The 72,089-nt window shown below is 35.9% G+C and overlaps 2 protein-coding genes across 7 annotated transcripts in view; one reads left to right on the top strand and one right to left on the bottom strand.

Moving 5' to 3' along the window:
* The window catches only part of LOC128235975 (type-2 ice-structuring protein-like), an 8,862-nt gene extending 48 nt beyond the window's left edge, over positions 1-8,814 (top strand). The window contains exons 1-3 of the mRNA XM_052950762.1: positions 1-96; positions 6,728-6,876; positions 8,541-8,814. The exon at positions 1-96 is cut by the window's left edge and continues 48 nt beyond it. Coding sequence (XP_052806722.1) covers positions 1-96; positions 6,728-6,876; positions 8,541-8,814 — 519 coding nt within the window. The remainder of the gene's footprint in view (positions 97-6,727; positions 6,877-8,540) is intronic.
* Positions 8,815-13,852: 5,038 nt separating this feature from the next.
* Positions 13,853-68,909, bottom strand: LOC128215599 (uncharacterized). 6 transcript variants are annotated; one of them, XM_052922329.1, is made up of 22 exons: positions 68,752-68,909; positions 66,536-66,599; positions 57,397-57,537; positions 42,376-42,415; positions 40,802-41,043; positions 35,550-37,278; positions 34,436-34,579; positions 33,900-34,010; positions 33,339-33,465; positions 32,054-32,120; positions 30,053-30,160; positions 29,621-29,710; positions 28,341-28,388; positions 25,754-25,954; positions 24,370-24,565; positions 22,790-22,977; positions 21,989-22,114; positions 20,851-20,959; positions 20,260-20,423; positions 19,700-19,825; positions 18,972-19,086; positions 13,853-18,537 (listed from the first exon to the last, which is right to left on the bottom strand). In XM_052922329.1, exons 2-22 carry the CDS (start codon positions 66,545-66,547, stop codon positions 16,304-16,306), a joined length of 6,318 nt encoding a protein of 2,105 aa, XP_052778289.1. In that variant the 5' UTR covers positions 66,548-66,599; positions 68,752-68,909; the 3' UTR covers positions 13,853-16,303. The 6 variants fall into 6 exon arrangements, with proteins under 6 accessions (XP_052778289.1, XP_052778371.1, XP_052778565.1 ...); XM_052922411.1 differs by lacking the exon at positions 28,341-28,388; XM_052922605.1 differs by lacking the exon at positions 34,436-34,579.
* Positions 68,910-72,089: the final 3,180 nt, after the last annotated feature.

The following is a 72,089-nucleotide window of genomic DNA, read 5'->3' as shown; positions in this document are numbered from 1 at the left end:
TGCGCTGATGAATGCTCCAAGACGGCCGCGTGCACGAATTTCTCCGTGGAAACGAACGGAACATGCACGCATCACCGGTCAGCGTCTTTAGCTGTGGTAAGTGCTTTGATTTTTTGCAACGTCTGCCTTGCGATGAATACAAACTAGACGTAAGTTCGGTAATCGGCCAGTTTGCTCAACGTACCACACTTTTTACCGCCAACAATGTTACTACGCGGCACATAGAAGAGCGAATTATAAGTTTATTAGTTAAACGTAAATGGACGAGCTCTCGATAAACAGTCGTTTTAGTATTTTAACCTCAGGTGTTTTACCAACGCAACAATAATACCAATGCGGTACGTCACGTCGCTTTTTAATGAAATACAAGATTTCGCTCGCAATAACGTACGGTGTATTTCGTCTATAATGCATTGCACATCTTTTGTTAATTATTTTAGTAACGGTCCGAATGCCAAGCGGCTCGCAAATATATATAAAAAATGAATATTAGCAGATATTCCTTTTCCTTTGTCTAAAATCGAAATGCATGACAATATTGGTCGTTATTACTTGTGCACGCGCTCCGCGTCCGATGTCCGCATACGTAAAAGCAAGTATGTATTTTATCGTTTGATCTGTTATGTATCCGCTTCCGATTCGCATTCACGCGGAGTCACGCAGGTTTTTTTTCTACATGAAACATTATATTTAAGAAATATTTATATTGCGAATCAAACATTTAAAACTGAAATTATGGAAGCAATTGCGACTTTTGAAATAAAATTAGATATAGATACGATTTGCTCTATTTCTTATGCGGAAAGCGCCTTAAAACTGTTGATCATGGTAGACACAAATGGGGTCGTCGTCAGCGTCATCGACGTCTCGCCTTCGTTTGGTTTCCGATCAAAAAAAATGAAAGATTTGTTTTCAAACTCTCAGCCGCTATACCCTCTCGATCTGATACAATCATTCTTAACTTGGGTCACATATTTTACTCATCAACCAGACAGACTTTCTAATCAGTTTAGATGGCATTGGGCAGAAACAGTGTCCACTATCGTAAACCGGGTGGACAATCTGAAAAAAAAAATAGTGACCTACTTTTGGACGCAAATAAAGGGTTGAACAATAATTGATGAAGTGACTTGCAGGTGCATTTTGCTAGATATGACTCAGAATCAAACACACCAAACTTTCAGAAAGTCAAACATTTTACCAAGTTTCGTGAAGATTCGTGATTACAAAACGCGTTGCCAAATTATCATTTTTCCTTGTGAACTACATTTTGTCAAGAAATAAACGAATTGATTCCGATTCCGATGCAGTTGGAAGAATGTTTACCTGCTTCAATATGAACACGATTTTTTGAATATCTGAGGTGGTGGTCGCCCTTTAAATTAACATTACATTTAAATAAGCTGTGTGAAGTTAGCTAAACATACGACATTGGACATTGGACATTCAAGATCGAATGTTGTGCTGGCACGACATTAGACATTGGACATTCAAAATCGAATGTTGTGCTGGCACGACATTGGACATTGGACATTCAAAATCGAATGTTGTGCTGGCACGACATTGGACATTGGACATTCAAAATTGAAAGTCGTGCTGGCACGACATTGGACATTGGACATTCAAAAATGAATGCCAGCACAACATTCGATTTTGAATGTCCAATGTCCAATGTCGTGCCAGCACGACATTGGACATTGGACATTGGGATTTCAAAAATGAATGTCGTGCTGGCACGACATTGGACATTGGACATTCAAAATCGAATGTTGTGCTGGCACGACATTGGACATTCAAAATCGAATGTTGTGCTGGCACGACATTGGACATATTACATTCAAAAGTGAAAATCGTGCTAGCACGACATTGGACATTGGACATTCAAAAATGAATGTCGTGCCAGCACGACATTGGATATTGGACATTGGAATTTCAAAAATGAATGTCGTGCTAGCACGACATTGGACATTCAAAATCGAATGTTGTGCTGGAACGACATTGGACATTGGTATTTCAAAAATGAATGTCGTTCTAGCACGACATTGGACATTGGACATTCAACATCGAATGTTGTGCTGGCACGACGAAGGACATTTGACATTCAACATCGAATGTTGTGCTGGCACGACATTGGACATTCAAAATCGAATGTTGTGCTGGCACGACATTGGACATTGGACATTCAAAAGTGAAAGTCGTGCTAGCACGACATTGGACATTGGACATTCAAAAATGAATGTCGTGCCAGCACGACATTGGACATTGGAATTTCAAAAATGAATGTCGTGTTAGCACGACATTGGACATTCAAAATCGAATGTTGTGCTGGCACGACATTGGACATTGGACATTCAAAAGTGAAAGTCGTGCTAGCACGACATTGGACATTGGACATTCATAATAGAATGTTGTGCTGGCACGACATTGGACATTGGACATTCATAATAGAATGTTGTGCTGGCACGACATTGGACATTGGACATTCAAAAGTGAAAGTCATGCTAGCACGACATTGGACATTGGACATTCAAAAATGAATGTCGTGCCAATATGACATTGGACATTGGACATTGGAATTTCAAAAATGAATGTCGTGCTAGCACGACATTGGACATTCAAAATCGAATGTTGTGCTGGCAAGACATTGGACATTGGACATTCAAAAGTGAAAGTCGTGCTAGCACGACATTGGACATTAGACATTCAAAATCGAATGTTGTGCTGGCACGACATTGGACATTGGACATTCAAAAATGAATGTCGTGCCAGCACGACATTGGACATTGGAATTTCAAAAATGAATGTCGTGCTAGCACGACATTGGACATTCAAAATCGAATGTTGTGCTGGCACGACATTGGACATTGGACATTCAAAATTGAAAGTCGTGCTGGCACGGCATTGGACATTGAACATTCAAAATCGAATGTTGTGCTGGCACGACATTGGACATTCAAAATCGAATGTTGTGCTGGCACGACATTGGACATTGGACATTCAAAAGTGAAAGTCGTGCTAGCACGACATTGGACATTGGACATTCAAAAATGAATGTCGTGCCAGCACGACATTGGACATTGGACATTGGAATTTCAAAAATGAATGTCGTGCTAGCACGACATTGGACATTGGACATTCAAAATCGAATGTTGTGCTGGCACGACATTGGACATTCAAAAGTGAAAGTCGTGCTAGCACGACATTGGACATTCAAAATCGAATGTTGTGATGGCATGACATTGGACATTGGACATTCATAATATAATGTTGTGCTGGCACGACATTGGACATTGGACATTCAAAAGTGAAAGTCGTGCTAGCACGACATTGGACATTGGACATTCAAAAATGAATGTCGTGCCAGCATGACATTGGACATTGGAATTTCAAAAAGAAATGTCGTGCTGGCACGACATTGGACATTGGACATTCAAAATCGAATATTGTGCTGGCACGACATTGGACATTGGACATTCAAAAGTGAAAGTCGTGCTTGCACGACATTGGACATTGGACATTCAAAATCGAATGTTGTGCTGGCACGACATTGGACATTCAAAAATGAATGTCGTGCCAGCACGACATTGGATATTGGAATTTCAAAAATGAATGTCATGCTAGCACGACATTGGACATTCAAAATCGAATGTTGTGCTGGCACGACATTGGAGAATGGACATTCAAAATTGAAAGTCGTGCTGGCACGGCATTGGACATTGGACATTCAAAATCGAATGTTGTGCTGGCACGACATTGGACATTCAAAATCGAATGTTGTGCTGGCACGACATTGGACATTGGACATTCAAAAGTGAAAGTCGTGCTAGCACGACATTGGACATTGGACATTCAAAAATGAATGTCGTGCCAGCACGACATTGGACATTGGACATTGGACATTCAAAAATGAATGTCGTGCTAGCACGACATTGGACATTGGACATTCAAAATCGAATGTTGTGCTGGCACGACATTGGACATTGGACATTCAAAAGTGAAAGTCGTGCTAGCACGACATTGGACATTCAAAATCGAATGTTGTGATGGCATGACATTGGACATTGGACATTCATAATAGAATGTTGTGCTGGCACGACATTGGACATTGGACATTCAAAAGTGAAAGTCGTGCTAGCACGACATTGGACATTGGACATTCAAAAATGAATGTCGTGCCAGCATGACATTGGACATTGGACATTGGAATTTCAAAAAGAAATGTCGTGCTAGCACGACATTGGACATTGGACATTCAAAATCGAATGTTGTGCTGGCACGACATTGGACATTGGACATTCAAAAGTGATAGTCGTGCTTGCACGACATTGGACATTCGACATTCAAAATCGAATGTTGTGCTGGCACGACATTGGACATTCAAAAATGAATGTCGTGCCAGCACGACATCGGACATTGGAATTTCAAAAATGAATGTCGTGCTAGCACGACATTGGACATTCAAAATCGAATGTTGTGCTGGCACGACATTGGAGAATGGACATTCAAAATTGAAAGTCGTGCTGGCACGGCATTGGACATTGGACATTCAAAATCGAATGTTGTGCTGGCACGACATTGGACATTCAAAATCGAATGTTTTGCTGGCACGACATTGGACATTGGACATTCAAAAGTGAAAGTCGTGCTAGCACGACATTGGACATTGGACATTCAAAGTGAAAGTCGTGCTAGCACGACATTTGACATTGGACATTCAAAATCGAATGTTGTGCTGGCACGACATTGGACATTGGACATTCAAAATCGAATGTTGTGCTGGCACGACATTGGACATTGGACATTCAAAAGTGAAAGTCGTGCTAGCACGACATTGGACATTGGACATTCAAAATCGAATGTTGTGCTGGTACGACATTGGACATTCAAAAGTGAAAGTCGTGCTAGCACGACATAAGACATTGGACATTCAAAATCGAATGTTGTGCTGGCACGACATTGGACATTGGATATTCAAAATTGAAAGTCGTGCTAGCACGACATTGGACATTGGACATTCAAAAATGAATGTCGTGCCAGCACGACATTGGACATTGGACATTGGAATTTCAAAAATGAATGTCGTGCTAGCACGACATTGGACATTGGACATTCAAAATCGAATGTTTTGCTGGCACGACATTGGACATTGGACATTCAAAAGTGAATGTTGTGCTGGCACGACATTGGACATTGGACATTCAAAATCGAATTTTTTGCTGGCACAACATTGGACATTGTACATTCAAAATCGAATGTTGTGACTAATTGAGTCGATAAAAAATAAGTCGACAGGCTGTAATAGGTTACTTAATCGGCTCATTGACAATATTTCGTATAATACGTAAAACCAGATAAAGTAGATGTAGGAACGATTACATATATATTTTTTGGAATCATCAATGCATGTGTATATTTTCCATATGTCATCATATACTGTGAATATAATTATCTTCACTTCGTTTATAAATGGTACTGTATGTGTAGCAGTGGTGTGTGAACAATTAAGCTTATTAAAAGTATGCCATTTCGAAAGCATTATCACTGTTTGTCTACATATAATCCACGACCATTCATAAGTATATTCATTTGAATCTTTCTCTGCATATGTGACATCATGTCTATCTGAATCATGCTTAAGTTTCAAAATTTGCGATGGAATCGTAAAGACAATGCTCTCTTGGTGTTTATAAATTTATAATGAGTCATTGTTTTTGTGATCTCTAACCCTTTTCAAATAATTTTAAGACAATATCTCAAAAAAATTAATTCCGAAAATTGCATGTCATCCGAATTAACTTAAAGTCGGTAGAAAACATTCATTCATATATCATGTCATACATTAATTTGAATGTGCCAGCACGACTTTCAGTTTTGAATGTCCAATGTCGTGCCAGCACAACATTCGATTTTGAATGTCCAATGTCCAATGTCGTGCTAGCACGACTTTCACTTTTGAATGTCCAATGTCCAATGTCGTGCTGGCACGACATTCATTTTTGAATGTCCAATGTCCAATGTCGTGCTAGCACGACTTTCAATTTTGAATGTCCAATGTCCAATGTCGTGCCAGCACAACATTCGATTTTGAATGTCCAATGTCCAATGTCGTGCTAGCACGACTTTCACTTTTGAATGTTCAATGTCGTGCCAGCACAACATTCGATTTTGAATGTCCAATGTCGTGCTAGCACGACTTTCACTTTTGAATGTCCAATGTCCAATGTCGTGCCAGCACAACATTCGATTTTGAATGTCCAATGTCCAATGTCGTGCCAGCACAACATTCGATTTTGAATGTCCAATGTCGTGCTAGCACGACTTTCACTTTGAATGTCCAATGTCCAATGTCGTGCCAACTTAACATTCGATTTTGAATGTCCAATGTCGTGCCAGCATAACAATCGATTTTGAATGTCCAATGTCGTGCTAGCACGACATTTATTTTTGAAATCCCAATGTCCAATGTCCAATGTCGTGCTGGCACGACATTCATTTTTGAATGTCCAATGTCCAATGTCGTGCCAGCACAACATTCGATCTTGAATGTCCAATGTCCAATTTCGTATGTTTAGCTAACTTTACACAGCTATTTAAATATGTTTTATGTTTATGTTATTTTTTATGTTTTGAATGCAACAACATTCGATCTTGAATGTCCAATGTCCAATGTCGTATGTTTAGCTAACTTTACACAGCTATTTAAATATGTTACAATTTTAACATCAAGGCTTACAAGTTGGAGGGCGACACATGCGAGCACGGCTGGAGAGGCGTGGGCGGCCATTGCTATTATGTGGACGACACTTATGCGGTCACGTACGATGAGGCTAGTACTCGCTGCACTCATTATGGAGCATACCTCGCTACCATTTACAGGTAAACGTTTAATATGTTATTTAATCATTCATTTACGGAATTTAAGCAATCGAAAAGATTATAAGTATCTTCCATGGCCGAGAGTGTAAGATAGGATCATTCCGACCCGAGCGTAGTGTGTTTAGCGCATTGTTTCTTGGAATGTGCGTCAAAACTGATTGATGGTGACATTTGAAGCGAGAAATAATTAATTAGCGTTCTAAATATTGCCACAAGTCAAGGTTTCCATGATGCTACAGCCGTCTTTCGTCAACAAGGGAGGTAATAACAATGTGGTGACCATTAAAAAGGAGTTCCATACGGGCATTTTATCTTCGCCCGTGGGCAAGATAAGAATTTCTAGCATGGTTAAATTATTGGATCTACTTATCTGAGGTGGGAGAAATACTATTCCCATCACTAAATTATATTCATTATTTGGTATTTATCACACCAAAACACGAACTTATTGAAACTTATGTAGCCACTATTTTATACATCATTCAAAGTCTTATTTTGATTCTGTTTAGATAAACACAAGTTATAAATGGATCTCTGCTTGGCACATTATAACCTTAAAAAACACCGTTTTGCCAGTCCCTAATCTGGTCCGTTAACATTAAACTAATTACGTCTTGAAAGCGAATCTCTCATGTTTAACATGGCTAGACATAAAACACATTTAATCATGCTTTTCATAATTTACAATTTTGTATTATGTTATGTCATACTATGTTATGAAAATTGCATACATGGCTTTGAATAAAAATCCAAAACATTGAAAACAAAATCAAACATGTGTTGTTTATATACTGCATATAACAAGTCGAATATGATTATTTTTTGTTAATAAACGATAATTAACTGAAAATATCTCAAATTTGAAAAAGTGTAAATAACACTCTAAAAAAATATGAATTGAGGCTTTGTGTTAAATAAAATGTTAGAAAAATTTCGTCGGCTTTGACCAGTATTCGCAACTTGTCAAGCTCATTCGGCATGATTTTGGGTTAGTTTAATCATTATTTTTTTTTTACAACGATTGTGAAGGAAGTTATGATAACTTATACTATGTCACTCTCGTTGGCACGATATTGCGCGAGAGTGTGGTCTTGTAGTGTGGGGGAAAACAGAGTACCCGCAGAAAACCCACTTGTCCAGTTTGGTAACCACAAACCAAACTCACATGCGCTAAAGCCGGGAATCGAACCCAGGTCACCTTGGTGAGAAGTGAGTGCGCTAACCACCAGTTAAGCTATTGATAATGCAGTCATGTGCTTTTATGCATAATAAAATATAATCATATTACTGCTGAACTGATTGTTTGATTGTCAACTAGAGTGGTATTCAATATTCAACATGAATTAATCTTATGGTCATACATCATTAATTTCATTCACTCTATTGGTCAGTTATAAATAACAAGTTATCCGATTAGCTACACCGTTCTTAGATATGATTAAGACCAATATTGAATACCAGCCCTGGCCACACTAATAACAAAACCAGGTAATTTTTAAAAAAACATTTGGAAAAAAATGTCGCCAACCTGAAATCGGCGAAAATGACCGAACATGTCAAACCAAACGCTCATTTTTATAGCTTTCATTAGTAACGCTTAATATCAAATAACTTAAACAATTTATTACTTTGGATTATAATCGCAAAGTCCATATACCTTTCAGTGACAAGGACCAGGAAACGATCGAAACTCTGAGAAATGATGCGGGCCTACATATGACGAGCTTCTGGCTCGGAGGATTGATCACAACCACAACGCTACATAACGGTACAATCGTAAGTAGCTGGGACAACGGCGAGCCTTGGAACTACGACAACTATGCCCCTGGGAAGCCTTCAGGAGATGGACAATGTATCATAATGATGGGCACCGACCAGAATTCCACGTGGTATGACGGCGTTTGTGAAATCCCTCAACACTTTGTTTGCGAGAAGTAACGTACATGCATGGACATGTAAACCGCGGCATAATCAAGGTTTTGATTATTACAAATAAATTGAATTGAATCATTTCATTTTGTAAAGACAGACATTTTACATTGAGCCATTTTTATAGAGGATGACCTATAATAAAACATATTTACAAATAAAGAAAACTATACAATTTCCTCTTTTCTTCGTTTTCTGGAAATTACAGAATATTGTTTTTGTTAGATAAGGGCCTTCATAAGTGGGATATCCCAAAATAAAATGTTTATTTACTATTCTTTACCATTTGTATAAATTTTAGTGACAATTGATTAATTAAACATTATTACGACATAAAAGTTATTTTGGAAATGCTCTGTTTTGTTCCTTCAAACCCATCAATTATCCGGTTAGCGCACTCGCTTCTCACCAAGGCGACCCGGGTTCGTTTCCCGGCCTTGGCGCATGTGAGTTTGGTTTGTGGTCACCAAGCCGGAGAAGTGGGTTTTCTCCGGTTTCCCCCACAACACAAGAAACACTCAGCGCAACATTAAGCCAACGAGAGTGACTTAGTTATCATAACTTTCTTCACATTTTTTTTGTAAAATATGTACTGTTTAAACTAAACCCATGAATTCTCACCAAAGCAGAGGTGGACTAGAGAGACCGCACTTGAGACATAAAAAAAACGTTCTGACCAATTAGGGAAAGTATTTCGGCCCCATTCCCAGTGCTTAAACATAGATAGTTTCCCCATGTGTGAAATCAAATTTCCTAATTTCTGTCATGGCTTTTTTTCATCATGGAGCGGAAAACGAACGAGTTGGTGATTTCATAAAGCTGCACTCTCACAGATTTACCGTTTTGACAACTTTTTATATTTCTTGTCGTAGAATGAGGTAATTTTTGCGTAAATATCTACAAACCAATGATTTAAGACTACTGACAAAAAATCAGATCGCAAAGTTTTATATTTCCGTTCGAAAATTCATGTTTTATAGCTTAAACCGTTACTAACGGTTTAAGAAAAATGCATAAAACATCAATTTTTGAACTTAAATATGAAATAATCGGATCTGATTTTTGTCAGCAGTCTTATATCAGTGGCCTTGCCATGGACTTTCGCAAAAATTTGCTCGTTCCGGGACAAAAAATAAAAAAAGGTGTCAAAACGTTCAATCTGTGAGAGTGCAGCTTTAAAGAAACAAACATTATCACATGTATTTTTGTATATGTTTTTAAAAGCATTCTTTTTTTAAAGCATGATTGGACGTCCCGATTTCAGGTCCGAATGACGCTATTTTCCAAATCATAAGAGCGCTGTCCCCATTCCCAAAACGGTGAGATAAAAATAATGTTGAGAGGCACATCTTAGAACGCGTGCGCCCCGCTCCCCCAAAAAAATACTTCAATAAAAGCTTCCGCAAGGACAATTTGTCTAATTTAAATTCAAAATGATGCCTTCTAGCGCAATTTAAACAGAGTTAGGCCTGCTTTCAAATACAATTTAACATTGCAATCGTATCAACGTATTGAATTGTATTTTAATTCGCATTATTTTAAACCGCATCGCACCATACGACCCAATTTGTAACTCCGGCGCATTAATTATTTTAACCTGCCATGCCAAAAACCAGATCTTGCGATACCTGATTTCGATTAACTTTACTAAAGTGTGTAGGCCACGCCTTTTTTGCACATTTCACACATCACCGCGATTCTCCTCACCGCGGACGTTATCTTTTTAATCTAATTTTCACTATACGCGGCGATTGATGCATAATGCCCACCGCGTTCATACCTATAATTTCCCCCGCGTTCCACCGCGTCGAGTTACCGCGATACGCGGTGTTGCGAAGTGTTAATTTACGGTAATAAAGGTAGCTATCAGTCATTCTCTGAAGGCTTTTTTTTGTTCCCGTCCTATGCATATGATTCTAGTCAGTTTTATTAACATAACATAACATAACATAACATAACATGCTTTATAAAACTCATACAGACTCGACCCGTAATCTACAAATCTTTGTTCGTACTAAAAACGTAGTTTGATCCCTGAAAACTTATGTTATATGCTTTGCAACTGTGAAAGTAATCAGACGCTATTGTTTCCTTGCTCGAAAGAATCTAAATTTCGAATACCCTCGTTAAACTTGTGTGATTGTGAATAAATACTATATTGAGTCAATTAACTTATTAAAAATACTTTAACAAACACTCAATATTCCAGCGACATAATAATCAAGTTTGGGGATTGAGAATGTATACCCTCGCAATCGAGTGAAATCCATTCTGCGAGCACGGCTCAATTTACAATATTCTATTTGTACCACCTTTACTTGTTAAAATACCTGCATATAGCAGTAAGCCGCATCGCGGCGATACGCCGCGTGCATGTTTTCGGAAGTCGTACGCGATAGCAGCAGATGAAAGCGGCAATGACGCGCACCACCGCGTTGGCTACCGGGGAACCGTTTGTTTGTGTTCAAGGTCACAATGACCGTGACCTTTGACTAACTGATCTCAAAACGGATAGGGATCATTTGCTGATCATGACCCACTTCCAACTTTGTTTGAAGACCGTTGGACCAAGCATCCTCGTTATCAATCCTGATCTTTGACCTACAGACCTCAACACAAATAGTGGTCATCTGCTTATCATGACCAACCTCCTTACTACGTTTGAGGACTGATTGGCCATGCATACTATAGTGATGAAGCATAACCGCATTCTGTGTTCGAGTCACCACGAACGTGACATTTGTCCTACTGACCTTAAAACCAATAGGGATCATCTGCTGACCATAACCCACCTCTTTACATTGTTTGAAGACCGTTGGATCAAAAATACTCTAGTTATCAGTCAGACAACCTTTTGTATCGATGAAAGTGTGCAAAATCAAAATCGGGGTTATATGCTGGTCATGATTTTCTCTACACCAAATTTGCTGACCATAGGACCAAGCATACAATGTACTAATATGGTTATCAATTGGACAGGCGTTACGTGTTCAATGTCACCACGACCAGGACCTTCTGACCCCAAAATAAATAGGGTTCATCTTCTGGTCATGATCAAGCTTTATGTGCTTAAGGTCGCCTCGATCATTTGCTTTGACATACTGACTTCATAATCAAAAGGAGTCATGAGATTGACCAAGCATACTTTTGTTATCAATCGGACAAGCTTTTCGTGTCCACGGTCACCACGCCCATGATTTTTGACCAACATGTACTGATCTCGAAGTCAAGATGTTCATCTGCTGGACATGACCCACCTCCCTACCAAGTTTGAGGACCGTAGGACCAAGTATAACATTATTTAAATCCGACACGTTTTAAGGTCAAAGGTCACCACGACCATGACTTTTGAGATGGTGACCTCAGAATATCCAATAACCTACCAGCAATAAGAAATTAAACATAGAATCATTTTAACATTGTTCTTTCTTCTTACATCTTGTAAACAGTCCGCTAACCTACTTCTATAACTTTCGTATTCAAAGTTGGTAGCTCAAATCTCATGTGTGTTCACATATGGATTCTGTCTAAAGAATTGTCCATCGTAGAAATACAGATATATATACATGTTAACAGGAGTTACATATGTATGATCCATGGAATAGCACCTTTTCAAAAGATTGAATTCAACAGTTGGAATGCTAGAGCAGTTGTCAATTGCCTATACTATTTTCCATAAGTTTCCTACAGAATGCAAGTATCAAACATGCATACCTCACAGTCATTCCATACTTATAGATGGACATACATGTACCTCACAGTCATTCCATACTTATAGATGGACATACATGTACCTCACAGTCATTCCATACTTATAGATGGACATACATGTACCTCACAGTCAATCCATACTTATAGATGGACATACATGTACCTCACAGTCATTCCATACTTATAGATGGACATACATGTACCTCACAGTCATTCCATACTTATAGATGGACATACATGTACCTCACAGTCATTCCATACTTATAGATGGACATACATGTACCTCACAGTCATTCCATACTTATAGATGGACATACATGTACCTCACAGTCAATCCATACTTATAGATGGACATACATGTACCTCACAGTCATTCCATACTTATAGATGGACATACATGTACCTCACAGTCATTCCATACTTATAGATGGACATACATGTACCTCACAGTCATTCCATTTTTATAGATGGACATACATGTACCTCACAGTCATTCCATACTTATAGATGGACATACATGTACCTCACAGTCATTCCATACTTATAGATGGACATACATGTACCTCACAGTCATTCCATACTTATAGATGGACATACATGTACCTCACAGTCATTCCATACTTATAGATGGACATACATGTACCTCACAGTCATTCCATACTTATAGATGGACATACATGTACCTCACAGTCATTCCATACTTATAGATGGACATACATGTGGTCAACAATGTGACTATACAGTCACTAGTAAAACAGGTATTTGTATGTAACAAACCAGCGACTCTTAAGTCAAATGTGTATGGGCATAATATCTCGGAGTTTGATAACCAGCCATATCACTTTAGTCATTCAAAATTCCCTGAATTCTGTAATAACAATTACATACATTGATTGATTGATCAGCTTTTTACGCTCAAGTGTCACAGCCTCTACAACTCCATGCAATGAAGTTATATGTAAGAATTACTTTTCTCTAGATTTGAACCCAGATTTGAAGGCTGCCTGGAACCATTGATATTGAATGGCAACCAAAGTCAGACATGTGTCCATATTCATTAATGCTTTAATACCAAGTTTGATTCTTACCAGCAAATCTTAATTTCGATGTAAAATTGCTATTTGAAGAGCAATAATGGTAAAAAAACTGCTGCATATGTTAAAAGTAACATCTTTCACAATAATTTACACATCTTTTGTCAAAAACCATTCCCACAAAGATACTCTGTAACTTTTTAAAATTTGCTCTGCCCAACTTGACACGTTCATGAATACAGACCCTCATTATCCTCGTAATTTTAAAACCACATTTAAAAGAACATAGGGAACTGTCAATCAAGACTTTAACAAATAAGTTTTATTATCATCAAATAAAATATGTACATCATGTAAGTAACACTATATAACATATTTTACACTTATAAAACCGAAAATATATAATAAGTTAAAGTCTCATACAATACATAGGTATATCCGAGGCTTTGTTAAATCCTTGATTTCTGTTAAACTAATACTTTTGATATAATTGCGATAAACGTCAGTACACCCTGGTGATGAATAAAAAAGCACATGTAAAAACCTCTATAATTGTAATATCATAAAATTTGCAAGTTCCAATCTAAACAGCCTTAAAAAAGCACGCAAGAAAATTAACACAAGTAAATGAGAGAAACGCAAGATAAGTTTATGATGTTAGAAAGGAATGAAACACGACGTGTATGTGTCCGTATGCTTGTCCGTGAACTTGTTCGTGCATGTAGCTGCACTTACATTTGAATGATGGAGTTGGATTTTCGAGGCTAAAATTTCTCTTTAAAGGTTTACTTGTAGACTCGCTGTTGTAGCTTAAACCACTTTCCTTGTTTTAATAGCTACATGTCATTTTAAGTGTGTACAAAGAACACAAAATGTCATGCACCTGGATGAAGTAGTGCACAAAAAGTAGTCCATACATACAGATACACAAACAAGTTATGTTTCACACTCTTTCTAATGTGAGCCGGAACTTTTATTTCGTAACTTAATAGTAAAAAAAATCAAAATAATTATGAGTCTATCCATGGGCTTTCAAAATGAATGAGTTATGACTTTCTAACATAAAAATTATTGAATGTCTTTTTTGAGATTTAAACTGTAATAGAGTAAAAACTAAATAATTGCATTAATGAATAGTTAAAACATTTATAGCTAGAATAATAATAAAAAAAAGTTCATAAAAAGGGAAAATAGTTTTAACTTAGTCTGATGATTCATAAACATGAAACCTTTCTGAAAACACTTTTTTTTTAAATGGATAAATTTATATCAAAACACGATTTTTAAAATCTGATATTTCTTGTAAATTATCTCGAAAATACAAAAACAGTTATAACTTCATCCTGGTTCCTTATCTAATCTAAGAGATGTCGAAAACGAAAAGACTAGAAAATGATGAAATGAAGAAAATGAATTGAAGAATGAAAAACTTTCAAAGTTAAGTCTGACTTATAAAAATTAAGTAATTAAAAGGATTGATAATACACTTATGTAAATGAAATGTGATGAACATCCAATCTCAGAAAAGTTATCGACCAACGGCATTAATAAAGATTTGCCTTTGCAAACAATCCATGAATCTTGTAGCAGTAAAACAAGCAAAAAAGTGAAGCTTATTTAGTCATGAAACTTGTAGAAATGATTTCAACTATTGCAATAAAGGTATTTCCAAAGGCACTGGGACTTTTAATTAGCGGAGACATTGTTAGTAAGAGTAACAAATTAGACCTAATCCAATGCTAATTATTACTAATTTTCAATATTTCCTCTCGATAAAATATGTCCTACAGTGAAGAGATTTCATTTCCAGAAAACCTCTATGACGGGAAAAAGATGTTATAGTATAGAATACAAGAAATCACAATAATAATTTAAATTTGCTGCATTTTCATCAATAATTTACAATCAATACTGATAAATATAAATCCGATGAAAAAATATACAACCCTCCTTTAAGGATTACGAAACAAGAAATAAAACTAGAATTATGTTTGCACTTAAAAAAAATTGTTGTAAAGCAAAGCAACTGTCTAAGACATATACAAGAATCTTTATTTAAAAGTCAGGTATATGCTTAGGGCTATTCCAGTAAAACATATAACCCCTGGGGGGAAGGCAATTAAATGTATTTCCATAGTATATGGGTGGGTGTCTTTTTTCAGTAATTGGGCCCTAAAAGGGTAAATTTGCTTCTGTAGGGGGGTGGCATAATTCAAAAGTGCCTTCCCTCCGCGGGTTATATGTTTAAATGGAATAGCCCTAAGAACAGCCTCAATGAGCTATTTTCCAAACATATCTGTTGTTTGTATTGGGGTTAGATTCCAAAAAAAAATCATGTAATTACACTAAGGTAAGGCTGGTTATTTTAACCTCTGTCATAATAATACTAGCATTTTAATACAATCAATGTGTATTTCCCTGATCAGAAAGACAGATCAGACTTCGCTCTAAATGATACAAACAACTGACTTAAAAAAGTGTCCATCTAAGTATTAAAATGAGTGTAAGACCCTAAGAATAGTTACATCTTAAGAGAACAAATCTCATCTTCTCAATATTTTTTTGACTATTTTAAACACAAATGAATAAAAAAACAATAACAACAAAAAACCTAAACATTTTCAGTATGTGATTAAAAAGACAGTGACTTGAATAAAATAAACACCTCTCTTTTTAAATTTTGATTATTTTAAGACCTAAAATACAAATAAGTGAAAAAAAGCAATATTCCTTGGTGGTCTTTGGCACAGGATTCAGTTCTTACTAGCTGCTTTTGAGTCACGTGCGATATCTGGATTACTAGCTCTAAGTCGCTCATTTCTGAGCCAAGTCAGCATACTACTACTTGGCCCGATATTACTGCTATGACTAACCATCGGCCTTAACTGTTCCCATGCTGATAAGCGTGTGGCTGACGTCGCAGCTGATATAGCCTCTATGTTTTCTGAATCAGCGGTACCTCCAACCGTATGCCTTCTACGTTTACGTTTTTCACTTCTTTTTCTGTTTGAAGGTGGTGGGGAAGCTGATCTTGACTTCGTTATAGTTACATTGCTAATGTCTTTCGTCTCTTTAGCAATTTCACTGCTCATTTTGTTTTTGTCAACACACTGAGACAGTTTAACGTTCACCTGCGTTTTTTCTGACTTACTGATTGGCCGGTATTCTAGAGGCTTTGTAAGAGTGGGTGGGGTTACAGAGGGGGCGTGGCTCTCCCACTTTGGCTGCAATGTTTGTGTGCTTAATAAAGGTTTAGAGATGAACTTGGGTGTTGCTAAGTGACCACAACTATCTGCCGACATCACAGAGGGACTCGATATCACCACCATCACTGACGATACTCGTGAATCACTCTCGGATCTCGGCATGTGACGAAAAACCGTGCTACTTCCACTAGCTATTGCATTGTCCACTGAATAAGTCACTTCACTTTGTAAATTCATATTACTATTGTTGTTACAGTTTCTAGCAAGGAGATTTAGACTAGGTTCACTGTGACCCTCATACAAAGGGTTGGGTGTTGTAGTCCTTTCAAAGCGAGTAGCCAACCCTATTTTTGTGTCAGGCTTGGGTGGGGTTCGATGTAAACTGGGGTCCCTATAGGGGCGATTTGATGGGTCAGAGGGAATTGCAGGGGGTGGCCTACTCATCATGGCAAGGGGGACCTGAGGGGGTAAATGATGCTGGGGCACATCACTACTTTCCCCACTTGAGGTCCCTGTAGAGTTGCTATTACTACTATTACTACTATTGTACATAGACCTCCTAGCTGCCTTTATAGCTGCCGAGTGTAGCAGTTTCGAGTTGGATAGAGTTTGTAACTTTTGATCGAAAGTTGAGGTAAGAGTTGTAAGAAGGTCATAGCCTTCCTCAGAATCTGTAGAAGCCCATGACATCCTATTGTCACGTTTTTCTAACAAGTCTATGAGAGAATCTAATGACCCTCTTCTCATGGAACCATTCCGACTGAATCCACTACCACCACTACGCCTCTTTATCTCCGAAGACTCGCGTTTCGATCTTTCATCACCAGTTCTAGCCCTTACATGAGCCATTGGCCTCGACGAGCTAGTTTGCGACCTCCCATCAGCCATGTTCTCAAGAGAACCAGTCCGTTTTGACTGCACACTCAAGGACTCCACACTGACCTGCCTCGGGGGGCGGCCCGACCTTGAGGAAGACCCAGAATTACCCTTTACCACAAAGTACTTCCCACCACTACCAGCGTCCCTTCCACTATATCTGCTACCACTATTGCTACTCCTAGTGCCACTTCGCGACCCCTGACTGGCATCAGGCCTGCGTGTAAAGTCAGAGTTACTAAGCCCAAATTGGGGAGCATTTAGGAGATCTTCTACACTATGTCTATCCTCAATCTCCAACTCTTGTTGCGTTTGTCTTATGTTCTCCTCGATTCTCTGTTTCTCTAGTTTTCTCTTGTTTTCTTCCCTCTGTCTGCGCTCCTCACGTTCCCGTAACGCACGAGCTTCCATCTCAATTCTTCGCAAACTATTTATAGTTTCCCGACTTAGTCGACTTAAACTACCAGTGGGAGTCCCATGAGACAGTTCTAGCTCATCGTTACGATCTAACAAAGACTCATCAGAAAAATACCTAGTAGTTGGAGTCAAGTAAGCTGTTGAATTCTCCTTTTCAGAATCAATATAGTCAAAATCAGTAAACTCCCTGTCAACATATTCCTGTGACTTAGCCATCCGTCTATCTGGCTGTGTGTCATGTGCCGGCACTTTTACAATCTCTGCAGATCGTTGCATGGCAGCCAAGTTCGGACTACTTCTTGATGTATTTTCGATCCTCTTTGTGCGAAGCAGTATCTCCTGATCAATGTTTCGTTCACTGAAAGCCGTGGGAGGTTCGATGACAGAGACACTTCGTTTTTCCAGGTGGGGAGTGGTGTGGACGTCGCCTCGTAATTTTCTGTTGGCGGCCTCTACAATGCTGGATACAATGTCCCTTGGGTTCAAGTCTGTAAAAAGAGTTAAAGAAATACTAAATTCCTGTTAAAGATCATGGTTATCCATAAACAATGTGTGCTTGTAGAAAGACATCTCTAATGTTTAAAAGGCTTCTAAAGATATTGAGTGGACAACATACCCGATGCTGCCTGCTGCAGGTAAAACTAAAATATGTCCTGTTTCTTTTTTAATCTGGCGTATACTAGAATTTTCAGTCAAATAACTTGACACTTATAGTCTGAGTTTTGGGCCATGTTATACATATTCCTAATGTTTCTGGCAAAATATGTACCAAGTTTCAATTGAATATCTTGAACAATTCACAAATTATGGCCACGATCACAACATTTGCACAAGACACTAACACCAAAAACAATACCTCAACCTCATTTTTTATTTTCTCTTGTAACACAGACAAGCATTAAATTTCAATGAAAGTTTTTACCTCCATCTTCCCTGATACCGGAGGAAGGCGCGGAGAGAAGGGACGTACATTCAGTGGCGTCATCGTCTGTCGGAACATGATCATCCATGGCCCACGAACCGAAGAACCATTCACACTGGTGTAAAAAAGTAGAGGGATTATATATAACAATCTGTCAAGTTATTTTTAAGTATTACCCAAGGTTATTATTTATGAACAATGAAGCGGATGATGAAATCAAGGCTATCACAATACCAGGACTTCTTTCTTTTTTTTTTAAATGAAATGTATAAAAAGTGCTTAAAACATGTTGCATTCCTTCTTTAAACTAGAGTTCTGTGAATCAGATATGTTCCCTGTGGTGGTATTCAATATAAGGTTTACTTGGATCTAAGATCGATGTAGCTAATCTGATTATGTGTAATTGGTAATAAGTACAGACCTATACAGCCGTAAGATTTACTTAAGTTACATATAACATTCCACCCCTGTCTAGACCTCCCATCATATTTCTAGTAAAGGTAGTCACAACGTTTAACCTACTGACTTCAAAATCAATTGGAGTCAATGACCAATATGAACTGTAACCAATTTTGAAGCATAAACTCAAAATCATTCAAAGGAAGGAAACAGATCAAAAATGAGTGAAACACACTTGCTGGATAAAGGAATCCCTGTGTCTGCCGTGCTTTCTAGGCAACAACAAAAAAATATATATCTAATTTGAAAATTAAAAAATGGTCACTTACATGTAATACAATGCTCTCAATGATCTTGCAGTGGTCGGACATGTCTGTAAACATTGCAACCATGTTGTCATCTGCCTTCCGTATCAACGTCGGCCCAAAGACAATTGCAAGATTCTTTGCTTCCATCTGAAAGCAGTCATACTTTTATACAAATCATTCTAAATCTCTTTAATGGATAATTTCTTAACCAAAGATTAAACTAGTCTTTTATTTGTATTTTTTTCTCTATTTTTGTAAGTATTTGAGTTTTAAGAAACATCAGCATATAGTATATATATATCAGCGTATAACAAATAAGCTCCAAAAATCTTTTAATATGACCCTTGATAGGTAATAATAATATCTGTCATGTGTTTCCTGTCAGCATAGGAAAAGCCCATTCGGATCACCTGCGTTGCTAGGTAACCAGGCTTGCAGAGGTTGGATTTTTCTATCCGGACAAGACACACATGATTGAATTTTTCTAAAATTGCTTATTCTTTATCATTTATCTGGTATGCTAAAAAACTTTATCTTTTATAAATGATTACTCAATTTACTGTGAACTATTTCATACTGACCCTGTTGATGTCAGCATACTGTGCCACCTTGTTCATATGTCTGGCTAAGTGTTTGAAAGTCTCAAAATGATGCTCCGGTAACTCATGTATCAGACGCTTGAGTTTCAGCATGCGACGCTCAGGGTCTTCAAGACGGTTAGCGTCGATGAATGGCTGGTATAGGTCTGCAGACGAAAAAGTTAGTTGTGAATTAGCTTTGCATAATCAGCTTACAAGACTCTGTGACTAAAAATCACAATGGAACAATCCTATACTTAGTGATGTTCTGATGATCCATTATGATAAAAAATTGATTGGTTGGGCCTGAAATAGGCGACAATCAATCATAGTTTATTGTCAAGAACTGATTGTACTATCGATAATTGGTTACTTAAGCAGATTTCCAACACTACTATTCAAACATACATGAGCAGAAAATGTGACTGCTCATTTAATATTAATTAGGGATGGCAACGAGTAGTAAAATTAATACTCAGACGATCGTTCGATCGAGTACTTGGGTACCTAAATTTTTTATCTTTCGTTATTGTGTCGTAAAACTGTTGATAAGATGGCGACTTGCGTTAAACCAGGAAATGAAATAAGTCTTACCATCAGGTATGAGAGGCTCGGGGAGCTGTCTGAAAAAGGCTTTGAGGAGAGAGGAGATCACGTTGACATCGGCCCACTTCTCATGGTCAAGGTTCATACTGTCTATCCCCTGTAAAGATACAACAACCACAGTGAATAAAACTTTACATCACCTTAAATTAAAACTGTTGGAATTGTTTTAGTTTAATTTTGGTACTTGACTTTAACCACCGGTGATTGAAATAAGCACACACCCACTATGGTAAAATGCTTACCCGGGCTTGCTCACACCCACTATGGTAAAATGCTTACCCGGGCTTGCTCACACCCACTATGGTAAAATGCTTACCCGGGCTTGCTCACACCCACTATGGTAAAATGCTTACCCGGGCTTGCTCAATTTCTTGCTTTTATCAAGCAGGGCTTGTTGAAAAACTTGATGGCAAGCACTATTATAAGGATTCAGACATGTTCATTCAAAAGTCTAATTGTGATGACTGAACCACCACAGTGATATAGAAGATATTTGTTAATTTCAGAGTAAGATCGTATTTGATTTCATGAGCATTATAGAAAAACATGTTTTCATGAGTGGCTTAGCATTCGTATGAAATCAAATGTTTGAACATTCAGCCTCAAATATCAATTAAAGTTTGAAAAACAGGATTACCATTTTTCTAATAAACGGTTAAGTTGCTTATTTCCAAATATATCTTTATTTAAACTTATGCAACCTTTTTTTAAATTTCAAAATATTTTTTGGCAACATTTTCTGGCTCAGAAGTGACTTGTTTAGTTTTGATCAAGGGGAAGTAACTACAGTTGCTTTAAAAGTAGGTCTTATAAGTTGAAATTTTCACTCCTTATTTTGCAGTAATTTTTTTATATTTTCACTGACAAAACTCCATATTTCATCTAAAAGCATTAAAGAATAACATTTTATTTCAACATTCAATCTACTTTTCATTAATATTGTTGAGATTCCTGTGGTTTTTGAAAATTAAAAAAAAACACACATCTAATAGAACACTTTACATGTATGCCTTGGAAAACCATAAGTAATGTATATGGATCTTTTTACAAAATATTCAATGGTCTTGACAACCTACAAGTGTATCAGCACAAATAGTCAAACAGCTACACAATAACTGCCTCCCACCTTGTTAAACTCTTCCTGAAGGGTAGTGACAGCAGCCTTGTTACCCGGGATACGGTACACGCCCGTCAGTTCCAGGCCCCGGGCTTCTACAATCTGGATGCACAGGTCCACTATCAGCGGCACAAACTGGAAAAGGGTGTAAGTCGATTAAGTCAATTAAGTCAATTAAGTCAATTAAGTCAATTAAGTCAATTAAGATATTTGAAATACTTTAATTTTGATACTGAATAATGTTAGCAATTTATAGTAGGGTGACTTTCTGTGGATTTTAAGGGCTAAGTGGTCCCTACAGTAGAAGAAAGGATATCATATACTAAAATATTTATGTTCGCACTTGGGTCAAGCGATCTTACTGCATGCACGCACGAAAAAAAGAATTAATCCTTTAATAAACTGCAAAGTATGCTGTATCTGAAACTGCTGGCATAAATGCCAACTTTGACGCAGGCTGATAAATCCACGATGGGGTCCAGCAACGATAACATAACAATGTGAACAAAGATTAGTGATACATGAACCTTGAAAGTTAAACAGAGGACAGAGGATAATTGTTTGTTTCAGTTTAAGATAGTAATACATTTCACCTAGTGAGCACCAAAGTTATATTTCATGAACAAGTGGACCTGTTACAGACCAAATATTTACTTTTGATGGGCAAGAAACAATCAATGCCCTCAAACTCTGCCACTGTTGCTATATGGCCAGAGAATGAATAGACGAGCCACTTATGTACAGCGCCATTTCTATGACCATGTCCCTCTTTAGGGAATAAACACAGCAAAACGAAACTACAATAATTACCTCATTATTAGGAGAAGGCACACAATCTTCCAGTGACGACCCAAACATGCCTGCAGACTCCACCACAGTTGATATACGGCCCGAGGGGGAGGGACTTGACCCCATGTGCTTCTTGAAACTTTTACCGATTTTGCCCTTCCAGGTCTTTGACTTGCTGGATTCCTTGCCAGACTCTTTACCACTATCATCTGCATAAGAGTAATATTTTGTTTCAGTTCATTATTATTATAAGACTTGCCAGATTCCAAAATCAAGATTCTTGCTAATCTTGCCGGATTCTTTACCATTGATATCTATAAATACTATTTGTTTGATGTGCTAATTTTTGTAAATATGTATTTCACACTTATGACTTTTGAAAGGCAGGGAAAATATAAGTCATGGTGTAATTTTTATCAATAAAACTTTAACACTAATGCACAAGCAATTATTAACTTTCAAAATACAATGAAAAAGTGCAATATCTTGGAAAAATGATTTGATATATTCAATATTTCCTATTAACAATTGTATGATGGAAATAGTGAATCCAATAAAAAAAACTAAATAAACATCAGAATAGTTTGCTCAATTTGCCACTTAAGAGTTTGGCGCTTAAAGCTGCATTCTCACAGATACACCAGACACACTTAAGAGTTTGGCGCTTAAAGCTGCATTCTCACAGATACACCAGACACACTTAAGAGTTTGACGCTTAAAGCTGCATTCTCACAGATACACCAGACAACTTTTTTATTTTTTGTCTTGGAAAGAGAAATATTTTGCGTAAATAACTGCAAACCGATGATATAAAATTGCTGACAAAAAATCAGATCTCAGATTGTCATATTTCCGTTCGAAATTAATGTTTTATGGCTTAAACCGTTACTAACGGTTTAAGAAAATTGCATTTAAGATGAATTTTGGAACTAAAATATAAAAATCTGAGATCTAATTTTTTGACAGCAGTCTTATATAACTGGAATACATGGATTTTCGCAAACATTGGCTCGTTCCAAGACAAAAAATAAAAAAGTTGTTAAAACGTTCAATCTGTGAGAGTGCAGCTTTAAGAGTGTTAAATACTTTTTATATCAAAATCTTCAATCCAAAGTGCATTTCCAATCTTATCAGTTTACAACCAGAGTTCACATTTTTGATATGCAGTGTGTTTTTTTCCACTCTTAAGAGAATGGTGGGTGGACCCTTTGATACGGGGAAAAAAGCGTTGTTTTGGCAAAATGAGGATATATTTAAACATGATTCATAAAGGGCAACAACGCCATCATCAGCAATGCCTAAAATGACAGCAAGGCCTCAACTCAAGGCCTCTTAGAAACACAGATGATCTAATGCATGAACATGAGGGTGTAGCTTGAGGGAGGCTGAGAGTGGGCTAGTGGTTTAGGTATCTGCCTCTCGCCCAAGAGGGCAGGGGTTCGATCCCAACCAGGAGAACTTTCTCATGCTCTCTGAAAAAGGACACAGTACTGGTTTCTGCCCAGGAAACAAACTCGAGAGTGAATGTGTAAGCTATCAGATTTTGTCACAATCAAGCTGAAATGAATTAGTATATACTAAGGCATAGTTTTTCCACTCACCTTTATCCAGCTTATCCCCGGAGGAAGTTTTGCGTCGTTTAATACTGGGTGAGTGAGGTATCTTCTGTTTTATGGATAAGACGGACAGTTTTTTGCTCATTTTCTGCGTCTGCGGTGGCGACACATTTATCTGTGGGGCCGTGTCTAACTCCTGACTCTTACGAATGATCAGCTCGGTGCGGGCAACTTCACTGGACTGTTGGAGAAAAAAAAAACAGCTGATGAAAAATGTCTTCTATGTTTGATGGTTTGTTTATACAGGGCATTCTTTATGGGAGTATATATTACTCCCTTAAAAAGGCCTAAGACTTGAGTCTTTGTAAGAATCTTCCACAATTTGGGACAAACCACCAGAGATTATAATTATCTTCCATGGCCGAGAGTGTAAGATAGGTTCATTCGGACCCGAGCGTACGGTGTTTTGCAGAAATGAGGTTTACACGAGCGGCTATGGTAGATGCTTTTTCTCCCACCTCAGTTTAACAAAATTAAGTAAAAATGTATTTTTTGCTGGAACTCTTTTGTGCGTAGTGAGAATAATTGCGTATGGATATGTAATAATTCGTGGTTGTCATGGATATGCGCGCAGTGATTCAGATAATGTTAATAGTCAAATTGGTCTTTAACTAGTTCTAAGGACAGTGAAGCATTATTTCTTGAAAGGTGCGGGAAAACTGTGTTGTGGTAACATTTGAAGCGAGAAATAATTAATTAGCATTCTAAATATTGCCACAAGACAAGGTTTCCATGATGCTACAGACAACAGTCTTCAACAAGGGAGGTAATTACAATGTGGCGACCATTAAAAAGGAGTTCCGTACGGGCATTTTATCTACGCCCATGGGCAAGATAAGAATTTCTAGCATGGTTAAATTATTGGATCTACTTATCTGAGGTGGGAGAAAAAGGGTTTCAAGTTCTTAATATAGAAACCCAGTGTGCATTCACACTAGATTTAAACTAAGTTGTTTTAACACCTTTTTGGGGTTGTGTAATGTTTTAGTTGCAAATTATTATACCTTTTATCAAAACAATTGTACAATAAAGGAGGAGTTTCAGTGTCTGTGACGTAAATTTCAATAATTTTAAAAAGAAAAAAAAAAAGGAGTAGGAATAGGAATAAATTTTTCCTATTAGGAATACATTTTTCCTATTATGTCGAGCATTTTGCTGACTGATCAAGCCAGTGTAAGGGCAAAATTTTCAAGCAAGTTGTTCTTACACCATATTGCCGACTATTTATAAGATTGCAAAGGCAATATTTTCAAGCGTTTTTTTTCTCACACTTTATGGCTGACTAATTCAAAATTGGGAAATATTATTCAGGCATGTTGTTTTGTGACCGACTGCATTTTGCAAAACAATAAAAAATTGTTTAGCTCACATCAAAGTCAGGGTTATTATTCTCCTTGATGGCAGCGATCCACGCTAACATATCCTCAGAGTCCTCCGCCTGGAGAAGATATTCCGAGCCATTGTACGTCTTCACACGAAACACGTTCTTACGCTTTGTGTAACTATGCGCAATGTCGACGATACACGCCTTAATCGAGATTGGCTGCTCATCGTATGCGAACAGGTTCGACTGTAATAAAGGAAATGTAAGATATGTACATTTATTTCAGATGAAATAATTACCATATTATTGGTATAAATATACGCTGTTGTTGTTGTTATCATTTTCGTTGCTGTTATTTTAGATCAGGCCAAAAATATTAATTACAAACATTTACGCTTTATTTAAATGTACATGAAGATGTTTGAAGATAATGAATATAATGTAATGCTAGGCAAAATTAACTTAAATAGATATAGTACACAATATACTATAATTATCTAACAATATATATATATATAAAACTCCATTGACATAAGTACATCAGCGAGCCAACAATAAAAGAAAACTTAACACATTTGTTGAACTTTTCATATTTAAATTACTATTAGCAAATGCAAAGCAGTTGTATTTTATTTCTATAATTTTAAAACTGAGTATAATTGTATTAAAGTATGTCTGGTTTATTTTGCCGAAAAAGCAACACTTCAAAGCAATCCCATTTTCCAAAACAAACAGTTGTTGAAACAAATATGGTACAAATCAAGGGCAGTTAAAGACAAAGAAAACAAAATAAAGCATGTCTTCTACCGCTATATAAATCTAGATTATTCATCTTTGAAAGCTTAAGAATGAATTTTAGATGGTTTTAGAAAAGCCATTATATATTAATAGAGTGAAAGTAAAAATCTTTTCTAGTTTAGTTCTTGTCTAGATTTGAAAGAAATGTCTAAACGACCTTGTTTATATATCTAGCAAAGGTCTCCAACAAAGCATACGTGCTGTGCAAGAACATAAGAACAATGAAAGAAAGCATGTTCTTCTGAGTTTAAAGAGTCTTGCCAATGGCCTTAACTATGAGGCAAATGGTCAAGGGCAGTAACTGCATCAGGGGCGGTAACTGTGAAACTGTCCAAGGCAATAATTGTCTGATTGCTAAGGGCAGTAACTTTTAGATCTCCAAGAGCAGTTGCTAAGTGCAGTAACTGTCATATTTCTGAGGGCAGTAAGCGTCCAGTTGCCAAAAGCAGTTACCAAGGGGTGTACCTTTCATATTTCCAAGGGCAGTAACTGTGATATTGTCACAGGCAATAGCCGTCAGATTACCAAAGGAAAGTAGCTTCTGTGAAATCATTAATGTTCGTGGGCATGAAATTTCGTGGTTTGTCAAAAAAAAAAACAATTTTGTGGGTACTTGAATTCGTAGATTTTCATTTTTGAAAAAAAAATTAAAAAATCGAAGATCATCCTAGATCGTCTGCATAATATCCATGCACTGGCCTGTGATTTCCATCTTCTACGTCACTCAGTTTATGACACTCGCTAATGTGGTACGACATGCCAATTAGTGCATATACCCATGTCACTTATCGATTTAATTGGGAATAAAGGTAATAAAAGAAGATGTACCCTGATCATAAATACAGATAGGGGAAGCCATTGAATGCCAATTAAGTATTTTGCAAACTGTGAAAATACCGAAAAGGTGCGTATATTGTCATGTTCGGTGCTTAGTAACCTTCAATACACTAATAATTGATTAATTATTTCATTAAATAAAAAAATCGAGTATGGACACTCATCACACACATCTTGTAAACTTGGAGATTTTCATTAACAGCACACCTTTAAACACGTGCTTATAACTGTCATTTGCTGCATAAAACACATTTAATTGATTTGGTTCATTATTTGTTAAAGGCAGTTATAATATATTAACAGAATAATGATCGTAAGTTATACAGTGAGACAGGTTTTAACACTGTATACTGCGACCTCTGTAAAGAATATACTCGAGTATGTACGTAACAAGGCAATTGAAAAAGTGAATAAATGGTTTATATTTCGTGGGATCTTGAATCGTGGATCACCCAACCCACGAAAACCACGAACATTAATGCCCCACGAACATTAATGATTTCACAGTAATACATTGCCACAAACAGTAACACTCAGACTTCCAAAGTCACAGTCAAACTGCCAAGTCACAGTCAAACTGCCATCAGAAGTAACTTTCAGATTACCAAGGGCAGTCACTGTCAGATTAGCAAATTCAAAAAGCAATAACTGTCAGACTGCCAAGTGCTGTAACAAAACTATATACACTGTAAAACTGTAGCATAATCTTAGTGGCAGTAACTGTCAGATTGCTAAGGGAGGTTACTGTCAGATTTTCAATGACGATAACCTTTTCAAAGGCAAAACAGCAGACTGCCATGGGCAATAATTCTTTGATTACCAGGGACACAAGCTTTCAGTTACAAGAAAATGATTAAATTTCCATTATAAAATTATTTTTTTGGTATAAACTGCAGGATAATTTGCATGGGGCAGAAACTGCGAGGCACACAGCTAAGGGCCTTAACTTAGAAGCAGACTGGAAAAGTGCAAATGGGAGATCACTCCTGATACCAACCTGGGAAGAGCTTGAACGCACTCTCACGGAGAGAGCATGTACTACATACTGGAATTTACACACAATGTTATGGTTTACATTTAATAAATGAGGTCAACAGTCAGTGCATATAGAGGATAATTGTTCGTTTCAGTGATAGATCGTAATATTTCATCGAATGAGCACCAAAAGTTATATTCCACAAGTGGCGCTGAAACGAGTGAAATACTAACTTTTGTTTAAGAGGTGAAATATATACATATCAACATTAACAAATGTCAAGAAAGAGTAAGTTTATACTTGGTTCAATCCAAGCAGAGAGCTTGGACATTAAAGACAAATGAATGAAATGTCCAAGAATGGTTTTCTATATGAAAAAGTGAAAGTAGCTAGAAACTGGCATACTGAAATTCACAACAGTCATTTTTCCATGATTTAAATACTGTTCCTAATTTAACTTTGGTAAATGAGCTTCGTGTAAAATTATTCTTGAATCAGTATTGGAGTACATCAAATGTTACTTTAAGATTTATTTGTTAGTGTACCTCATATTACCAATACCATGTGTTTAGAAGTAGAAGTACATGGAACACGACTAGGAAACGGTTTTGTAATTTATTAGTGGAGTTCTCTAATTTAGAAGAAACACAAGACCTAAACTGAAATCCTGGAGAGAAAAACAAACACAATAAGGCCACCCTTCATAATCGTTTGTTTGCAGTTGGATACAGACATTAAGTCATTATTCTTTTTTTAATAACTCGAGTATTGGCCTAACATCTATATGTGGCAGTACCAATCTTGGAGATGTTTTTTTTTATATAATTGTATTAAGAATAATAAACCCAAATTTTAACAATTTATCACTCATACTTTGTTCTTTACCATCATCATTAGATCTTATGAACTTCATAACACAAAAAATAAGATTAAAAGTTGTTTTTTTACAAACATTTAATAATTTAACACTTGATTTCTGAGAGGGTTCATGCATAAGAATTTAAGGAAAGTGAAGGTTTGTGTTCGTTAACTTTTTTTATTACCTAAAATCTTCAGGTTTATTGAAAAAGAAGTCAGAACAGTCTTAGATACTTTCTAATTATGTATAAAATTATATCAAAGAAAATTGTTTTCATAATCTCTGACTTATACTGCCACTGATGGTAATATCCAACAAGAAAAACAAAAAACCCACGATTTTTGCCAAATTTGGGGTTCCAAAAATTGAGTCAGGTTATTATTGCAACAAACAATTGTTTAAGAATGGCCTACAATATCCCGGTTAAATTTTAAACACTCACATTAGCGGGGTCTCTTCGCTCCTTGCTCAGGAAGAGGGCGTGGCCTCTCAACACCGCCCATACTGGACGCCAGGAACGATCACTCGCTCGCTAGAATAGGAATTATCATAACTATTCACTGAGATTCAGAGACAACACAAAAGGAGGCAGACCATCATATTGTGCTCTAAAACACACCTTTGGATGTCTGGTTAGCACACTTGTTACCCACCAAGGCATCCTTGGTTCGATTACCGGCTCGGTGTATTTCAGTTTGTATAGTGGTCAAGCTAGAAATGTGTGTTTCCTCCAGGCACACCGGTTTCCCCCACAACACAAGACCACACCCTAGCGCAACATGTAGGCAACTAGATTTACTCAACACATGCTAATGTAAGTATTCATTGTAAACTTAATATCATTTCAACTTAAATTCATATATCTGTCTCATACCTTTCCATCTATAACATCGACCTTGACCCCTAAACTTCCCTCTCGTGTGACCTGCTGTATGGGACTGACTGGTTCACGTTTCTCCTGGGCTTCTACTATACGAGGAGTCTGAAATATAAGAGGGGTAAGATTTATAATCATGCAATGGCCTTGACCTATATCCCGGGTGAGGGCTGTAACTGATGTTGGTATAACTCGTGGCCCAATCCCTTTGCATGCTTATTTTATAATGTTAGTTTAAATATTGTGTTAAAATTTGCATTGATATTTTCATTGTCAAATGTGTTCTCATGCAATAAAAGATTATTAAATCAAAATCCCTAAGCTTCTAGGGTGACCTGCTTGTTTAGGTCTGACTTGGTCATGTCAACCCTGGGCTTCAACTTTACAGGGGGGTCTGGATTTTACAAGGTGGATTTTAAATGACCTTGAGCTTCAAAGCTTTTTATCATTCTTTAATATTTTATAACACATTCCTTATAGATTTTGTCTGTCAAATCTTCAAGGGACTCTTTCATAGAGTGGCACCAAATGAATTATCCATCCAAGTTAACATGCAAACACTTAAAACAATACACATAACTGATTTATTTTAGTTGGCCTTTTGCACTATTTAAAGGTAAAAAAATCTTGTTTGTAATATTCCTTTCGGTATAATTTTTACTTTTTTTTCCTAATCATAATAACCTTTCAAAGAGATCAAAAAAATACAGAGTCACCGGACATCCCAAAATCACATAATGTCCTCAAGTTTCCTTAACTATATTATGAATGAAAGAATTCTCAAAACATTTTTTGTACGCTGTAACAATGTAAGTATCTTAAATGTCATTGCCATCCATATTGCACTCTGTAACCGTAATCTAGTAGGCGAAATTATATACCAGCTTGGAAAAAATGTTTACAAAATAATATTGTTCTAAAAACTATTATAGGCACATCGAACAATGGGCATTATTGAAAAAAGCTTATAACGCGCACAATAGCCTCATTATTTCTGCATTTCAGATACAAAGAATGGTGAAAACTAATCATGTGTAAAATGAACAGGTTAAGAAAACAATAAATTTATATATTACATCAAATATACAATAATGATAAACTTATAAAAACAACTTATTTTTGTTTGTATACTTTCTTAATACTTAAGTATGGTAAGTTTTCATTATTCAATAACTAAAAAGTAAGTTAACCTAATTATCTTAACCTCGGGCATTATCAAAAACCACAACAATGTGAGATCAATGACCATTGTATGTAAATAATGTTGTAACAACATCACCGCAAATCAGTTCATGAACGATAAACAATACTGGAAATATCTTATTGTACAAATATTGGGTTTCTACATTAACGAACAGAGCTAAAGAAAAACTTAGAAAATGAAAACAACTGAAGGTTTTTGACTTGTGTTTTAAATAATAAACCTCCATAAAGACATGTAAACCCCTTAGTTATGTAAGGACATTGAGCAAATCTAGAGCTATCACTAAAGATGGTACCCTCCCCCTATTAATCCCTTAATACACTTTAAAGATCACAATATACATTAACTCTTGAAAGATGAAAACAATTTTATTTTTTAAATTTTAGTACATTATTGTTTAACTGATTAGACTTTAATGATCAAAGCAAAAAAAGCATACAATTTTTGTACAGTAAAAAATAAATATTAGCTTTATAATTGGGTTTTCAATTTACAGATACGTTGCCACAAATTACACAGCTAAAAAAAGTGCCAAAATATTGCATATACATTGTACACCTTTAACAGTATAAATAATTTTGTGGATGAGCTATAACTTGCATTAATTTTTTTTTCGAATTGAAAATGCATGTCTTTAAATGAAGTTGAAGATAATCTTTTTAAAGGGAATGGGGTGACATGGCTGGTTTTCAAAACAGGCTGAGATATTATGTCAGGTAATTATGATTCCCATATCCTTCCATGCTTTTTCAGCCCTAAGCTTACAACAATACTTACAATACCCTTGTTATTACCTTTTCTCCGAAGAAGTCCTTCAGTTTCCTCATACTCTTGTGTTTGCTCATCACAGTGGCAGGCGTGCTGAAACAGAGATGGTAAATCATACTTGTGTTGAACTCATGTTAGCAAAGATCATTCATTAAGGCAAGACTTAAAGAGCAGGTCACCAGCTCTTTGTTATGTTTTGGTATGTTATGTTTGTTATTCATGACAGAAAAAAGCTCATTGAGCTAATGCTTCTTGTAAGCATTTATCCGAGTTAAAATAATGATTCTTGTATCTTGTATCTTAAAGCTTTTGCACTGGTAAATGTATGCAAGATTATCAGCTAATGGAAATTATGATATACTCAAATGGTAAGGAATAAACTGCAACTTCATAAAAGCAGAAATATGACATTATCCTCAAATGCTAAGGTATAAACAGCAACTTTATAAATACAGAAGTAAATGACATTATAACATTTTGAGTGTAACACAACCAAATCGAGCATCAAAAAGTTTACCAAATTATGAATAAAATGTTCATTTTTGGCGATAAAAGAGTCCTAAAATAAATATAATCTTACATGCATTGTCTTATCGGAAAGTAGCCCATTGAGCTAATGGTTCTTGTTATCTTGTACTGGAATTTAAATAAAGATTCTTGTATCTTGTATCTTGTTATTTTATGTAAAATTTCATTAAAAACTTCTTACAGAAACGATATAAAACTCGTAAAATTGCTTTATAGTTTTCCCTATACTTGTTTCACATTTTTTATACTAAATACGAACTCCTGTAAGATCTAAAATATTAGAGTTGATTCTTGGCAATGGTTTCTAAACTCCTACTGCAGAAGGGTGTTTCATTTTACTGTTTTTACAAACTCAAGCTACCGGTAATAGTTTTATTCACAGTCAAACAAAAGTAACCAAACTTAATGCACCCTTACTCTGGGTCAAGCAGTATCTTGGAGCATCCAGAAGACATGGTCAGTGTTTCTCCTGACCAGTCTTTCAACTAAGCCATCAGGTAAGTTGATATGTTCCCTAGTCAATCAGGGGCCATAACTTGTATTCAAGACGAAATGGTGTTATGTAATCTTACTGTAAGATGGTCGTCAATAATTGTGTGAAGCATGAAGTTAATTGAATGAAGGGTATAGAAGTTATTAGTAAATATGCCAACTTGCCCTAAAACTTTAACCTGACACAATGTGCCCTAAAACTTTAACCTACATACATAGACACATATAGTATTGGGTAAGATGTCCGCCTGTGAAGCTATTCATGCATAGCTGCATATAGTTTAAACTTACTTGGGGTCAAGGGGTATGGGAGAGGATCCAGGAGACATGGTCAGTGTAGCTGCTGACCGGTCCTTGGCCGTGGCCATCAGGTAAGATGTCCGCCTGTGGAGCTTCGTCTCATGGTCCTCTGCCGACACTGAAACACAGTTCAATATTGTTAAAACTGTGTCGACAAACAGATTGTAAAGGTTAACTGAAATAAGTTTTATGGGTATAAAATAAAGAAATACTTTTAATTAATTGGTTTATCTGTGGGACTGTATCACTTTCCATTGCCTGCATAAAGACACATCAACACAAGATGATTCTTTAATCAAACAATTTGTCCCTCCTTAAAAAAATGGAACAAGAACTAATTTTTATTTTAAGGCTTTATTCTCTCTCCAGTCCACATATGTACCAGTTTAAAATTTTGAAAGGTTTTTGAGTTAAGGCCAAGTTTGAAGTTTTTTGCACTGGAAGCCAATAATCCAGTCAAATGTTGTCAAATACTTTTTTGTTCAAAAACAGACAAGCGTAAACTGGTTCAATTCTTCAAACCAAATTGAATGTTTATCAAACAAGTCTCACTTTCTGGTTTGTTTCGGAGCCTCACAGTGGTGGAGCCTGCTGTCATGGCAACTGAGCTCGTTGTCACAGTAACATTCATACTGCGCTCACACAGACTCGTAGGGGACAAAGCTGAAGATGTAGGAATTAATTTGAAGGCATTTGCGTCAACAAATTGATGGAGAAAATATACAATATCATAATTTATAACCTATGCATAAGAGTAACTAATCTAGATACTTAGCCAAGCACATTTTCCATAACTGCAAATAATTAAAACCTGATATTTCAAAAGAATTAATATGCAATTGAATTGAAGTTTGTCTGGTTAAAACGGTAAACATTAGAAGAAAAACAAAGCAAGCTTAGATAATAAAAGAGATCTCCTGAATTCACTTATAAGTAAATTGAAGTAATCAAAGCAAAGCCAAAAAAAATATATCGGAAATGTGTCTCGCAAAACCAGCAAGAAGCCCATGTCAGCAAGAACAGTAGAAGCCTCTGTTTTGTGATAGCATGTGCTAGCTTGTGTGTAAGCTCATGCTAGCGTGTCCTACCGCGTGTCGGGCTTGGCATTCTCCAGAGGGGCGTGGCACTGGTGGGTGTGTCACGTCCATCCCGCGGGCCAAGCGTGTAGGAGCGTGAGGATTTCGGCGTCTCCGACACGGGGGTTTCCCCGTCGTACCCAGTCTGGGGCAGATCTAAAACCACAACGGCCACACTCACAACACTCTGACTACACCAATATAGCATGCAAGTATGCAGAAAGGCAGGGAATAAGCAAAAGCTTTGACTTTAAGCAATATAAAATGATGGATTAAAGATAAGATTTTAAGTCTTAAAAAGTTAAAGTGTATGAACATATTTCTTGTTTGGGGTTGGGAATTTTTAACAGATGATTATTGTTATTCAGAATTATACTTTAGTTTTCTATAAAATGTTTAACGAAAATTGTTTTAAATACCAATTTTTACTGTATATATTACATTACCGGTACATTAGATACATTATTCGAGAGAAAATGGGAGTAAAATCTGATATAATTTTCAAAATATATTTTTTTTTTATAAATATAAAGATCTATCTGAAATCAGCCCAAAATGGAATTTGGATTTAATGTCTAATAACATAATATGATTTATAGTCCACAGGCAATAACTTTTAACACATTATGGTGGGGATTACCCCGTACTATTTACAGTAAAATTTGGTCAAACTAGACCACTTATAAAATTATAACTCTATGTGATAATTTTTATTCTGTGTCTTGTAATGTTCAACTTATGCAATGGTGACTTTTTCCCTGCCTGCTGCAAATATAAAACATCTAGCAAAACCATTCTTCAATAGCACCGATTCTTTTTTCAGAAGTATTTCATAAATTTTTGCATTTAACAATGAAACCAAATTTGAAATTTGAAAAAAGCTTTTCTTTCCTGTAAGCAACTATATCTTTTAAGCTGCTGAAAGCAAGAGCTATTCAATAAGGAAAATTTTAAGGCTCAAAATTTATTCATGTAAAGTTTTGCCAATTTCCTGTTTATATTGACACATTTGCTTGAATACTTACTTCTAGGACTACAACATTAAACATACCTTTCACAAATGTATAAACTCGAAACAACATTTAGCACAATATAATAATTCACACAGACACAAGGCTGTACTCACATCTACTATAAGGTGCATTCACAGCTGACAGAAATGACGCTTTCCGCACTGGTTTTTGCCCGTCCCCATCGCCCTGGTCATGTGACTCAAGGTTACCATGACTACTGTACACGCTACTGGGTTCCATGGAGCGCGAATCCCTCGCATCTTGTCCCCTAGACATGGGAACAATCTCCACGATCGGCGACCCTGAGGTTTTGGCACTGCCTTGAGATACATAGATTCTGATTGGTGCAGAATCAGAGTAATTTGATTGGCTCGTTCCCTGAGGTGAGTACTGAGTATTAGATTGAGCGGGTTCCGGCGAATGGATTCGCTCCTGTGACATCTGTCGAACTCTACTAATTGGTTGGGCAGAAACAGGTGTTTGTGAACGAGATCGAGAACGTTCACCATTGCTGCCGGTCTTCTCAAAAGATGCTAGCCTGGATTGAATTCCATCAAACTTTCTAAACGTGGTGAATTTTTCAATTTCTGTTTTATACCTATGAGTAGGAGCCATACTTGTTATTGATGAGGGAGGCGTAGTATCACTTCGTTCCTCAAACTGTTTCTTTCTGTGCGATACCAAAATTCGTGGTTCCCGTTTTTGGCGAATTTCAATTTCCGCCGAAGTGGGTGACCTAGTTACAGCAAACGCTGTGCCATAAGAATGCGCACTTGCTTGAGGAGACTGTATGTTTGTCGGAGTCATACTTCTGTCCTCACCACCGTTTATCTTAACTATAAAAGTTCTACTGGATGGAGACTGATGTTGCTGCTTCTGTTCGTTTGTATGTGAATTGTTACTATTATACGCTGTACGTAAACTTTGCTCTGTATGAAACACGTTAGATCTAGGGTCTATACTATCCACACTTGCGGACATCTTTTGATTTTTTGAAATGGCAGATTCATTAACTACAGGCACATACTGTCTAGTGGTTGTTGTCGTAGGTCCCGCATAGCTCTCTCGTTTGTTAATTACACTGTCTGGAGTTGGGGTGCCATGGTTAAAGCCATACGGGGAACTAGTATCACCTGCATGACGACTGGGCGAGGTCCACACTTGTAGCCCAGAATCCGGGAAACTGTGTCGCACAGAGCTACCAGTTCTTCCAGGATTGACTTCACCGTCTCGAACCATCCCGTCTGTGGAGCGATATCGCTCCCGGGTATCGGGGCTAGAACTATGTCGATACTCAATTGGAACATTCCTAGTTACATTAGTCGATTGCTTGGATATATTCTCCTGAGAATCAGTCGAATGTAAAACACTTTCCCTAGATCGGCGTATCACAACTGACTTTGCTAAATTTTCAGCACTATTCACATGAGTTTCCTTCTTAGGAAAGTATAATCCAAACGAATAAGCTTTACTGTTTGTAGGATTCACATTTTCCTGAGCTGATCGGTTTTCAAACTCTCGCCTTCTATCCATAAAAACTGATTTATTCATCGTTACAGGTTCCGGCTGATTACTGTTATCCCGATTATCCCTATGAACGGTCAGACCAGATGTATACGAAGTTGACGTCCGTAGCGTACGACGAGATGGGTCAATCGGTCGATATGATTCAGCACTGTCTACAGTTAAATTTGTATCAAGGGAGCTGGTGGAAAGAACTTTACGATCTCGAGCTTCCCTACTGGACCGAGATGCAGTTTCCATTGACGACTGACGACTGTAGCGATCACAGCTCTGACTTCCGTAGTCAGAGTCGATTGACTGGCTCGATGTCTGGTAAGCCTGGAATATACAAAACGCAACTCATGGAAGCCTAGAATATACATTTAACACAAAATTCTTACCAAGTCTCCAGCATTATACAGGAAAATGAGGTTGTCATGTTGTAAATAATTATCACTTTAAAATATTTGTTCTTACATTTCAGCATATTTACGATTATCAATTATTTTATTATTATTGTATTAATACTCAATTAAAAAAGTTTAATCTATCGGATAAAATAATTTTTTCTATCATTTTCATTTTCATTTTTCGATCAATATATGATTCACACTTATCATTCTTTTACAATATCTGAATCATTTTATAGATGAAAAAAACAAAATCAGTACAATTTTATTGAAGCATTTCTAACAGCTGAATGAACTACTTGATGTAATACACCAATATCCGTCAACATCATGATGTATTCAAATTTATTTCATTTGGCATATATAAATAATGAATGCCTGAATAATACATAACTGCTTTAGGAAATGAATTCATAACAGAATAATTAAGTGCAAAAAAGCATCAGGTGAAAATCCATGTGACCCTGAAAACCATGAAAATTTAAATCAAATGTAAGGACTTCAGTCGCAGGGTGTCGGTAAGGGGCTTAAATAAAATTAGATCACAGTTAATCAAATTTGCCATTAATATTCTTTTCGAGATTTTAAAGAATACACTTTCAAATGCCTGATTTCATAAAAATCCTTAATATGGATAGCTCTAAATCCTGAACTCATTATTTATCCTTAAAATTGAAAGCTCTTAGCCCTAACTTCATGATTCAAATCCTATATATTGAAGATCTCTATCATAATTTCATGATTTAAATCCTTAATATTGAATTTTATTATCCCTAAAGTAATTATGTACATGTTGATTATGGTATCAAAAGAACCTTCTCATGAAAATCCATGTTAACTTCAAACAGAATTATTACAACATGAAAATAAATATCTCAGGGATAAATATCATCCTTTTAAAATGTTCTTAACTCTTGAATAATCTCTTTTGCATATTTCCTGTACACCAAAGTTTTTCGTGTCTCATTTTACATTAAATTATTGTTTCCGTATTTGCAAACAATATATTCCCTTGTGAACATTTTGAGGAAATAACATAAGTATCCCCGCCAGCAATTGCTTATCTCGATTTGAAAAATGATCGCTCATGACAATTTTATCCGCATTAAATTTTCTCAGGGTAAATCAACATTTAAATGAGAAATTAAACAATGTTCATTTTATAAAATTTTACCTTTTACATTTTTACTTCTATGTATTTAAATAATCAATATATAAATAATTGTTAAAGACTACAGTTAAATACTCAAAACTAATTATGATTTTAATCTATTAACTTAAGACTAAATTGGTTTCAAATTGTTAAGAATGAGAAAATTACCTTTTTGCTTTATATAATAAAAAAGCAAAAATCCAACAAACAAAAAATCCAAAACTTCGAAAAATAAATTCACTTGCATGGCCTCATAAACTATATAACATTATTTCGATTAAGTATCCTATTATCTATACAAAAAAGCGTTATTCATGCATTCCACTGATCCATTTAACCATTTCACAAAACTATGTCACCATTTTCAATGTTTGAAAATAATGTCAATCATTCAAAACAGCGACACAAATATTTATGTCAGTTGCTCTTTAAGTTTACTTCAGTTTAAACTGTCCGAAAACGCTACTGGGTCCAATTTCAGTCAAACAACTACAATCAATGTAAAATGTTTTATCTATCGTCCATGAAACAAATTACATCGCTATTTAGCTAGTAATTTCATCTTATTTTAAAGGTTTACAATGAAATATTATACGGACTATAAAGATTTAAAGCCCACGTTTTTGTCACTTAGTAATCTTTTTTATAAGATGAGGTTTGAAAAGCAAGATATTCATCTTATTAAATCATTTTCAAAGAGGGTTTATTGAAAATGGATGTGTTTACATCTATACACCATACAACCAAAAACCAATCTGATGCAAACTACAAGTTATTCAGGAAGGGCATTGTATTAACTTTTATACAAAAATATGTAACTTGCTTTAATTATACAGCTTTTTACATGACAAAAACATCTAAGCTGCAGTTTAAATGGGAAATTTACATGATAACAAAATGAATGCTTGCATTCATGTCATCCAAAAAAGACAAGTCATACGTCAAAAACAGAATACAGAATGCTTTGTCTATTGTGTAACTTTTTCACCGAAAACTCACTTGGATCTGATCAAACACGAAGGTATTTGAATGATTGTTAACACTTCAATACAACGAAGGTTAGACTTTTAGTACATCACTGTCATTGTGGTTTAACATCGCCGCGTAAGGTACACAGACCTAACGACATTGCGAATCTTATGTCCCCCTTGAAACAAGCATTACATTGTGTTCAATTACAGAAATATCTTGTGGTTTTCTTGAAAGCCTATCAGATTATTTTTATATTAAACTTGATATGGGACACTCAAAAAATTGAATAATTCTTGTTAAAATTGTTTTTATTATTTATTTTCAACCATTATAAGACAAGTTATTACAACATTACATTAAATTGATTTCAACGGAACAATGTGTTCCTCATGAGTGTGGTCTTGTGTTGTCAAGTAATTTTACCGCAGAACCTTGAGGCTTGCTGACCACTAATGAATCTCACTTATGCACAAGCTGGGAATCAAGCCCACCATGCCTTTATCAGAAGCATGTGTGCTAACCACTCTCCAAACTGGACATCCAATTAAATCAGATTTCACCATGAAATTACTCACAGTAAGATTAAAAAACATGAACAAGTCCATGAATTGCTTTGTTTTCAATAGAAAGTTAGAAACAACAACCAGAAACTATAAATAAGTGGAAAAAAAAGATTACCTTCATTTTTTAAATAATTGATTTTGATTTCTTTATCTGTAATCTCTTTGATAAATCTTAAAACATAGCCCCATTCTTTCCCTTCATCATGGCGCACATTTCAATGTAAAGGAATGTAAAAATAAATAGATGAATAAATCATTATCATTGCTATCTCTGTGACACAAATTTGAAACAAATAACCAATTGCAGAATGACCTAATCCCTGGGGGGTGATTATGTTGTCAATGTCTCAATTAAGTCAGATAGTGACCTTGCTTACGTTCAATCGAAAACTAAATATTAACAAAATGAAAATGTTCACACAGTATAGGTTGTGATGATCCCTTTTAATAGTAAAGAAAAACCTTAACCTTACTTCCAAATTCAATACTTAAACTAACTTCCATTTTGTAATAAAGCTTAGGCCATTCTTAAAGAAATGATTACTTGCAGTGGCGCAAGCAAGACGTTAAATGGTTGGTCAGGTTGGAAATTGAGTGTTGACATTACACTCACAAGAGAACGCACTGCAATTTCCTTTAGCATATATCAAGGGTTAACTTTTTTTCAGTCAGAGCACTTTAAGGGGAAAGATTTCGCGACTGCAAACAATTTTTTAAAAAGATAGCCTTGGCTCTAAAATTTTAGCATCCCCAGTTGTCCTTACCAATTGCAATATATCTTCCTCCTTTGGTACGACCAGAATTGACAGGTCCGTCGTCGTCTGCTGAATAAGAGAGATAACTTGTCCGTACGATTTCCCAGTCACTGGTTCCCCATTCACGGATATGATCCGGTCCCCAGGATTGAGCCCCGCACGTTGGGCAGGTCCCCCGTCTCGAACGGTCTTCACAAAGATTGTGTCCAGAGGCTCGAGACCCCCCGCCTGTACTCGCTGGTAGTAGAGCTCTGTAATGGCAAGGAAATTGTTAAAAGTTAACATTTATTTTACATTTATGAATCAGTATCAGAAGCTTTTTTTTCCATGAGCTTTTATCATGACGAACATGTAAGGTTAGTTTGTAATTAAGAACCATTTATCATTCCTCTGTGATTGTAATCCAGTTTTTAATCCTCAATCAAGGCTTTGTGGACCAAGCTGATATCAAACCACAGACCCTCTGATCTAGAGTCAGTGATATGTTAACCACAAGGTCCTTGTGTATAATTTCATAGTGAACAAGTCTACCAAGTTTCATGTTAATATCTTTAACAATGTTTTACTTATGCTCCCAGACAACAAAAAATCTATGAATTTTTTTTTTATTACTGGTATACGTTTCAAAATGCAGACTAGCTTAACAAGTCTTACACAATGTATTGAACATCCTACATGACCTAGCAACGTTCCTACAACATTCTAGAACCAGTCCATTAAAATAACATCATAATAAATATTGGCACCAAAAAAAGAAGTTTCCCTTTGTACATACATGCAGCCTAGAGTTGACGTAATTTAATTGGATTTAGATTACTAGTTAATCCTTAGGTATCTTTAAAAATTATTCCGCAAAAATTCATTGAAGTTTATACTGCCTATCCTAAATCAACTTTAATCCTAATCCCTTCTTAAGTATCGAAGCTGATGATCCAGTTATCTGACAAATCCCTTTTAAGCCAATTACATTAAAACTACTACAAGAAAGAGTATAATACTTTTCAAAATTGTTGGTAACACACATCAAAATGATTTCCAATGCACCTTAACCAGTGCTTTGAAATATAGAAGTCTTGAGTGAAGTTAAAGGTTAAGAATCAAGTCCATTAAAAACGATGTAGAACACATATGTAAAGTCATCAGCTAAAATGTGTTGTCAGAGAGGAAAAAATAGACATTTTCATTTATTGATGCGGTTTCGTGCCCCAATTTGTAGCCAGCAATGATTTTTGAAGTACTTTTGAAGTCTTATTCAGTATTGCATTGTTTTAAGTTTGTTTTGTAATCCCATTTCATGTTGTTTTTTAATATTTAGCTTTCCTATGTTTACGTGATTACCTCCATAGGACTGATCTTCGCAGACATGTTGAAATTAGCACAAGCCTGTAAGCCATGCACTGCTAAAATACTTTCCCCGGCTTGCTCAAGTTCTAGATTTCATGAAGCATTTAAAAGACTTAATTGTTGAAAAAATTAGGATGCCAATCACTAGTGTAAGAATTTGGGATTGTTCATTCTAAAGTCTGATAACAATGTAGCATTGTATAATATCTCGAAGTGTGATCTAATGCGACTTATCTCACCTTCAGGATCTTCATCCTCGCTTGTGGCATACTCCCGCTCCTGAAACACACAAATACATTCTTTCAGTTACAATCTAAACATATATTAATCAACTAGTATCAATAATCTAGCCAGCAGACAAACACTGTCACATGAATCCATCCTTTAAGATATATATATATAGTGGTCTGAGGCCTTTTTAGGCTTCTTTCTGGTATTCTGAGACACTTTCCTGATCAAAACATGCTTTAAATTCATGTAGAATTCCAATTTAGAAATGGTATCAGCATAAAAGTTCCCAGAATTAGGTGCAACAATTGCCCACATTAAGGTTTGTGGACAGCTTCTGACAAACAGTATTTTTTTTACATTTCTACATGTCTTTATTTCTAAGGCCATAAACAAATTGCAAGCCAGATTACTTGCTGATGCTAATAACTTAGCAAACATGTCACCCGGGCTTAGCATTTCTGAAGGACTTGGCAAACATGATTGCAGAAATATGCATTCTTGTTGTTGTCATAACCAAACTTCCACTAACATAGCTACAGCCTTAAAGATTTAACAATGATGGTCAAACATAATTATATCAGGGGTGAGATAATGGCTAACAACCAACGAAGTCCATGAGCCCAACCTAGTGGTTTAAATGATGTCCTCACAGTTGCCCCTTTAACCCAGGGATCAAGTTCCTAATGGATATATTAAAGAGCAGCCCCTTGGTGGGTTCACATGGGGCATTTAAGGCATCAATAAGCTTCTGGGATTGAAGCATTTCAATGTTGTCTAATGAAACATACCTATCTCTACTGGTTGTGAAGACTTGTCAATTTTGTTTCTACTTTGCCTAGGAAACAAAAACATCCAGAAAATCCATGAAACCACTAAAAATTATTCCCTGATATATATATATAATTTTATGCATATTACCGCTAATGAGCCAACATTAAAGGTTTAACTGTCGTAATTACCCACCGTACTAAGAAAACTGTGCATAAATGCAGTAGTCATGACAAAAAATGGTGTGCACTTAATTCATATATAGTCATCACAAATGTTTTCCCATTGGTTTTGTACCAAGAAACCTATTACTGTACAATATTAACTTGAAGGCATCACTGACAGGCACAGCAGGCATGCTCTTCGCCCAAGATTTTTGTAGTTTTTGTACCGAAAAACTTTGATTAACCATAATGCTAATGCCACTGACAGAACGAAATAATAGTGCTTCTACTATATTTTTCCATAGTTGTTCTTCCTAGAAAGATTATGACAGTTAATTACTTACGTCACCACCAAGACGCAGTATGCACTATTTACATCAATCAGCCGATGTTTTTCCATACGATATGTTTTGTATTGGTTTTGTACTAAGAAAACTTTGGCTGTAAGTTGCTGGAATCATTGACAGACAATTAGTAAGCTCTATATATACGGTTCTCCACATATCTGGTACATGAAGAAAACTATTAGTGTCACAGCAAAGACGTAGGCATCACCAACGTGACGCAGTATGCAGTAATGAAATGACGGCTGATGACTCGAGGAAAATGTAAATGATTTTCCAATAGCTGTTGTACCAAGAAAACTCTGTGACTTTATCTCAGTCACAGTAAATTATATGCTTTAATACAACACTAACAAAATATAAGTATTCACTATGTATGTCAGTCATCGAAATAAGACTTGTGATGAACAAGCCTGAATTCTTATTCTAGTTATAGCTTCTTATTCTAGTGCTTGGCTTCAAACATTCAATAAGCACAATACAATCCAGAACTCAAATAAGGTGAGAATTAATTGTACCAGTTCACAGCTTAGACTTAATTTATACTAATTTTTTTAAGCTTGATTGTGACGAAAGCTGATATAGCTTATAGAATCACTCTCGAGTTTGTTTCCTTGGTAGGAACCAGTACTGGTGTCCATTTTGAGAGGCTGCGAGAATTAGTATCCCTGGTGGAGATTGCACACACAACCTCGTGGGTGAGAGGCAGACACCTATACCACTAGACCACTCTAACCCCGACTTCAAAGCTTGCGGTTACGTTGTGCTCATTAATTTGATACATACTGTCGAACCTCGCTATGTCAACGTCAGTTAAGTCGACTTTCCGGTTATGTCGACTTTTTTTACGGTCCCGAATTTATTCCTTCTTATTCTATATAAAATAAATCTGTTTGTGTCGATTTTTTTATCTTGACTTTTTCGCTATGTCGACCTCGTTTTTCAGTCCCAGTGGTCGAATTTCACACATTTCCTATGTTCTTTATGTCGAACTGTAGATCGAGACGTAGGTGTGAAAATATTCATAACGGTTTGCGGCATATCGCAAAATACCGTGCGTGTCAATATAACAAACTGTCATAATTGGGGGATACAAAAATGTAATTGGTAAGTGTGAATAATTTAATGTTGTTTGTTTATGTATTTAATTTAAGAGACATTTATTGCTCAAGCTCTTTGGTATTGTATAAAACATGAACATTTTATTGATTAGATATTAATGCCGAATGGGAACAGAAATAATAACTTCAAAATGTCAAATGTTTGTCGACCAATTCAGAGAAGGACCCGGTATAAAATCTTACAATGTACAAATGTATGCAATTGTGGTTTCATGTGTTATGTGTGATCCATAAACGTAAAAGAAATAAATTTGACACAAATAATTCTTCTTTCACTTTATTTTTCAATAATAAGTTTGCTGTTTTCACGACGAAAATATTTAACAAGACCGTTCAATTGTGGATGTAAACATCGTACAATCCAACTCAAACGTGTTGGGATTGGTGATATTTTTTGTAATTCGGATGAGTCGACTTTTCGTTATCTCGACTTTTTTCACTAGGTCCCGAAAAAGTCGACATAACGACGTTCGACTGTAACTGCCAAATTCTGAGGCACCAAACTTGGGAAAATGTGAGTGTGTTTTGTTTCAAATCCCCCTCAAGTCATAGTACTTGTATAAGGAAACTAGGACCATACAATATTTACATCACTAAGCAACACATATTCTGTACTAATAACTGTACATACATAATCTTTGGAATTGTCTTATATCTGACAGATGGTTACTCCAGGAATGTGTATGTCTCTATAAAAACCACCTAGATTACAGGAGCAATGATCATCTCCAGTGAGAGATGGTATGCCTGGTTGCCATCAGTGTCTGTGTTCAGGGAGATGTTTGTATCAGGCTGGGGAGGTATGTGGCAGTTACAGCCATATCAACCTGCTACCACATTCCTCCCAGCTCTACAGTAGCACACTGAAAGGCATAGTGAATCAAGTGTACTGTAAGTTCCTCATTATTCACAGTAGACTAACTTTGCCAATTTACCAAATGATGGCGGACGTGTAAGTAGAATTTACCTTTATACTGCGAGTAGCTAACTGTGATTAAGACTCTTCAGAGATTTAATAGAAAAGTGATGACCTCAAAACAAAAATGAAGTCATATTAGAAAGGAAATGAAAAATTACTTAAGGGTATGTGATTTGACAAAAGTGGGTGGCATAACTTTTGGACTAATGCGCATCTCCCTCAGATTTAAAATTGATTAAGCTTAAAGTGTTTTTGGGGGGTTTAGTTTAAAGTGTTGGCAGAGGGTTTTGGGGAACTCACCCATGGAACTTTTAACAATTTATAGTCCCAAATGGTGCTTTTTTCTCCAATATAGAAATTAAAAGAAAACATGGACGATTTTAGTGGGAGCATGTGCTGGGTTTGCTGGATCCACTAGTGAGCTGTGTCATCAAGGCATATACTTTATATTATGTACAAGTATAGAATGACCGATGATGTAGGACAGAGCGAGGAAATAGATTTCAGGTGAGTATCAGCAAACAAGATATGTACAAACTAAATTTTGCATTTGACTTTGAAACTCATTGCTGAAATATGTTTACATGTATCATCATCATAGTGTAGCTACGTGAACAAGCTCATATATACGCAGTATTTCACAACAACTCTGATCTCAGAAAGATAAACTACAAGTTTGTTACCTGACTTATAAGCAAATACATTTAAGAAGGCAAAGAAAGAAAATTTACGTAGGAAGAGAAAATGAGTTTTCTACAAAAAATTCAGGCCCACAAACATGAATGCTTTGACAGTATACAGTAGTACACATCCATTCAATGATTATCTTATACCTAGCATCATCAACTGATAAGCCACCTTAGGCTGGCTCAATTATTTTTAGATTAGAAAGATAAACATGATAATAAGCTGAGTAGGTGTTATATTAGTTTTACATGTAATGGGAGAGCTATTTTTTGCGGTATACAGAACATATAGTCAGCATAAAATGATGCATCAAGTTCCGAGTATGCCATGGTTGGAATTAGCACACACCTGCAATACAGCCCTGCACTGGTAAAATGTTTTCAAGCTTGTTCAAATTCTAGATTTGATATTCACGCAGCGCTTGCCGTGCTGCCGGTCTTTTTTATGCAAAGCATTAAAGGGACTAGACACCAGATGATACCATAGCAAGAAAAAAGGAAAATTGTCAATAACTTAACATAAAATTGATACCGTTGTGTACAACACATTGAATTTTACTTACTGATGTATTACATCGCTTACGACACATGTTTTTTTCACAGTATTTTCCATATCGAAATTTATTGGGTTTGCCTACCACATCAATCCCAGTTGAATTAAAAATAGAATCGGTATATGTATATATGCATCTGTACTTATCACGTGTTGTTTGACATGCTAAATATACACACTATAAACTCGGAAACCATTATGCGCTTTTTTGAACAGGTAAATGACAAAATATTCTTTTAATCATGTAAAATGATGCAACTATTGGCCTCATACTAGCTCGTATTAACAATTCTAGGCTTGTTTTGTGGAAATAATGTGTTTGTCAATTTTGGGACAAATTGAGGTGTCTTAAGTAAGCCCCTTTAAGTGGGATAATGTTTTATTCTGGATATCTGTCATATATAAAACTCAAACACAAAACAGCTACATGATGTATATAATCTACTGAAACAGACGAATGTGTTCACAGCTACATAAAAAAATTGTAAACCTTGTTGACCTCATGATCTCAATTTTGTGTTTCAGAAAGAAAAAGACATCTAAATATCATATCGTATGGATCATTTTCTCAAACATACTAAAAAATTAGAAAATAAAATAAAAATATAATTACAACACATTAAAAATATTTATGATTTCTGAATAATATCAGACACTTACTAATTAATGAATAAATTCCAACCTCGGTCCAGTTCCTATTAAAATTTCACTAGACTTGATTTCAGACATTCAAACCACTGAATGAACTTAAGTATTAAGCCCATGCAAGCAAGCAAGCAATACCTGCATTTATTATCAAATTAGGTATCTTCTTCGGAGATAAAAGGGCATTATAAAGCTGAAACCATAAGAAAGTTATGGCTAGCCAAGTTGTGAACAACATGCCTCTATCTTATTGTTATCTGCATGCAGAGCCTACCGACTGCATTGATCAGATAAATAGACGAGGAGCGCTCATATTATCGTTTTAAAGCCACTAATGTATCAACAAAACCTTTACAAAATTGGCTGAGTATCATTATTCAGTAGCTGTTTTACCAGACCATTGACTTTGCGTTAAGGTGGGTTTATTGTTAATTCATTTTGTAACAAATTTTTAGTGGCTATCATAACTGTCAGCATTGCTCTTTTTTCTTGTTGTCGTGACTATAAACATTGCCTTAAGGAAATAAATGCACATGTCAACAAGAAAATTTATTCAATCATAAAAAAATGTCTTCCTGATAAGCCTAAATTGCCTTACTTTATTATGTTCATTTCCGTATTATTTTTTTTCAAAAATAAACAGAACCTAACCCTGCCATGGCAACCTTTTTCCAACAATGATTATAAATCTAGACATCAATGATCATGTTATCAATGCACCAGTCAATTGTTACTATGGCCCTCCCAGGTCCGGGGAATAGCGGGGACTTTGACTTTCAGTCAAGCCAAGCCTGGGTAAGACCTCCGCCCTGCAGGGACGATTTGCTGGTAAAATCTCCGCAAAATGCCCCTGCACCCCAGGGACCCTAGGTAAGGCCCATTCCCCACTGTTTTTGGAGCGCAGACAAAACCACTGCATTCACCCGGCACTGCGGGGCCACCTGGATAGTAAAAACACAGACCATTTCCCTGGCTATCCCCGGTATAACCCCGGACCGGGGGGGGGGGGGGCGTGGTTACAACTGACTGGTGCATAAATCACAAGCAAATTTACTACTACTACAAGAAAAACACCCTAAAATATTTGAATTTTAAACCTTTCAATCCATGCATGACTTTTTCAGAAATAAAAAAATCTTAAAATATAAAATCACTGACAATCATTTTACACTTACTATTAGTAACATGTATTTTTTGTTGACATGATTATATAAAATTGAAGCATCATATTGTCATAAAAAGAGCACCACATAACAGGGGTTTTAAAATGACATGTTGCTGATAAAACAACAACAGCAATTACTGTTGACTCCTAAATAATTAGTAACCGGCCACTTTTACCCTGCTTCTTTGAACTCTGAAACTTGATGCAGTAGCGGCAAAAAAATGTGTCAGCCTTATTCTCGGGCACAAGAGTGATGATGCTTATTGCTACCATTTACCTATTTATCATTATCAAACCTCTGATGACTGAGAATGTGTCAGCCCTACCGGCAACCTTTTTGCTGCCCCTATGAAACATGATGCGGGAGGTCCCCCAAATCCCCACCTTTGCATGGCAAATGTAATCTTTAGAATGAAGTTATACAGCAAACTGTCTGTTATTTTTTTATTGTTTGTTGTTATATACACTAAGCCCTATGTATTTACCTGATCTTACATCAATTACACATTGATGTCTTAATTACTTTCAAACCTTCATTTTTCTCCTGTTACAATCATACTTTTATGTTATATCTCTACATAGGAAATACTGCAATATTTAAGAAAATATAACTTCATCTTGCTAAATAGAAATTTTATTTTCATACAGTTAATTATACAATACTTATCAAATAGAATATGACCTTGTTTTGACTGCATAATAACAATTAAAGATAATGTTATCATATTGTTGTTTTTTCAATGACATTTTCAATTGATCATATTGATTTATAAATCCTTTGTTTACCCTGCATTTGTTTCATGCATAATGCAGGACTTGGCACTTATTTGAATTAATTTTACTTGAAAGTAAAAAAAAAAATCAATATATTTATCGTGATGAAAAATTGCGAACAAAGAGAAGAGGTCGAGGGCACACAACTGACCAGCGCCGTCCACTCCAGCATCTCCAACTCAGGTTCTGTCTCATCAAACTCGTGCCACGCGTACATTCTTCACCTACGTTAGTTTCAACGACACAAGTTCCTCGACGTGAAATTCCACATTATTTTATCTAAGTCCTTTAAACGCATTTGAAAATGACTTCCTTACAAACTTGGCATTAAAGTCTACAAAATAAATTCATTCTGATGGTCAAACTGACGATTTCTGTCCATTCCTGCATTTCACAAAATCACTAATCGTGTTATTCCCTGATTCTGGTATGTTCAAATTTCTTTACAATTAAGTTGCATATTCCTGCATTAGCATTAACTGTTAAATAATTGCAAGATAAATGCTACATTATAGTAAATACATTCCTCGCTTGCAACTAAAATCCTTCCGAACAAAGCTCATTTCCCCGAAGTTTTGAATCTTTGTGTATGAAGTCTTTTAAATTAAATGATAAATTAAAAAGGAAGTTAATACTTGTCTGGCACATTTTTTACTTTAAAACAGATGTACATTATTCTAAGAACCCCTCATCGTTAAGCACCATTATATACACAGAAACCCATGCACTTTCTACCCTGACACACAAACTGTTTCACAGGCCCGAAACCACAGGATGTCCAACGAAAAATGAATCCCCTAAGAAACAATGATAAGGTCACAAGTACAGCTAGAAAGTGCATGATCGCATTGTAATGGCATTGCGCAATAATCCACACCAGAAAAAAACAAGAAAGAATAAGAAACAGTGAGAGTTTCCAAGGTTTCCCAGAGGACGGGCATATTTCCATCGAAAGTTGTTTATTTCACCGGGAATATTTCATCTAATAAGCCCACCACTGCTGCATACTAATCCTACTGAGTAATGATGTTTTGTCTTTAATTATGATACCAGGGTTCAGGTATGCCATAATTCATGTACTTCCAAGAAAGAACAAGAGGGTTGTGGAGGGAACATTATGGCTCGTCTGTTCAACATAACACAACAAGCAAGAGTTATTAAACTGTCCTTGCTTTCCTAATGTCAGTCATCAAAATTAAAGCTTTGGGTGTGCTAGCCCCATTCTTTATTCTAGTGCTTGACATAAAGATCAACAAGCCCTGCTATATTAAATCCAGAATTTGAGCGAGCCCAGAGATAATTTTGCCAGTGCAGAGCTTGCGGGCTTAGGCCAATTTCGAGCACTGTTGTGCATTGTTGCTGGCAACATGTGTCACACAACGCAACAAATATCAAAGCCAGAGTTATGGCCCTTGTTATCCTTGTGTGAGTTGTCGCTGGCAGCATGTGTTACACAACGCAACAAATATCAAAGCCAGAGTTATGGCCCTTGCTATCCTTGTGTGAGTTGTCGCTGGCAGCATGTGTTACACAAAGCAACAAAATCAAAGCCAGAGTTATGGCCCTTGTTATCCTTGTGTGTATTGTTGCTGGCAACATGTGTTACACAACGCAACAAATATCAAAGCCAGAGTTATGGCCCTTGTTATCCTTGTGTGTATTGTTGCTGGCAGCATGTGTTACACAACGCAACAAATATCAAAGCCAGAGTTATGGCCCTTGTTATCCTTGTGTATATTGTTGCTGGCAACATGTGTTAAACAACGCATCAAATATCAAAGCCAGAGTTATGGCCCTTGTTATCCTTGTGTGTATTGTTGCCCAGGCAACATGTGTTACACAACGCAACAAATATAAAAGCCAGAGTTATGTCCCTTGTTATTCTTATGTGTATTGTTGCTGGCAGCATGTGTTACACAACGCAACAAATATAAAAGCCAGAGTTATGGCCCTTGTTATCCTTGTGTGTATTGTTGCTGGCAGCATGTGTTACAAAACACAACAAATATCAAAGCCAGAGTTATGGCCCTTGCTATCCTTGTGTGTATTGTTGCTGGCAGCATGTGTTACTACGTTAAATATGTCCATATTTGGCACTATTATGAGATATGGCTAAGGTTTAAGTAGTTTCACATCACCTAAGAAAGAAGGCCTAAGAGGGTGCCATCGTTTACAACACCATGGCAATCACAGTACCAAAATGATACATGCATGCCATGCATACATAAAATATTGTTTTCTATAGATTTTAATAGAATTTTATATAAAACGTTATCTGTCAAGACACCCTCTGTCAAATGGATATTGAACACACAATTCATCCTACCTCAAGAAAATTAGCACAATATACAAACCCCACCTTGACACCTAAAGGTAACAAGCCTAATTTAGGGCCTTAATAAGTCCCCACCCTTCTCACTTATCAGGGGAAATACGTCAGGACTTTTTGAGCTGGCAGAAGGCCTATGTTATAAGCTTTTTCTCTGACAGCATTTATGTTCACAGGTAAATAAATTTCCCAGAAAGTCTACAAATTGCAGAAAGTTTGATTAAATTTCCTAAAAAATATGCCATCTTGACAGTAGTTTATTTCACAAATAAATATATTTTCAAGTTTTTGCCCAATTTTAGGACTCAGGGGCTGGGGCTTTTTCTAATGAGATAAAATCTGTTTTTCTTACTGAAATTTGGAATTCAGATTTGACCTAATAAATGAACCAAGAATGATTCGAAAAATGATAGCAAAGATAAAAAAAATGTGATGAAGTTTGCTTCTTTAGGGATACACAAATTCATACAAAAACAGTTTGGTTAAGGTCCATCTTTTTTTTTTTTTTTTTTTTTTTTAAACAAAAATTGGACATTCATTTTATTTTCACTTTTTGGTTATAAAATAGGTATGTTTTAGCAATGGGAATGACATCTATGGAAAATGACGCCTAGCAACGAAATGAAGTCTTAAAAAGCCTTACAATGGTTGAACATTTGTGCATGATGTATCTCAGAACGGCCATATTTCTGCCGAACAACAAAACTGAGCAACCTTACAGTATATTACAATGCTGTATTATACCTATCAACCTCTACAGGTTGTCTGGGGAGGAGAGAGCGAGAAAACAGAGAATTCATCAAACAATGCTTATTGCCAATTACTTTCTTTGTAGGGTGTACTTGTAAACACTCTCGAGATTATTTATTATTTTCTCTGAATGTTTTTCTAGAATATGTTTACAAAGCATATTTCATGCTGCTAGCAAGTTGTAAAGATTCATAAAATGGCAATCAACCATTAACGATGAGAGCAGAACATTTATGACTTTGCCAGACACTGTAAGGTATAGGCATTGTTTAAACATTAATCTCCAGCATGAAAAGACATTATGCTGTTATTTATAGAAACAAGGCAAGAAAGTGGTTTCGTACTTAACATAACCCATGCATAGGCACTCGTACAATGAGCTTTTATATTGCGTTTGATCTTGTAAAGTTTGTATTAATATTTAATTAATAATACACATAAAAAAGACAATTAAACATCTTCATGGAAAATATATAATGAGTTCTTTTTTACAACCCAACTGAGCACCTGTCTGCCAGGTACATTACATTTTATGATTTTGAACTAGTTACACATATATTAAGTACATTGACCCTAATTTTTAACAACCAAGAAATCCTTAAAGCTTTGCACATAGGGGAAGAAATTCTGGAGAAACAAAGGTTTGAAGTTAATCGCACAAATAAAACTAAAAGCCTGGATTAATATGTTGTAATATTTAATTCATCAATTTAGTTCAAAGAAACATTCTGGGGTGGGGGGGGGTTCATTTCAGTTTGCACATATTGATAGTGTTTATTTGCCAAGAGATGTAATTCAAATCCCTTGGTGAATAAGATCACCCCCAAATGGACGCAAACACTTTTACAATGAATTTTCAATAAAAATGTGTGTCTGTTATTTCTTATCCCAAACATAACTTAACAATTACAAAAGCCAGAGTTATGGACCTTGCTATACATGTGCCTGTATTCTCTGGCATCATGTTTACCAAGATTCATTTGCATAATGTCCAACCTTTAAGATAAGTTTGCATGACTGAGAGCTAATAATGAAAGTTAGCGTTAAATGTGTATTATATAATCTGTGCTATAAATATTCATTCTAGTATGTTACCATGGGGTGCCAGGAGTGACGCCGTCGTCTCATCTCCACTCGAAATGCTCTCCTGCGACCCCTCACAGCCTTACACAACATCGCTGCTTGACCAAGTGATCCGTTTTATTTATCTTACAAATTTCAATTGTCCTTCTCCAGAGTGTATGTTGTAGGCTGTACCAAATTGTCACCAAACAATTGACATGTTGGGATTTGAAGCCTGACAATCACAAATTAACTTTGTGTGAATAAGGGGCCTCACTTCACAATTAATCTAATGACTGAATCAGAGCCTCGTTCCACATAGAACACGATGCGAATGGGAAAATCGCTTCAAAATTAACACTGATGATGCAAATGGGAGGCTTCACACCACAATAAATATCATGCAAATAGAAGCCACACTCCCCCTGGTCCCCCTGGTCAGTTGTTCACTGTGTTCAGTGGTGGTCAAAGTAATCCATTATACTGGTGCTATTATCTATTGACAAAATATTAATTTAGAACACTGTGATATAGGAGGCAGAATGAGTTACAAAATTACTTAACACAACACAATACACCTAGGTCAGTTTTTAAATCGTAACATCAAAAAGGAGTACTTCAAAATTTCGAAACTACCCGTCACTCTGTTGATTTTTTCAAACTGACTGTTTTACATGTTTTTTATAAGAAATCTTGCCGCCAAAATGTCCATGTTCTTCTTAGCTTCCATTCACTTGGCCTTATTTACTCACACCCTTGATAGCACATCATATTCTTTAAGCATATAGATATTAGAACATTAAGTAAATAAACTGAAACTTTGTTAAAATTTGATCCAACTTATATCCAACTTAACATTAATTTAGAATGCCAAATTTTTAAACAGAAAACAGACACACATCCTTGTTTAAAAGTGCCCTGGCGGTAAACATTCATGATTTTTACCGTAAGAAACACACCCTACTAATTCATGATTTTTGTTGATTGGGATATCTCAGAAAAACAGGTTCCGACCAGAAACATGCTTGGCAGCCCACAAAAACAAGCAATTAAACTTCAATCTGGTTTTATTTTATCAAGAGACCAGGAAACCATGGTGGAACATTTCAGCATGATTATTTTTTTGATAAATTTACAGGAAAATTTGACAAATTTATCATTCTTAATGTACACATTTTATTTCTTCCAAGAAAACAAACTGAAATTCACAGCGAACTTTTATGGGTTCAATTTTGTCAAAGTTTTTCATTTTTGGGGAAAAAAATTTGTAATAACATTTGTCTGAAACATGAACAAAGAACAGTTTGTGTCAAGTAAAAATTTCTTTCAGAATCCTCATCAACACAACAATTTAATCATGAATACACAACGCAAAGAATGCTAAATTACAAGTTGAAAAAAAATCTCGGCCTTATTTCATTTCCAAAAATCAAGACACTACATGATATTTTTTTACATATTCGAAAAATAAGGTTCATAGCTCAGTCGAATCAACAAAAGAACAGCAACAGAATTATCTCCCTTGATCAACTTTCAACAACCTTGGCACCATTGATGCTTTTACGATAAATCTTAAGCGTAAATCTTAAAATTATCATGGAGACAGAAACACATTTAAAACAGCTTGATATTTTCCATGTAAATTCTCAAAAGATAAGTCTGAATAAGTAATTTTCTTAGAATACTCTGTTGAATATAAATTGCTTCAGATGAAAGATCCTGATAACACAGATAGGAAACCACCGATGGCTGCATCAATCTAAGATATTCACTGATTCCCGAAGTGTCACTCCAAGATTAAGCAATGCCTGCATTTCAACAGTCATTCAACAGTAAGATGGCGAAAATCTCAAAATAAAATTCTTGAAATTTTAGAGACTTAATGCAATACACAAGAAAGATGGTATGTACTGAATTGAATTGAATGGTAGAACATCAGCTTGGATGTTGACAGTACCTTTCTCCCACCTCAGATTTATAATTAGATCCAAATATTTGGCCATGCTGGAAATCCTAATATCTTGTTGACGGGCAAAGATAAAAAAGTACCCGTATATGAAACTACTTTTATTGTCATCATGCAATTATCTCCCTTGTTGAAGACCATCGTCTGTAGCACCATGAAAACCTTTTCATGTGGCAATATTTAAAATCCAAATTATTCATTTCAACTTTAATTTATTTAACTAAAGTGGGAGAAAATGCATCTACCATCAGTACCATGGCCACTCACGTAAGATGGGTTCATCCCAACTTGTGCAGGTTGGGTCTATTATTAACCTATCTTACACAAGCGGCCATCGAAGATGCTAATAGGCTAATGCCAAAGAAGTTCAAATATGGTACCAGTCCCTTGTCTGGTACACAGCCTTATGGGGTAGTACTTGGAATGTTGAAGTATTTAGTAATGGTAAAAATGCCATATGCAGTGTGGGCAGATGTTTATAAACTTACAAAAACATGGTTTGCAATGACAAATGAATCTATAAAGGATCGTGTAGAATGTGAAGACTAACATCTATCACATTAAATGACTGGGAAAGTAAACTTGTAGTGGTTTAAAGTTCAAACAAATCAATCAAACATCAAACAATCTTGTATCTATACATGTATGTCTTGTAAGTCAAGTTTTTTATACACTTGTCAGCCAAAAACAAGAAAAACATCTTGAAAGAGTTAACCTAGTGTTTTTATATAATTCCTCTTAAATCTTATTTCATAAACATCAAAGTTTCAGAATCCCGTCCTCGATAATATGAATGATCTCTTAAAGGGACTTTATAGACACCAGATGTTCCCAAAATTGGGAAATACAGTATTTCCTCAAAACAAGCCTTGAATTGTCAATGCAAGCTAGTAGGAGGCCGATAATATATCACTTTACACAGTTAAAATAATAATCGCAACAATCATGTTGCTGTCTCATCTGGGTTTCCCTGTTTAAAATAGCACATCATGGTTTCCCAGTCTAAATCAAATCTGTTTATGAGTACAGATAAATGTATCGATGCTATATTTAAACATACTGGGATTTACATGATAGACAACTGTAGTAAATTTTGAATTGCAAAAACAGCAAATGACTTCTGTAAGAGACGTGATACATCAGTAAGTAAGATTCAATGCGTTGTACATAACTATGTCAATTTTATGTAAGTTTTGGCAATTTTCTTTTTTCCTTGCAATTGTATCATCTGGTGTCTAATCCCTTAAAGAGTAAACAAACTTTTAAACAAATTTATCTTTTTGCTATCAGGCAGTTTAATAAAATGTGTTTCAGGGGCTTATGCTGTTGGGAAAATGGATATTACCTTGTCAAGTCTATGGTCTTAACTACCCAGTCAAGCAATAGACTGTTCTAAGCCAGTTCCAAGCTACGTATTTTTGCTCCCAACTATGCTGTGAAGCAATTAACTGTTCCAATCGGAACTGTGTCACAATCAGAGATATTCACATTCAATTTATTTTTTTCCAGACAATTAACACCTTCCTAAAGAAAACCCAGTTCAATTGCAGTATTGTTGTGTTGTCGCTTTGTACCATATTGGAGAATTCATCCATTGAAATGACACTAATTTTAACTTATACCGCATGCTCGTTACATGGCACAAAAAAATACTAGTGTAAAATTTCAATAACCCGGGTTGTGGGAGCAGTAATCAGTACCTGTCGATCGATTCTAAGAAAAGTGACAGCGAAGAAGCTGAGCATGAGTTTGTACCAAGTCTTAAATCTATTTATAGACTCACCCTTGCAGTAGCTGGTTCGGGCGGGTAAACTATGAAGTGTCGGAGGGTAAAACCAAACCCTCGCTCACTACGGGGAATGTACACAGTTCGAGGTCCGTTGAGTGGCGTCGACTTGCAGCGCTTCAGCTTCCAGCTATCACCCTGGAAAAACATGGGCGGGAATATTGTAACATATTATTCAGGGAAATCAATTAGGACTTAAACTTGCATGCAACATCAATTATACAGTCATGTTTCACAAAGATGTTTTTGATTTTTCGTTCTATTCATAATTAATATCATTCTTTCATAATTTCAATTTGATTCATGTTGTTTTCATGATTGTTGTAATTCATTATTGATTTCATCTCAATTCATTTGTATTGCAAATAAACCGACTAGTAATATCATCTGATTTCTTAATCAGGCTGCCCTTCTGTGACCCAGGTTTGGTGTGTAAGCTTATTAAGTCTCAAACTCTGGCAAGGCCCATTTTGCGAGTGCTCTGATAAGATTGTTTGTCAATTTAGGTTTTTTTGGAGCAAAGAGCACAGACAGAATGTAACCCTGGTTCGAGCTTACCTTGTTTTTAATGAGCACCAGTGTATAGCACTGTCTCACAGGACCCCAAATTAACGTCCCTTGTACCCAGAAGACAAATACATTTTTTTTTGTGGTGCGATATGGAATCAAACCAGCGACCCCTGGATTGACAATCAAGTTGTGTTACCAATAGACCAAGGATCTGCTGTGACCCAAAGCACAAGTGGTCAATATATAGGTGATCAGCTGATACAATTGCCTATACAAAATACTGCACACTTTACATTCCTACTAGCTGCTGGTTAAGCTAGCAACCGGCCATAACAGAACAAATCCCATGTGGGGCTCAAACTTGAGTTAATTGCAAGATGTCTGTTAAATGTGATAAAATTCTTGAATATAAAAACTTTCTATATTTCACAATTAATACTCATTTACTATCTTTCTAACAAACCTTGTGTGTACATTGGCTATTCAGAGTCAAATTAGTCCCAAATTCTCTCTTTCCATGCAAAATTCAGATTAAAACATATTCCAAGGATATATTCCCGAATAAAAATTAAAGAGTAAAATGACACAGATTTTCAGACAAAATTGTCAAAACAGATGTACATCCATAAATAAGTCCAACACCACAAACTAACATTAAGTCACCCTGATGTACTGAATTAACACAATATTTTGCAAATACGATCAAGATAACAATTTAATGTGATAAACTTGCTGACAACTATGTACATTTTGCTGACCAAACAACAATTAACGCACATCTGACCATAAAACCGTCCAAAATGCACTGTACTTTTTCGCCCGAGGCAATGACTTATTGATCTTAATCGAAATGACTGAATTCTTTCATTCTTTAAACAGAGTAATTAAAGCTTACGCATACATCATTAAGACTGAATAGACATTTTATTAACAATTTGTTAATTTAATTGGAGTTTCATAACAGCTCATAAATTTCATATCAAAATCAAAAGGACTCTATAATCTATAGTTAAGAAAGGTCAATAATTTTAATACCATAATTCACTGCAGAAAAGTCCACTCTCTAAAATCCGCACATAATCTAAACAAACAAGATTTCGAATCTCAAACAGTTAATTTCCTTCAGGAGTTTCTCAACAAACATGTTTGTAGCTTTTCCATTCCAAAAATGATGAAAATTCTTTGGTCATGAAAGTTAAAATTCTTTAAACTCCATTCCATAACTGACGAAAATACTTAGATCGTGAAAGTTTAAATTCTTCAAACTCCATTCCATAACTGACAAAAATATTTTGACCATGAATTACATGTTCTTAAAATTCCATTCTGTAACTGACGAAATTACTACGACCACGAAGGTATTCGTATAGATCCTCCGGGGATAAGACACACTATTATTTAGTTAAATAATTAGCCACATTGTTAAGTCCATTTCATGGTGTACATAACTTGCCCTAGCCCAAACATGGCTTATTTTCGACAGCGATTCATTACACTGTCCTTTGAATAAAAACAAAATTTGCCCCACGGTTACATGAAACTAAATACCGGCAGGTTGCACACTAATTACGTCAATCAAAATGTTAAAGTCAAGAGACATAAATTATAGCAATTAGTTAAGCTTTAGTGTAATAAATAAGTTTTCAACTCAAATATTACAAGCAGCTGTTTATTTTCATAACTTCCTAATATTTAACTCACAGTGATCGATATACGACGAACACTCAAAATGCTGTTAGAATAAAATCATACAAATCTCAAGAAAATGGGAAATTTGAAGCACATATTTTATGGATGACAATATTTGCACTGTAACTTTCTTCTTCAACTAAAATGACGAGTAAATTACAAAGATATTGCTATTTTGTAACTTGGTAACATAAAAATCTTGTATCATTTGGTATAAAACTTTCGAATTTTGTATGACTGTAACATCATGTGTCATAATAAAATGCCCACACTCGAAAAAAGGCTTTTGATGTTTACAATAAGGACCTTAATAAAGCCATCTTCAAATATTTTAATAACTTCTATAATATTTTAAAACCTTACAAATGAGGATCCCAAGTTGTAAACATTTCATTCATTTCCATACTTTGACATATTTTACAACAAATCCTAAGAGCAAGAGAATTTAAGGTTAAGAAAACAAATATATTGAAACATGGGACAATACTTTTCATTCAATATGTTCCCTGACATAAAGAATTAATCCTTCGACCCTGAATAAGCGTTTTTCTAACAATATAGATATTTCTTATAGTGACTCATAAAATACACAGACAAAAAAACTCGAAAATGCAAAAAAAGCGCAAAGTAACGTTTACCTTATACAGCGATATCAAATAGAAACGGCATATTCCCTTATCAGAACACTTTAGTCCAATGTTTTAAATTTGGAAAATATTTTTTTTATCTCCAATCTTCAACAAAATTTGCATGAGTCATAAAATTTAAGATGCAAGGAAAACAAATCTGCAAACATCAATATTCAAGAAGCTAAAGCAAGAAATTGAAATCCAAGGATAGAGAATTCAATGACTGGCCAGGAGATTGTAAATGTCGTGCAGGGAGCGTAAAGGCAACAATCTGGGCCTCTCATCAAAACTTCGTCAGTACAGATCATAGAGATACTGGGAAAATCTAAACAAACAAACTGCCTGCCATTCAGCCACATGTGAAAAGAAATAGTTTACTTTCTTATTCCATCCTATTGTGCTACAAAAGGCACACATAGGTACTAAAACCGAAAATTACATAAATAAACAAGAAATAATAAGTCAACATTCCAAACTGACTTTTACTTAGGCCATGTCCTTGTACCTTGCATTAAGACAGCAATAAAGTCGAGGGTAAAACTTTTAGTGAGTGGCCTTTTAATCTGGGGTCATCGAAAATGGCTTGGCAAATATTTCTGTTTAAGGTTGTTTATTGAAACTGTAAACGATAGCCAAATTTAGGAGCATGACAGGTCAAATATACACAGCAGGTTCTGTTTAACGGTATGCTCAATAAACAGAGGCCATTTTAGCCTGTTGTGTTTTTGACCTGAGCTTTTCGAGTTTCATGGCCAACTTTTTAGTTTTAATTAAAGTAAAAACATTGATGACATTTCATGGCAAAAGTTTAATTAAAACGCAGCTTTTAATGGCAACAATTACCAGTAAGCAGATTTAATCTCAGAACAACAAACATTTGCATAAATATAAATAGCCAAGCTTCAAAGAAATACAAGCTATTAAACGCTGAATAAAAAAGAAAACCTGAAAATGATCATGCACCAGAGAATTAATTACCTTAAAGATGAGCAGCTACTCCAACTAGCAGTCACAAATTCGAAGAAAGGCATCGGGCTATCACTCTTCAAAAAAATTCTATCAAAATACATAATCCCAACTAATCCAAAATACGATCACTCGATCTGCCAACTTAATCGATCTAATTGAAAGATTTTCCGAACAAATTTACTTATCTGTAAACATTTTACCTTTGCCAAATAAATGATGAAGGCAATTTTCTGTTCAATAAATCGGATAAATAATCATGCTGATATTTTCCAGAAAAAGAAACACTAAAAAAAACTTACACGTTGATAGACCATTATCAGATTGAACTTAGAATGCACCGACTACCTGGATGCGAACAATGATCATCCTTTGTTGTTGTTGTTTCAAGGGGGGCACTATATTAATACTAAAACCAAATATTCCAGCCAGTCAGGTTCAATTGACAACTTGTTTTGTTGTTGTGTTTTTGTGATCGATATTATATAAAACACAATGGGCTCAAAAATTGTTACGAAATGTTTATCTCACTTTTTCCTGTTCATCACGTTACTGCCACAATAATCAGAATCGCGTTACTATTCACATATATATATATATATATATAACTAATGTTATTGAAAATGATATGAATAATTGAAAATGTCTCATACAAAATGTCTTTTGTATTATGTTATTTTTTTGCCATATGCATATAACATAGGTGACTATTTTACACAACATCATGATCATTAATTGGCACTTATAAAGTATTATTGCAAATATAAAATCATTAAGGATTGCATTCGAAAGAACTGAGCCTGATTCTTCGAAACATAAAAAATCAGCCTATTTTTTTAGATACGTTTGAACAGGGCAATTTCCCATACCCACCCTTGAGGCTGAACCCAGCTCACTCAGCAAAGTGGCTCATCAGTAGAGATAAGGAAGCCAGCCTAAAGGTTCATCAGTGGATAACACAGAAAACTCTGCAGATACTATCTGGAACTGTTTGATTATGCAGAATTTTATTTGCCCAGCAAGGGACTTATTCATTCCTCGAAACAACCAACATAAAATTGCTTTACATAGCTTAATTATACTTGAAAGAAAAAAAATACTGTTTTGCCTAAAGGACTATTTTGATTAATGATAGTCTTTAAGTTCAATTTACTTAACTTTTAGCTAAATGATTGTAAATTGAATGTACAGTTGTAATAGGATTGTAGCGAGGTTTTTAAAAGGACAGGGTGCTGTAGAAAAAGGACAGGGAGCTTAAAAGGAGAAAATGGCACTGTGTGTCCGATGCAGTGAAGAATTCGATCTTAATGAATTTCCAGTTGTTGTAGCAATTGTGCTTAATCTAAGTAATAATATGTTCCAACTGCAAAATATGTCAAGTTTGTAAGAATTTATAATAAAATGTTAAGTTTTAATCAAAACAAAACGATAAATTATTATCTTAAGCATTAAATTCTATGAAGGCAGGAGGGTACATAATTTTATTATGATGGTCTCCATGAGGGCAGAAGGGTGCTACCAAAATTGGAGAGGGTGCAGCTCACTTCCATAACTCTTCAGCTAAAACCGTTGTTGTAAATTGTTTAATAAATAGTTTAAGGGAAATGTCTACCGTATTATATCATGTATAGGACGCTAGCATAGATAGGACGCAGGCAAAAAAATAGTTGAGAAAACGGGTAAAACCCCTTAATATATAAGATAGGACGCAGCGGAAAAATGTTAAAATCGGAGCCGAAAAATTGAGGTTGGTAAAGTATTTATAACATATATTGAAGTAAAAAACAAACAAAAAATTGTATATTAGGCATATTTCGATAACTGTCTTGTGTATTTCGATAATTATCGTCGTATTTTGGTAATTTAGCGTACATAACAAAGATATATGTCTTGACATTTTGAGAACATTCACGCATATTATAAGACTTATACAAATGCCGTAATAGTCCCGACTGAGAGTCAACCGTTGCAACCGTTGCAATAGTCCCGACATACCTTCTGAATGACAGTCAACCGTTGCAACCGTTGCAATCGCAACAAAACTGTATTGTCAAAACTGAGGATTGTTTTGATAAGGCTTGTCGCTGCGCGGATTAAAGCATGTAGGCATAATTAATGCGTGTCGGTAATTAGTCTTGCCAGCGGAAGGCACGTCAGGTAAAGTGCGAACAAACAACCATTTTTCTAATGACAGACAGCGGGTGTTTTTCACACCTTCGCACATTTGAAAAGATTTGATATTGACAATAATGCTACTTTGCGTTATGCACATTCCTTTATTAATTTTTTAAAACAGTAACATACAACAAAATGTTTTGTAAAATATCGAAACATTAAAATCATGAACAACGATTAATTGATATTTACCTCCTTTCCCGATTTTCCGTTGCCGTTATAACTCAATCCAGTTAAAATGCTGACTCACATCGAGTTTTTGTGAGTAGCGTCCCTTTTATAAAAAAGTAAACACTCGTATTTTTTTTTCAATTTATTTCTCAATAAATCATTTTAAAGTAAACATTCAATATATTTCTGCGTGTGTTAACTTGCGTGATTTTACCTATGTCAGTTGTTCTCTTCGGTGACGCAGTACAGATACTTACTATTACCGCGTTCTTCCCCGGTCCAATATTTTCGACCCGAAATGGACTTGGAAAAAACAGATGCAATTCTAATAGCATAGAAAGGACGCAGGCACTTTTTAAGACGAGAATTGGGAGTAAAAAAGTGCGTCCTATGCATGATATAATACGGTATATGATTCTGTTAGATACACAAGTTTGATGATCATAATTGCAGTGTAATCACTTTGTGAGGCCCTGATAAAAATCTATGAGTAGATTAGCTTGTATAAGAGTATTTGGCAATAAGCTGTGATCATTGATACCTGGATAAAACATCTATGAGGGCCTCGTATATTTGAATCAATGATAAGCGAACTACTAATTATTCATAAGACTGTCCTCATTTCTTGTAACAACATTGCAGTTTGCCTTTTAGACCATTGAACTCTTGAATATCTAGAAATTTACCAGAACTAGAAGTGCAAATCTCTATGAATAAACATTGTAAATGAGGAAAGTCTGTATTTATAACAAGACTTCCTAATGGTAAACAAGGTGTCCAGTTAGTTCTATTCATGGAGAGATTTTATGTCTACTTCATCAGCGACTGAAGTGTCTACTCGACATGTCAGTACCCAGACACTTGTGATTTCTCACTGACAAGATTCTCACTCAGTTGGGCCTAAAAAAATACCATTGGTTCCCGTTAACCGACCCTACCTACAAAATTGGCGCCGACCCTACCATTTAATAGTCAGATGTAAACCTTTGTAAAAAATGTAACCCTAACCAAACTATTTTTACTTACATTTATCAGTTTCTCCACTCACATTTTAGGTTTGTGACACACGCTTGTTAAAACAAAAGTATGCAGAGCAAGGGACAATAGTCATACTAAATGTCAGTCAAATAAGGGGCATATCTCACCATTATTAAAGCAAGAGTAAGGGACCTTGCTATACATAGACGCCTTTCTAAACTTTCCTCCCCAGTCACCATCTCAATTAAGGGACATCACTGTTACTGTGTACCTGACAGTTTAGTATGAGATAATAAGGCCTTTCACCACCTTTCTGAACTGCTTTCTCTGCAGTTATTATTTCAAAAAAGGGACACTACTGTTCTATATATACCTGACATTTTAGTATGAGATAATAAGGCCTTTCACCGCCTTTCTGAACTGCTTTCTCTGCAGTTATTATTTCAAAAAAAGGGACACTACTGTTCTATATGTACCTGACATTTTAGTATGAGATAATAAGGCCTTTCACCACCTTTCTGAACCCTCCTCTGCAGTCATTATTTCAAAAAAGGGACACTACTGTTCTATATATACCTGACATTTTAGTATGCGATAATAAGGCCTTTCACCGCCTTTCTGAACAGCTTCCTCTGCAGTCATTATTTCAAAACAGGGACACTACTGTTCTATTTATACCTGACATTTTAGCATGAGATAATAAGGCCTTTCACCACCTTTCTGAACCCTCTCTGCAGTCATTATTTCAAAACAGGGACACTACTGTTCTATATATACCTGACATTTTAGCATGAAAGGTAATAAGGCCTTTCACTGCCTTTCTGAACCCTCTCTGCAGTCATTATTTCAAAACAGGGACACTACTGTTCTATATATACCTGACATTTTAGCATGAAAGGTAATAAGGCTTTTCACCGCCTTTCTGAACCCTCTCTGCAGTCATTATTTCAAAACAGGGACACTACTGTTCTATATATACCTGACATTTTAGCATGAGAGGTAATAAGGCCTTTCACCGCCTTTCTGAACCCTCCTCTGCAGTCATTATTTCAAAACAGGGACACTACTGTTCTATATATACCTGACATTTTAGCATGAGAGGTTATAAGGCCTTTCACCGCCTTTCTGAACTGCTTTCTCTGCAGTTATTATCTCAATAAAGGGAGACCACTGCTATATTACATATACCTGACAGTTTAGTATGAGAAATAATAAGACACTTGCTACACATGTTCGTATTGTTATAGTCATTTAAGATGTGTGTACTTAGATTCATGTTACAATCATTATATCTGTGATGGATTTCAAGATGAGCTTCTAATACATGTACAAAACAGACGCGCAAAATGCAGCACATGGTTGGAGCAACATTCAATTAACCCAACACCGAAACAAACATCCTTTGATAGATAATCAAAAGCGCATGGCTAATCTGTCAATGAAAAAAGACTTTTGAATGAATTAGCCCCAAATTTGATACACTAGCGTTTGGCATCATTTTTTTTAAAGTAACACTCTTATTCAAAATCAATACATACACATGTATAACGATCATCAATTTTGACTGATAAACCTTTAACTACTTACTAAATAATGTATTTATGGAAAATAAGAATTACTGATTACAATATTGTAACCATGTATTTCATAGCAATAAGCAAAAAAATATTAAATGATTGGTGAATGCTAAAAGATTTACTGTGATCTACTATAGTCTCATAAAGTAGAAATACCGTGTTTCATGCTCATTTCTTTCAAAATCAACTCGGTATCCTTCATTAGAACCGTTGTTCTCGACAATTATTTATCCTTTTTGGAATATTAAAACAATATTATTAATCGTGGTAAATCTTATTTGGGAATAAGAGTGGATCTTTTAATAAATCCTGCTATATAAAATCCAGAATTTGAGCAAGCAAAGAAAGCATTTAGCCAGAGCAGGGCATGTTTGCTTGTGCTAATTTCAACCACTGTCTTATAAGCTAACAAAACATTATAAACAACACAAGTTCCCATACCTGACCAGCCATCAGAAGCTTATACTGGCAATAACAAAGGTTGTGGATTCCATACTGGCAATGCCTGAAAAATTTAAAAAACATTAAGATGTTTGAAAAGCATAACTTCTGTCTGTGTATGCCAACCTTTAGGTCCTTAAAGAAAAACCTTGTGAATGGTGGTTACATACAACTATAGTGTTCTGCACATGCCTCAGCATGCTGAGCATTGCAGCAGGGTTCTTTCTGGGTATTTCAAAGTTGTCGCTGCTTATGCTGTGGGTCCAGGAGGAGGACATAAGCCCCTTGGTTGGGGCCTGTATCAGTGTATGGGGCTTTCACCCTTGAAGCTACCGGATCTAAAACATTTTAAGAGCCTGAGATAGCATTTTAAACATATCAGTACTTTTTGTTAAAAGTTACAAAATTTAGGTCATTTCAGATCCAGTCTAAACTCAAATTTAAATTTCATAAAGTGGTATTCATCATAAACATTAATTTTAAGAGTCAGAGGTGTCATGGTCTTGCACTGTCATGACTTTCTATCAAAGTTATGAAAATATTGCACATTTTGCTAGTTACACAGCTTCAATCTTGGTTGCATAACTTCCATACATGTATGTTAGTACATTAATAAATTGATACAAACTCACACCTCAGGGAATTGAAATCCACTACACTTGTCTTTAATTTAGATAATCTGAGATGATCACTATGGATCAGTGTAAAAAATCACACTTTGAACAGCTAATAGCTTTATTGAAGGGTGCTCTTTAAATCCAATAAAGCAATATGAATGCTGAACTATTATGGCCTAATTTGTTAGAATGAAGGGTTGTCCGCCACTTTTATTGTTTATGGTGATCACCAGATAAGATGGAAGTCTGTTAAGATTTTTCATGGCCACCATTCTGTTACTGGCTCAAAGTGAGGGAAGGTCATTTTAATTCAATAGATCAACAGAACAATAAAGGTATGACAATGCATATAACATGGCATGCCTTGTCATACAGCAGAAGAGTGGGGGAAGAAATCCCCATTTGGGTTCTTTTTGAGACATCACTTCAAAAACTGGCACTCTGACATCATTTCGGGGTTTTTTCCTGAAACATGCCTATAGATTCAAGAGACATGTCCTAAGAAAGAGCGATGCATATTAGACAACAACATTAAGGGCAAAACTCAACAATTAATAGTCAGAGATTTGAGTAGCCATATACATGAGGTGTCATACAACATGTGTACAAAGTTGAATATCTTGAATGCTACGGCCATGTTTAAAAACTTCCGAGAAAGAGCTTCAAACTTCTACAAGGGGAACCAGACCCTTGATGAGCTAGGGAAACCTAGTGGGTAACCTGATGTTATCCCAACAGTCAAGCGACCTTCTAAAGTACAAAAAGATGCTGTGATGACAGAAGCCAGGGTGTGGGGCGAAAAGCAGGCAGTTGATGACTGTGAGGTGGACCAAAAAAAGTTTGATGACATGCCACAGGCAGGTATTAAGTTTGTCGCTTCTATAAAAAATATCTTAAGTAAGGCGCGAGCAAATTTGTGAGGTGTAAATTGATGGCATTTAATGAATTGAATTCAGCTCTATAATTTTGCTAAAACAAAAAAGAACATAGGATTAATAAGATTTAACTGATTTAACATGTAATAATTTAATTTATTAACAAGGGCTGACAAGTTGAATAGAATGTTGGGTTATTTTAGCAGGATTTATAAGCATTTAATAAAATCAGTTTTCCGTCGAAGCAAAGATCGTTTTTTTATTGCACCAGAGACAAATCACATCAGACACAAATCATATGGATGGTTCTACAATATTTATACGATTTTTATAAACACTGAGACTTTTAAATATACAAGTCATGTGCAAAAATGAAGGAGATTAAATGAGTCTTGGCCAATCTCCTGAATAAGTTGAAGGCTGAATCAACCTTAAATGTAAGTCAAATTGTGCCTTAAATTAATAAGTGAAGTTAGAAAAATATAATTGAACAAAACGGAAAGGATATCGCTGCCGAACGCATGCCTAGCAACATAACAGTAGCAATTCCAGAAAAACTGCTAATGAAGGCCATTCCAGCAGCTGCACCTGCTATACAACACATGTTTGTCGTATTTTGGGGGGACGTTTCCGATCAAATTGACATTGGGTGACATTTAATTTTTGTCATTTTACATCCATTTTTACACTTTTGTTTCAATGAAAATATACTTAATATATGTACCTGTATGTCAATCATATAACTGACTGGGCTATATTGTCGAATCTTGGCGGAAAATATGCTGATTACGGGCTTGAAACTCGTTTTTTGTTTATAAATTTTCAGTTTTCAGAGTTAATTGCTAGATTTAGCTGATATTTACAAACTCCGTGTTCATTGGATAATTGGAATACCATAACCAATAAAAACAATTGTAACAAACGCGATTTTTCAACAATGAACCCTAATATAATTCAATGCAAAGAAATTCATTATCGGTTAGAATACACTATTCTATTCAGAATGAGTGTATTTACTGGTAGCGCTCGTTACTACACTGGCCGTACATGAGATAATTACAGGTAATGTAGAAATATGAGTAAAACGTTTCTTATTTTTTTCTTAATTTATTTGACCGGTAATTGCACAGTAAAATATACGTCTTATCAAATTTATCATGGAATTAAGATTTAAATCACAATTTACCGTCTCCGTGGCCCAGTGGTTAAGGCGTCCACCTACGGAGCGGGTGGGTTCGATCCCTGACCGCGTCATATCGAAAGACGTTAAAAGTTGGTACAAGTAGCTCCCTTGCCTGGCGCTTGGCATTTAAAGGGTAGTGCTTGGAAAGGTGGTGTACTCACTACTGGTTTATCCCACGAAAGTTGTACCTCGTGTATCGGTGCTTTACACCGAGCACGTAAAAGAACCAAGGAGTCTCTTCGAAAAAGAGCTAGGGTATCGCACCCGGACTTCCTTGTATCCCATCACTGTCTCTTCCGCATGCTGTCTCTTCAGCAAAAACAAAGGACCCCGTTGGAAATAAGTGCTTGCACTTTCACGTGTTATCCTTGACCGCAAGGTCTAAAGAAATACATACATACATACTTTTCTGTCTTAAACAAATTACCCTGAGCGACATTGGGGATAAAGGCATTCGTACTTTTTAACTGCCCATTTTTCAACTTTTGATAGCTGATAAACATCCGTTGTATCTAGTTACCTTTATTTATATTAAAGGAGTTTGCGGAGGAGTAGGAGCAGTGGCTTCTATGTGCATCAGTTGGTATTAACAAACTAGTGGAGATAATGGACAGGATTGACAACAGACCAAAGCTAGCAATATCAGTGTGCCGTTTGTGCCAGAAACTTCTTCAGAAAAAAACGTGTCGGATACACAGGTCGTTTTGATAACCGAAAACAAGATTCCAAACTCATTTAACAACAACCGTGTGTTGTCGAATATTCAACAGAAAAAAAATCTCTGACTTTTTCGCCCAGCCAACCAAGAAGTTTAAAATTGCAAATTGTTCATGTTTGGGGAGGGGTTTGACATCCGTTAACCAATGAAAATCAATTTTGGAAACATCCGAGTTACATGTTCGTTTTTAGATCGGCACTTCCAAATACATGTAAAGATAGTTTTGCAAAACACTTAATGAAAAAATATCTTTCATTTCTGTGCAATACAGTACGCAGCTAACTGCTTTTTGTCATTGAATCAGTTATTGTACCTGAAAAATAACAGAGTTTCGCTTAAACTTAGTGTTTATGGAATACAATTTAAACATATAATAGTCCACATTTCACGCTACAATGAACTTGATGAAGATTTCAAGTGAACATTGGACGCCATTTTGAACTGGAACCAATAGCAAATCCTACCCCCAGTTTGAAAGCAGCGCAAATAAGTCTGATTAATTCTTGTAAAGGTGAGTTTAACTGAGATGCATGATTTTTTTATCTAATAGTACATATTTTAACTATTTTCACCAGACGCTTGAATGTTTTATCGGTCTTGGCCTTCCAACCGATAATCTGATAGCATGGTTCGGGTTTTACCCACTTTACGGAAACCTCGTAACAGTAACCATTACAATATCGTTCCAGGAGCATCGAACTATTTGTGGCAACGATAAACTGAAAGGTTGCCACAATACAGAGGTATTTGTGTGATTGCAAACGAGGCTATGCATTAGATGACGCCAAATGCTTCAATTGTATTTCAACATTTTACTTTCGATAAACGTACACGTGTATAATTAAGTTAATAGTTTATAAATGATCTATTGTGTCGAAGCCCTTGGTAATAACTTTATTGAAGTGTGGCAGTAGACAAACAAACACAGTTTTCGCAAGAAATAATATATGTAAATGAGAACCTGTAATATCAATGTCATATTGAACCAATTATTGATTTTGAAACTACTAAGTAATTACTTTTCCTACAGATACTACCTTGGATGATCCTGAACTTCAATATATTACAGGTATTGTTTTAACAAACATCCCATTTAAACTATAAATTTGAATGTATATGTTTTCGCTATTCGAGATATTTGCTTGTGGTTCAAAATGTTCAAAATACACACATAAACACATTGTATTTGGACAATTGAATCTTGAAGTTAAAACACAGCTTAAGCCGATGCTAGTGGGAGTTGATAGTGCTGCCAATGAACAGTTTGAATAAAACAGAGCCTGATTGTGTCGTAATTTCTTCATATGTTGTGCTTCCAAACATTCTTTTGAGAAAACACGGTTAATGTGTTACATTAACAACAATACTTTGAATATATTACTATTGAGGAGACGGAGAATCTGGGTAATGGTGTCTTTTATGTTGTGCTTTCAAACATTTTCATCTTTCAGAATGTATTTCAATCGGCAGGCCCACCTAACTTTTCAGACAACTTGGCTGCTGTCACGTTGTTGTTGTTGTTGTTGAGTTTGATAAAGGTCTGCCCGCGCCCTATAATGGCTGCATTATGGCCTGACCCCGTCACATCCCCAAGTATGACAAACACAATTTTGAAGCCAAAGGGAAAGTTGTATCGCCATCGGTTGATGGGGCTGCTGTCACATTAACAACAATACTTTATATAACTTCTGTCGATACGGTGAATCTGGGTATCAGTGTTTCGTATGTTGTGCTTTCAAATATTTAATCTTTCAGAATGTATTTCAATCGGTAGGCGCATCTAACTTTTCTGACAACACGACTGCTGTCACATTAACAACAATACTTTATATAACTTCTGATGAGACGGTGAATCTGGGTATCGGTGTTTCGTATGTTGTGGTTTCAAACATGTTCATGATTCTATCAGAATGTTTGTTACACGACAGGCACACCTCGCTTGTTGAGGTAACATGGTTGCTGTCCCATTAAAAACAATTTATATTGAAGGTACAGTGAATCCGGATCCGGATACAGTGCCACGTACAGACTCAATCGTAACAACTCGGCCATCTCCGGCGAGCTTCGAGAATTCCTGTTGGTTACTGGCCGAGGTGTTCCGATTGGTACAGACTGTATGAAAGAAAGCTTACAAATTCGGTGAGTCTTATTGTTGCGCTGC

This window comes from Mya arenaria, chromosome 1, assembly GCF_026914265.1.
Source record: "Mya arenaria isolate MELC-2E11 chromosome 1, ASM2691426v1".
Taxonomy (NCBI): domain Eukaryota; kingdom Metazoa; phylum Mollusca; class Bivalvia; order Myida; family Myidae; genus Mya; species Mya arenaria.
This window is presented reverse-complemented; position numbering and strand designations above follow the sequence as displayed.

Excerpts from the sequence above, each read along its gene's own strand:
- LOC128215599 (XM_052922329.1), bottom strand. Across the intron at positions 29,711-30,052 it reads TCGATGTTATAGATGGAAAG|CGAGCGAGTGATCGTTCCTG; the intron begins GTATGAGACAGA and ends TTCCTATTCTAG. Across the intron at positions 22,978-24,369 it reads CGGGGATAAGCTGGATAAAG|ATGATAGTGGTAAAGAGTCT; the intron begins GTGAGTGGAAAA and ends ACTCTTATGCAG.